Below are 72,089 nucleotides of genomic sequence, written 5' to 3'. Positions count from 1 at the left end.
AAAATGGCTTGAAGAAAAACATCTTGAAGAAAAAGAAAAAACGTCTTGAGTGGGTACTAAGATCAATTTTGTTTTAAATCCGTGGGTTTCCCGCTTCACTAGCGGCTTGGAAAATGCCTTGAGGGTTTTTCCGATCGGAGCCCGTAGGTTTTTAAATATACAATTTCCATTTGTAAACAATTACATCTTCTAAATTATTACGTAACAACCATGTATGTGTAAACAATAGTTCAAGTACAAGTTCTTTTATTCAATAAATATAAAAAACACTACAATCCAAAAAAAAATCCCAAGAGCCCAGAGGCCTGTTAACTGGGGGAAAAAAAAATTAAAACTACATATCAATCATTTTCAGGTTACTGAGTTAGGTCTAGACAAAAATGATTAAGAATTACTGCTGACATGAATGGCAACACGAAGACAACCGATCTCCAAATCACCTAACACCAACAACAAATCATACTTTATCATCGGTATAAAGAACCAACGTTATAAAAAAAAAAAAAAAAAAATATAATTTACAACTACAATATTTAGAAAATAATTCAATGATCTATTCTTCTCGAACAGAAATTTTTTAGGTATATTTTTAAAAGAACCATGAGTATGGGAATTCCAAACCCCAACAGGAGTAGAGTTCCAGGCATGCCCCACAGCAACGGCAAGACCAAAGTCTGAACGCACCGAGGGGGTGGAAGGAACCAGTATATCCTCCCAATTTCGAACCGAGTACAGGTTGACTTCAGTAACTCGTTAGAACATGCCAGAAAAAAATTCTTGGAGATCTCCGTGGAAATAAGTAAATGCCATTGAACATAGCGAAAGCGTATAGATATCCTTCTGCTTTAAGAGCTGGACATGAGTAGAAGTGGTGGACTAGAGGACTTTCGTTGCTTTTAGATGGAGATTACGGATGGGGGAAAGTAGAGATGGAAAAGTAGACATCCAAGCAGATGAGCAATAATATAGATAAGGAATAAATAAGAGAGAAGTGTAAAAGACAGAGAACAGAAAAAGTAAAAAATTATTTGAGTTTTCTTATGATCCCCACTCCTATTGAAACTTTGACTTTTACCACCTGAATATGCTGCTTGAATGTTAGATTTTCGTTCAGAAGAAATCCAAGGAATCGCATATATTGGTCAGGTGGACGGCATATAAGACCTCTTGAAGTAAAAAGCTCCATTACTGTTGAACAGCTCTTACCTATATGAGAAAATATAAGTGGGTGGGACTTTTTTATATTCATAGCTAAACGATAACTATCAAACCAATGATAAAATTTTTCAGCCATCGTTTGTAACTTTAATATAAGGGATTCTTCATTTGTAGCCGATGCACCTAATGTACTGTCGTCAGCGAATGCGATTAATTCTTCATGCTTATTGGATGCAGCTATTGGTGTGGTTCGGGAATCATATTTATGACATAATCCACAGCAGAGATTTGGTGTCGTGATAGTAAAAAGCCGATAGATGTCACTGATGTAAATGAGGAATAGTGAAGGTCGAAGAATTAAGCCTTGGGGCACTCCATAAGTAGCTGGTCATCTGAAGCTTCAGCAGCGATAGTACGGCTAGTGAGGTATGAAGAAAACCATAACAGTTGCTCCCACGAATTCTGTGATGAGAAAGCTTATCGATAAGGATCTCGTGGGCCACCCTATCAAAAGCTTTCCTCATATCAAGGAAAATGGCTGCTGGTATGAGACCAGAATCTGGTATGATTACGGCTGGTATGACTGCCGCTAAGCCTTGGGGCACTCCATAAGTAGCTGGTCATCTGAAGCTTCAGCAGCGATAGTACGGCTAGTGAGGTATGAAGAAAACCATAACAGTTGCTCCCACGAATTCTGTGATGAGAAAGCTTATCGATAAGGATCTCGTGGGCCACCCTATCAAAAGCTTCACTCATATCAAGGAAAATGGCTGCTGGTATGAGACCAGAATCTGGTATGTTTACGGCTGGTATGACTGCCGTATGAACTGATGAAACCTATTGCACGCCTGTTTCGTTAAATGTTTTGCACGAAAACCAAATTCTTGCTTATGGAAAAACTGTTTGGCATCCAGTTAACTCATTAGTCGCTTCAGCATTGGTTTTTCAAATATTTTAGAAAAGATGGATAGGAGTGAGATTGGCCTGTAATTTCCTGGATTTTCACGGTCACCTCCTTTAATAAGAAATATCATTTGTGCCACCTTGAGTCGCTGAGGGAAAAAATTCTAATTAGAGTGACTTATTAACCAAATGACGCAGTGGCTTTATAATTGATGGAAGAATGTACTTAATGACTTTAGCAGGAAACTTGGTCGAAACCGGCTGAAGAATTTTTTAAGAATAAAATTATTTTTGCTAATTCCTGCTCTGTGATTGGCTCAAGAACCCTTGAATTAGAGCACGGAGGACCAAGAAACTGTTTCCAAGACTGAGCTTTAGAAGAAGGAGGTACACCTTCCGTTGTTTTTTTTTTTCACACCTCAGCAAAAAATTTCATCAGCTGATGTCGAACGGGATCTTCTTCTGTAATCAACTTGTCATCTATTTTCAGAGATTCGGGGCAACCTGGTGGTTTTTTTTATTTTTGTTTTAACTCTTTTATCACATCCCATATTCATCACAACCCAAATCCCATATTATTTTTAGAATCTACAAATCTCCTAGTAAAATATGCCACTTTAGCTTTGCGTGTCAGTGATTTTCACATATTTTGTTATAATTTAAACGTCTCTAGCTCTTTGTTGCTGGGTCGACTAGTCGGAGGTTTTCAACAATGTTCCAAAAAACTTACTATTGACATTATAATGGAACTGATCAAATATGCAATCATAATTTCCTAAATTAACTGCTTCAGATAGTACAAAATCTCATGAAGTAGTATTCAGAGTTTCCTTGAGTGGGTCAAGCTCTGCTGGTGTACATCAAAATACCGGTTAATCTAAATTTATTTGTCGTTTAGAAATCCGAGGAAGTGGAATCAGGACTCAATTGGAAAGTGATCCGATAAGTCGTAGATCAGCACTTTATTTTGTACAGATTGTATTATTGAAAAACGTTATCTATTAAAGTTGCTGATTGACTTGAAATCTGTGTCGGTAAATTTATGCAAGGAACTAGCCCGAATGAAATTACCAGTGACAAAAGATCGGAAATTTGACCAAATGACATATCTTTTAAGTCAATGTTGAAGTCACCCATAAGGATTATTTCTGATTTTTCACATGAAATTTTCAAAAGAACTTCTTCCAAAGTTTGAAAAAATCCTTCGTAGATCCACTTGGAGATCTATTATTTTACCGAGTATTACCTTTTCGCCAGTATTAATTTTAATTTCTAAAAATAATGATTCAAAAACCTGTTCGATGTTTGTACATAAATCATCTCTTCGGATAGTAGACTATTCAAAATATAAATCCAAGTCCCCCCTTTTTTGCCGTCTTTCGGTTCAAAAACATAGACCTATATCCAGGAATATCCATAAGCAGTTGATTCTCATTACTCAAAAATGTTTCACACATGCCATTTGCTGCAGGACGTGAATTCCTACATAGCAACTCAATATCATTAAACGAAAAAGTCATTCCCTTTACGTTAAGATGTACAATCGGAAGGACCTCCCCTCACCGGGCTCTGGAACCTATAAATCCCAGCTCCTCCACAAACACACTATCAATTGTTTTTTTTTAATTTTCTCCGTAATTTTTATTAGGATCTTGTCCTACCGGGTTATTCATAATTTTATTAAAATCAACTCTTCTAATTTTATACGTATCTAAATTTTCAATTTTAATATTAGCGTTGGCTCTCGATGGACAATCAAAATCAAACATAATCACTTACTTATACAGTGATTCAGAGATCAGGCGGTAGGTCGAGTGAACAATCGTAACGTAGATAAGCTCATCAAAGCGCAATAAATAGACAATGGCGCGAACTTGATTTTTTTAATCTGAAAAATAAAAATAAATGCAAGTAAAATTGTAAAGAAAAGGGTACGTAACACGGGATAGAGATGAAAGGAAGGAAAGAAAAACACGAGGTAAAAAATAAAGGCCTAGAAATAGACATAACAGACAAAACAACACAATTTTTGACAATTCATTTCACTAATCAGAAGCAAGAACAAATTAAACATAAATTCTACCACGCGTCGGAATCATAGCCACCATTGTCTTTTAAGAAAACCAGGGCCAGGGAATCGTAACAACCATCTTTGAACTTGACCCAGTTAGAACTTGGTCTTTTTCGTTTCTAACCAAAATTTAGTGCCTTGCTGCATCACTTTGGTTTGTGATACTCTCTCAGCGGCTACTTTAGAATTCCGTAGCTTATTAGCCAAACCCATAAGTTCCTTCCGACGTTTGGCTAGCTCCAAAGGAAGGTCAGTACTGATACTTTTTCCAGAGCTTCGTAGGTTACTAGCATATTGTGGGATACTTTCCTTGTGTTTTAGGTTAAAGACAGAAACAATAATAGGGTCAGCAGGTGGGCGCAAGTTCTAGGATGCGGGGCGCTTGGTCTTATTTCTAATATGATAAATAGATGTAAACTGGACATCTTTGTAATTCGGCCCTCCCATTCCTGAGAGAAAATCTTTAACTGACTCTTCGATATTTTCATTATCCTTGTTAGGAATTCCGTATATCAACAGATTTTTTCGTTTACTATATTCGTTTACTATATTCAAGCATTGATTTTTAACAAGCCTAAGGGTGGTTTTCAAAACAGCATTTTCTACCTTTAAAGTTGAATTCTCCTTTCGAAAATATTCTATTAACTGTTTTAAAATCATCCATTCGCTCGTTAAAATGTTTCTTGGTGATAGACATATCTAAGTATAAAATATTCTCGCTTCTTCATTAACCAATCAAAATGCCATTTCAAAGAGACTTACGGGCATGGACCCGTTTCTTCATTAATCCAAATAAGAGGGGCCCCAGAACAAACAGCACAACAACTAGCTAAACAATCGAAATACGTTCACTAAACTCTCATAAAGTTTGGCTGCGTAATAGGTTATGCTTACAGTATAAATTGCAAAAATAATCCGATTATAGTAGTTCGTGTTCACGCTTTAACAGTTAGTTCAATACTGAGCTAACTGTGCAAAATAGCATCTGTGTCTTGGAAAATACCCTTAGAATAGGCTGTCACAGGTTGGTTGCAGGTACCCAAAAGGCCCGGCGGCCGGACGTAGAAAGGCCCCACTGCTTAAAACCAGAAGCGACAAATTACAATGAATGAAAAATACAAATTTAGAACGAACTGAAATTACAACAAAGAGAAAAGTCAAACTTAAACCAATCAGAAATAATCACGAGTGACAGTGTACCTGTCATCCTTCCCATAGCTTTTTTTGCTCATTAAATGATTAATTATTCTACGACTTTCCACAAAATGTTCGTAGCTCAAAGGACGTGTAACATCAAGGCCATATCCAGGAAATTATCTTTTTTTTTGGGGGGGGGGGAATTCTCCTCCGGTCGGACCTAATCCATGTCTAACAGTACAAAAAAACAATAGATAGGAACATAAAATACTGTATATTGAAGTTAAGAAATGTAATAGTTACAAAATGAATTCACAGAACAAAATTAATTTGACGTGTTTTTGAGTTGCGAACATGTCAATAACTGTATCAGGGTCAATAGCAACATCCCTGTGCACTGACAGTAACGCTAGACCTGTCAAACGTTCTTCACCAGTTGCATTTCGTAACAATGTCTTAAGCCGTCGGGTAGAGCCAAGGTAGAGAAAGTCCTTTCGGGTGTAGCAATTGAAACAGGCCAAGTAACTACAATTGTAAGAAGGCGGCTGATGTTTGGAAAGAAATCAGCATTGCACATATCAAGTGCAGCCAAAGCCGAGACTGGTCTTTCTTGTTGTTAACGTTCTGCCACTTCGTTTCCCACAATTTCAGTTCATGGCTTAAGGCATATGGTAAAAGGTCAGAATAAATATCAGTATTCTCACTGATTTCTGCATCAGACAAGTTTCTTTTGTCTAAGTTCGGTGGTATAAAGCCGCTTAAAGTTGTCAAAATCGTACAGTGCACCGTAAATCTCTCCTTGAGTTCTGACATGAAGTAGTCCATGAATTAAATGCATATGGAAGCTCTGTACGCTTCTTTTGGCGAACCGATGTCATAGTGGTCGTTTCAACGACGACCAATTCTTGGAAACGTCAATTCTATCTTCAGAGCTCTGGCAAAATCTTCAATTTTTGAATACAACGAGTCGAACGAAGAATCTGCGTCTTCGCGTAGGCCCACAACTGTCTGCACCACAGTTTCAACGTGGTCGCATGCAAGTGCCAATTCACATTCAACAGCTTGAAGAACTTTACACAGCGGCAATGAAAAACCGAAGAGTTCTTTTGCTACGGATAAACTGGTCAGAAACTGTCCTCGCTCCATTGAGCTTGCTAACTGATGGGCCTTTGCTGAAGTCTCAGCATTCGCGCTTCCTTCTTGAAGCTCTTCCAGTGCCTCTAAAATTGGCTTATGGAGCTCCACAAGGCGGTTAACGGCATCATGCTTCTCCACCCACCGTGTTTCACAAAGGGTAATGAGAGTAGTTTTTTCTAGATTCTGGCATGCATTGTCGAAATTTGTCTTTGAGTACCTGGGTACGGGAGGGGGATGAGCCAAAAAAGTCTCAGATCAGAGATATTGTCCCAAAACCCGTTTTCATGACTGGAATGGAACAAGCTGAAGAGATCACCAGGTTGAGTGTATGTGCTCCACAGTGGGCATAAATTGCTCGTGGATACTGCAGTCTAATCCAAGCTTGAGTGCCTCACGGGAGCCCACTCGTAGCAGCTGCTACGTCAGATCCCTGAGTACTTTCCCATTATCCGGTCTCTCGGGTTAATCACTGTAGAGAAGGCAATGATAAAAACCCGTTTTTCACATGTTAACCACTGTAGACTAGGCAATGATAGCGTGGTTTGCATTGCGCATACGATATTAAACTGTGTTTTTTTGGGCTTTAGGGAGAGGGAAAGGTACCTAGGTTACGTTGCATATTTAATATATGCAATGCTTTACCCCCCCCCCCTAACGTGAAAATATATAGCCCAAATTTATTTCTAAACTATTATATATTCATCCTATTTTATTTTATTTCATTAGCATTAATCAAACTTGACTTTTTAGAGAGGCCCGGATAATAGGAGAGTACCTATCTCTGTCCTACAAGCTTGCTCAAATCCAAACCATAGTTTTTCAAGGTTTCTAATATTGTGGTTGCCAGACCTTGTCAAGTTAAATCTGATACGAGAACAAACCCAAGAAAATCTATTTGAAACATACCGAACACAAATGGACAGCTGCTCTGTGTTTCTTATGTCAGATGTTTCATCCGCTAAAACTGAATAGCATACAATTTCGTTTGCCCCTTTAACAATATTAACTTGAATCATCTTTCCGCAGACACAAATGAGATCATTTTGCACATTTGGGGACAGATACATCCCATTTCCCACACTTTTTTCAATATGCTTTTTCAGCTTGTCATCACCACATCGCGTTCTCATTCTCAAAAGAGCACGGACATTTCCATCGTTTAAAGCTGGTTCTTTTTCTTCAGGATGCAGAGGACCGTGATCATTCGTGCCACGAAGGGCTAGCTACTGTCGACCACAAAAAACAATAGTTTCTACAACCGTTTTGAGTCTCATGCGATTTTCTTATGCTTGAGCTTTTCGAGCATCATCTAACTTGAAGAGAATATTGTCTGGCTTGCCTTTCTGTACGGCTACAAAGCCTTCCGCAAGTACAGCACTTCCTATATGGAAATTCAATTTACTGTGTCAAGCGAAAACTTCAATTGCGTCTTTCCACGCTGTAAATGGTTTTGGGACCAGTGCTCCAAGCCTTTGATGATTTCCTTTGCTGGAGCATTCAGCTGCAAAAATTACAAAGTATTTGCAGAAGGCACCCTTAAATTTATCCGAGTACACAAGCCACGGAAAACGAGCCATCCAGCTTCGCTGAAACCTTAAATTACGTTTGCCTGATGCTGGAAATGAGTAGCTCTCGTCTGGCAGCCACGGAGATTCAAGTAGCTGCAACTTCGCAGTAAAGTCTAAATCACAGGCCCTGTTGACGGTTTGTCCAATGTTGTTTTGTGGGATATGAAGATGGTTGCTGCCTTGGGAAGTATCATGCGTTGACGAGTCGTCATCTCTGGAGAAAAACTTGCGAGGTTAGAACTGGTATAAGGCGTTTCCGAAGCTACACCTAATAGTCCTAAGACAACAATCCCCGGTTCACTAACAGTTTTTCGCTTGTTGCTTCCTCATTGTTTCAGTGTTAGATACAAACTGACCTGGAATTGGATTGCACCAGCTAAGAGAAGGATGAGCTGAAGAAGAAGATGTGCTGCCTAATCCAAATAATTGATTCTATTGTTCACTCAACAGCAACTAGTTGAAGCTAAGCCAGTAATTATAGTGACTTTGGGGTTTGGTAAGCTTAAAATATGCGAGTTTCATAAAGAGGTCAATGTGTTGAAAAAAACAATTTTCTCGGACATTTCGGGGAGGGGGGTTCAAATTCCCTAACCCCCTCAGGATATGGCCTTGTGTAACATGAATGTATGAAGAGGTTGGGCGACGTGGGAACCATTTGTAGTCCACGATTATTCAACCTATCAATCTTGGTGCGATTTTTATTTCAACGAGATGTAGTAGCATGAAGCCAGAGCAAACAATGATTTAAAAATTAGTTAAATTAAACCAATTGAATAAGCCACTAATTACACTACAATGTGTTAAAATTCAAAATTATTAGCATTAATCTCTTTGTTGAAACTAACATTCCCTGGATGACTCTAAAGAGTCAGAAAACGTTTATAATATACACATTATTTATACGAGTAAAATTTATACGAATAAATCATAATAACGTATTCTACAATGAGGTCGAAACATTTTTCAAATCCTTGGTAATTAAAACTGAAATCATCCCCCCACAGACAATTACATCCTACAAAATTATCCCCACGCGTAAAATTGATCATCCGAAGGTTAAGTAAGGCGAATCAAAAGAATGAAGAAAAGAAGAGATTCTGGAGCATTCTACCTATGCTTTAAAATTGAGGTAGAATATGTGGCGCAGAGTATCTTAAAGGATTTAGTTTTATTTCTCTTAATTTTTTTTTCGTGTTTTTTGTTGTTGAGTTATCATAACAGGGTAGGGATAAAGGTTAAAAAAAATAATTTGCTTGCTTATTTGAAAAAAAGAGTTCTAAGTTTTCTTAGCTCTGACATAGAGTTTGATTCCATGTTATTTAAACTAAACAAAAAAAAAAGACTTCAGACACGAAAACCTTTTGATATATGCCTAGCGGACCTGTCCAAAGTCGCAAAGGGTGAACATATATCATAGATGTCAGCACCTGAAAAAGTTTGCACTTTACTGAAAAAATATAAATGTTTTTACTTCTAAAACGATAATAAATCAAATAATATTAACACTTTGATTACTAAATATCAGTATATGCATATTAAACTGACAATGCATATTCATTTGTATTTTTTCAGTAAAGTGCAAATTATGTTCTGGCCTTGGAAGAGCATAGGGATTTTGAGCCCTACTCATGTTAATTTCTGCTCATTTTGAGTTTGACTCGGTTATTTACTGTAATTTCTGTTTGTTTTGGGTTTCACTGATTTATCGATGCTAATTTGTGGTATTTCCGGGCTTGTTCGATTATTTGATTTCCTTTTTGCTCATTTTTTGTTTAATGGAGTTCTTTACTTCTCTTTGAAAAACTTATTTTGTGGAAAAAGTTTTTTAATTAACTTCTGTTCGTTTTATATTGACATAGTCTTTTCAGGGAAAAAGAAAATAATTGTTCAAATCGTTTCGTTTTTTTAATACTTTATAGTTTAGCCTGCTATTTGTATGCTGGAGAAAAATTCTAAGCAATTTTTAACAGCATACACCCTTTTAAAAATCTTGACACGATTAGTAGTGTCTAATTTAGATCAATACATCCTCTAGTTGACCTGAAATAAAAAACTTGATACCATTCGCAAAAAAATCTGTTTACTTTCTTTGATAGCTTGGATACACTTACGCTATTTTGATTTGGTTCAATTTTAAGAGCAGAAGTAGCCCCGAAAGTTTGAACATAATTACCCTCAGTCGTTCTTGGGATGCTGCTGAGATGCCTTATTGGGAATTAACATTAACACAGTGCATTTTGATTTAATCTTAGACAACATTTAGTTTTTAAACATAATGGGCAAATGGTAGGGTGGGCATAAGAGGGGGACTAGTTGCCCTCCAATCACTTTCGACTATCAAAAAGGGCATTAGCACTTTCTATTTTCAATCGAATGAGCCTTCTTCGAAGTTCCTATGACAACTCGTTCGATACGAAGTGGTCTAAACAAAAAAAATAATAATACATTGTACCCCTATCGATCTTTACTATAAAAATGACAAGCCTTCCAATCACTTTCAACTATTAAAAGGGCACTAGCCCTTTCAATTTCCAATCGAATGAGCCCTTTTTGAGTTTCTACGACAGCGCTTTCTATAAACACCTTATATGCCCAAAGAACATAAATTACAACTCTTGCCCTGAGAGCTGTGAGGGGTTAGTCATCCTCAAAGACCTAATTTCTAGAACTTTCAACTACGTTAAATGAAATGGCTATTTCAAAATTTTGATTGGATGTGTTTGGGGAAATGGTTGGAAAGAGAGGGGCGTTAGTTGCTCTCCAATCACTTTCAACTACTAAAAAAGGCACTAGCCCTTTCAATTTCCAATCGAATGAGCCCTTTTGAAGTTTCTACGACAACATTTTCAATAAAAACCTTATATGCCCCCAGGGCATAACTTACAACCCTTGCCATGAGGGCTGGAGGGGGGGGGGATTTTCATCCTTAAAAACCTAACTTCCGGAACTTTCAACTACATTGAAGAAAATTACCATCTAAAAATTTTGATTGGATGTGTTTGGGGAAATGGTGGGCGTGAGAGGGGAGTTAGTTGCCCTCCTATCACTTCTGAATATTTAAAAGGGCACTAGCCCTTTAATTTTAAATCGAATGAGCCCTTTTTGAAGTTTCTACGACAACGCTTTCTATAAATAACCTTATATGCCTTAGGGCATAACTTGCAACCCTTGACCTGAGGGCTGTGAGGGGGTTGTCATCTTCAAAGACATAAATTATGGACCTTTCAACTACGTTGAACAAAATATCTATGTCAAAATTTTGATTGGAATATGTTTGGGGAAATGGTGAGCGTGAGAGGGGTGTTAGTTATTCTCCAATCACTTTCGACTATTAAAAAGGACACAAGCCCTTCTAATTTCCAATCGATCGACCCCTTTTTGAAGTTTCTACAACATAAATATCTATTAAAGCTTTCTATGCCCCCAGAGCGTAGTTTACAACCCGTGCCCTGGGCGTTCTGAGGGGGCTCTTATACCTAAAAACCTATTTTATACATAGTTATATTACTTTGATAAAAATGGCTATCTAAAACATTCGAGTTGGTGGGTATGGAAAAATGGTGGGCGAGAGAGCGGGGCTAGGTATCCATCAATCACTTTCGACTATTAAAAAGGGCATTAGCCCTTTGAATTTCCAATCGAATGAGCCCTTTTTCAAGTTTTTACGACAGAGCGTTTAATAAAAACATTACATGCCCCCAGGGAATAACTTACAACCCTTACCCTGAGGGCTGTGGGAGGAGTGTCATTCTCAAAGACATAACTTCTGGACCTTTCAACTGCGTTGAAAAAAATGGATATCTCACAATTTTTATTGGATATGTTTCAATGAATGGTGGGCGTGGAAGGGGTGTTAGTTGCCTTCCAATCACTTTCGACTATTAAAAAGGGCACTAGCCATTTCAATTTCAAATAAAATGAGCCCTTTTCGAAGTTTCTACAACAACTCTTTCTATAAAAACCTTATATGCCCCCAGGGCATAACTTACAACCCTTGCCCTGAGGGCTGTGGGAGGGGGGGAGTTGTCACCCTTTAAAACCTAGTATCCAAGACGTTCAATTACGGTGAAAAAAAGGGCCATATCACTATTTACAGTGTACGTGTTTTGGCGAATGATAGGTGTGAGAGGATCGTCCGGTACTTTCCGATCACTTCCGACAAATTAAAAGGGCAATAGTCCTTTGAATTTCAGATCGAATGGGTCTTTTTTGAAGCTTCTACGACACCACTTTCTATAAAAACTTTATATGCCCCAGGGCATAACTTACAACCCTTGACCTGAGGGCTGCGGGGGAGTGTACTCCTCAAAAGTATAATTTCTATCTGGAAATTAACTATGCTGAACAGAATGGCTATCTCAAAATTTTGATGGGATGTGTTTGGGGAAATGGTGGGCGTGGAAGGGGTGTTAGTTGCCTTCCAATCACTTTCGACTATTACAAAGGGCACAAGCCACTCCAATTTCCAATCGAATGAGGCCTTTTTGAAGTGTTTACGACAACTCCTTCGATATCAAGTGCCCTGGTCTAAGACCAAGAAAAACACAAAAAATAAATAAATGATACATTGTGCCAACATCCTTTACTAAGGCAGCGCTATTGCGCTGCCTGTGATACTTTCCCTTTGGATATTCAATTTTCCATGTGTGGAATTTTCCAGAGTGCAAGTGTCCGCAGGGGGGGGGGAGGATCGGCCCAAAACCAGTCAAACTATACCTATTTGGGGTTGCTTGCTTGCAACAGGACCAGATGTTTTCCACCTCACCTGGAATCTGAAATTCAGAAAACTTGTAGCTTCCCAGACTCACAACACACCTTATATGACATAGACTACATATGTGGTTAGGGAAAGCAGAAGGATTGGGCATTATAACCACCAGTTACACAAATTATCAGTCATCAAAAGATTCTGATTTCAACGAGGCCGTAATATGATAAATTTTTAAAATAGGCATCTGATTAAGTAATTGTAAGTTATGTGTCTGTCGCCTGGTGATGCACATTATTTGGTTTGGGACACAAATCAGTGGGATGACTGTATATTCAACCAGAGTCTACCCAAATCTAAATGGGTACCTGGAGAAATCAGGGGAAGGCAAGCAGGAAGGGTGTTCAAAAGCACAGAATGGCTGTAGTGGCGCCAATTCACGAAAATCTTGGGGAGGAGATACAAAATGTGTTTTTCAAAATATGTGAAGGAGAGGAGGCAATTTTTTTTTAATCTTCTGCAATGAAATAACAGAAAGGGTATTTTTCAATGAAAATGCCAGAAAACATTATTTTTCAAAATCTGAGGAGCGCCCCACTCCCAATTGGCACCACCGGATGGCTGCCACCCCCATAGCACTTCCTGGCTGAAGGGTCATGACGGAGATCAGCACTGCCACTTTGTACTGTGCATACAAGTATCATGTACTTTACCTCATCCATTATTAAATCAGCAGTTATCACTAAAATTAAGCGAATCATTGATGATTCATGTTGATACAGTCTCATCATTTAACAAATATTAAATAGATAAAAATTAGCATTTCCTAAAGTATCCTGACTCGACAGAGATGTAACCAAGATCGTGTTAAGGGGGAGGTACGAGATTTGAACATCTCCTCCCTCCCCCCAAAAAAAGTCTGATTCATAAAAAACTTAACAAAATGTATATAAACAAATTCGTGATACGTTATTCTAAAATTTTTGTACCCACCCCGAACAAAAATCACGGATACGGCCTTGGATGTAGCGTCAAGACTGGGTCAAGACTGGGGCAAAGGGATGGCTTGGGCTACAAGACCACGTCTGAGGACATACTAGTATTACGACTATCAATTCTTGCACGATTGTCATTTCAATAAGGCTTCAAATGTCTACCTTTTATTGGAAATACCAGGGGACCGTGCTTTGCTCGGTTAAGTGAATTTTAGACATAAAATCGATGTCCGCCGCATTTTCCCTCGCGAATCATCCCCCTCCCCCCAAAAAAAGAAATGCACCCCCCCCCCTACACTGATTCACGCAAGAAAAATCTTTCTGTAATTATTCAAGATTTAGTTTTTTAAACACAGATACAAAGGGGAAGGTATTTTTCAAGCATCCAAGCATCCTTGGCAAATGCTGGAAGATCTTATTCTAATTCTGGGGCACTTATAATAAATGCCATGGGGTTTTGCAAACGAAAAAAATGAAACTAAACCTAAAATAAGATTTCTACGTCTGTAGAAAGACCTCTATAAAAAAAGATATAATATGAAATACCTTAATAACACAAAATTTTCATACGCAATAATAATAATAATGTTGTTATTATATGATATATTACAACACTAAAGCCTCAATAGGCCATGGTTAACAAAAATAATATAAATAAGTGAAACAACTCACGAAAAGTACACTCCGCCATCATTATGCATATACTTATACTTTTCAAAACCCTCTTTTTTTGTCCTGCCTATCTTCCTCCCTCCAAAAATCTCTCTCTCTGCTGCATGGCTACACGGAAGTTCCCCCCCCGCCCCACCTCCTTAACCTCCACTTTAAAACTACTTTTTAAAATTCCCAACACCCAATCCCTCCCCTTTCCCCCATTCCCAAAAATGTCTACCCTCAAATCCTTAAACTCCTTGCAGTAGCACATAAAGTGCTCTAAATATTCATTTTCTCCACACATCGGGCAAAAATACGGACACTTCCGCGATCTAAACCTCCCCACATACTCCCTTCTTTCACCAAAAGGCATGAAATTACCTCTTATTGAAATAACGAACCTTATACCCTTCCCCTGAAACCCCACTTTAAAGTATTCCCCGCCCCTGAAGCCTAGTTTAAAACAGTATAACTCTCCCCATATTCATATTTTTTTAAACATGTCTATTGGGGACGTTATATGGATGATGTAATATCGCTCTGGAATTATGGGGAAAATGAACTTAGGGGCTTTCTAGATCACCTTAATACATATGACCGAAATTTACAATTTACTTTAAAAATTGAAAATACAATTAAATTACCGTTTCTGGATGTTTTAATTATTCGTAACATTGATAAACTGGATTTTACAATTTACAGAAAACCCACAAAAAATAACAGATATCTACATTTTAAATCCAATCACCCCCCACAATTTAAAAGAGGCGTTGTTACATCTCTTGTTGACCGTGCTTTAAACATTTGCTCTGAATCTTACATCACAGATGAACTAAATTTTATTAGAGACATACTTTTTGGAAACGGTTATCCTATTGTCTTTATTAACAATACAATTAGCCGAAGATTGGCAAGACACTCCCGTAAAATTAAGGATCTTTTGCAATGTGAAGTTCCCGTCAAGCCCTCAAATATAATTTACCTTCCATATATTCCAAAAGTCACTACAAGTTTTAAAAAAATTTGCGCACAAAATAATTTTTATGTCGTATTTACAAATAATTTTAAAATCATGAATTTCTCAAATTCTGGTAAAGATATAACCCCAGTTACTCGCCAAAGAGGGGTTTATCAAATATCATGTGACTGTGGCCATTTTTATGTTGGTAGAACCCATCAAAATTTAGAAAAACGCCTACAACAACACAAAGATGACATAACTAAAGCTTTAAATTCTAATAGAACAAATATTTCCTTTGATTCTGCTTTAAGCAGTCACATATATGATAATCCTAGTCATAAAATGCTTTTTGAAGAAACTTGCCTTATTAGCAATTATTTAGGCATAAAACAGGTTGTTCGAGAGGCAATTGAAAGTAAAATCAAAATAAATAGTAATACTTCTTTAAATAGAGATTTGGGGGAATATTCGCTTTATACCCTATACAAAAATTTAATTAAAAATGATTTAACTAATTATATTAAAAAACCAGTAAATAACTCCACTCAACCTGTTACGAATAGACCCTCTAGGCTGGCTGCCAAGAAGGCGAGATTAGCTATAAAAGCTTGTCTGTAAGTATTTTAATTCCATCTGAATGAATTGTTCTCTGTCCACTTCGTTTGGAGTACCAGTCCTGGTTGAACTTCTTCGAAGTAATGATATTAGGGCTGTTTTAAAACATTTTTTAAAAAACATTTCAGTTTTAATGATTAAATTTTAATGTAACTTTCTTTCATATTGTTTTTTATTCTCTTCGTTTGTTTTGCTGAGGACGGCCCTTGGATTTAGGGTCGAAATATTCATTTAAAGTTGCGTTCCATTGTCTTGTATAAAAAATTTCCCTGTTGTTCTACTTATTGTTTATTGTATAATTTTATTTACGAACGTTTTTATTAGTAATAAATATACATAACTTACGAATTAACTTACGTAACGAACTTCTATATTCATATTTTTTTAATACGTATATTAGGGGGTTCGCCCCCTAGTCAATACCTCGCTCTTCAAGCTAAAGTTCAAATTTTGTTCCAATTCTTTAAAAATGACCCCTTAATCACAAAGGCCGTTATTTAGAATAAATAGCTCTTATGAAAGTAGTAAAAAATCTTTGGCGTAAAGAGCGAGGTAATGACTAGGGGGCGAACACAATCATATACGTAATATTTTCTGTTCGTTTTAATTTTTGATGTTGCTCCTTACTTTCAGTTGAAAAACTTGTTTTTTATATTTAATTTCTGATCTTTTTTTAAATAATGCTGGGAAATCCGGTGCCACTTCATAGCAGTGTCCCTTCAATCATCAAAAATTCCTCCGTGGAAAGATCCTCCCACATAACCCCCGACTCCCCCCCCCCCACTACCAGAAAAAAATCCCCCCTGAAAACGTCTGTATACTTCCCAATAACCAATACTATATGTAAACATTGGGTAAAGTTCATAACTTTCAGCCCTTCCCCCAGAGACTTCGGGGGATTAAGTCATCCTAAAGGACATAGTTATCATATTTTCTACCATGCTGAACAAAATGGCTATCTCAAAATTTTGATCGGGTGACTTTGGGAAAAACACGAGCGTGGGAGGGGACCTAGTTGCCCTCCCTTTTTTGGTCACTTAAAAGCACACTAGAACTTTTAATTTACGTTCCAATGAGTCCCTTCCCGATATTATAGGACCACTGGGTCGATACCATCACCCATGGGAAAAAAAAATAACAAACAAACAAATAAACACGCATCCGTGATCTTTCTTCTGGAAAAAAATGCAAAATTCCACATTTTTGTAGATAGGAGCTTGAAACCTCTACAGTCGAGTTCTTTGATACGCTGAATATGATGGTGTGATTTTCATTAAGTTTCAATTGTTTTTAGAGGGTCTTTCCCCCTTTTTTCGAAAATCAGTCAAATTTTCTCAGGCGCGTAACTTTTGATGGGTAGGACTAAAGTTGATGAAATTTATATATTTGAAATCAGCATTAATATTTGATTCTTTTGATGTATCAATTGGTATCCAAAACCCGTTTTCTAGAGTTTCGGTTACCATTGAGCCGGGTCGCTCCTTACTTACAGTTCGTTACCACGAACTGTTTGAAAGTTTCTTCTGCAGCTTAATATCTTTTAGGCCTAACTCTTTAATACTACTTTCAAGGGACATTCTCATTAGCGTATTCCTTTTAATGCCACTTCCTCTATATACCTCTTCCATTAGCCATGAACTTAATTCCTAAATAATTAAATTCTTCAACTACTCGTATTTTTATTTCTTCCCTCTATAGCTAAATCTTAGCCCCCCCCCCATATTCCCGTTAGTCCTAAATACCATAGCTACTGACATATCTGTATTCAAAGCTAACCGCTATTTCTTAAAATACTCTGAAGCTAGTCTAGAAGTTTTTGAAGATTTTCCTTACTATACGCCAGTACCGCTGTGTTATCTGTAAACAGTAACAAAATCATACTAGCTGTAAACAACTTGACACTTCGTGCCTTTTCTTGCTTTAGATATTCCTATATATCGTTAACATACAGAGAGAATAGCCTAGGAGACAAAGTGCATTTTTTTTTCACTCCTATCCTCCTTTGTACTACCCTCGATATACGTCTACCAACCCTCGCAACTACCCTCACTACCAAATACATCTTAACTGCCTGGTCTATTGCATTATAATTTTTTTTTAATCCTGCCTGAGATTCCACCAGCCTTTTCCCTCTTTCCAGCCGCTTATCTAGCCTACTAGACAAAATCTTAGACAATAGCTTACTTAATGCGCTCCCTAACACTAAAAACCTATAATTCTCATGTTCTTCTCGGTTTCCTTTTTTAAAAAGGGGTGGCACATTTGTCGTAGCCCATTGTTCTGGCCATTAGGAAACCTATATCAACTTTGGAAAAATAATCGTTATCATTGTTATTGCCGAAACTCGTGCCCACTTCCAAATTATTGCAGGTATTTCATCTGTTCCAGGTAATGATCGACCTCTCATCATTTTTAGAGATTTCCATACCTCATCTTGGGTTACAGGCTGAAATAGCTCTTGATCTTCTTCTGTTAAAGGTCGATCTGACCACTGGCTGTCTAATCCTACTATATTTCTAAGATCTATATTTTCTTCTAATCCACCATTCCCTTGCCTCTAAATAATCTGGCAAGGTTTCAGCTGGTGGAATCCTCCTTCCTTTATTCCCATTCCCTAACGAACTTTTCACTAACTTCTAAAATGATCTAATGTCATTACCTCTAAATACCTCTCTAATTTTTTTTTACTCCTCTCATATTCAAATGAACTCTTTATAAACACTTTATACTTTCTCCGCTCAATCTTATATTCCTCATAATACTTACCAAACTCTCCCTTCTCTCTGTACTCTTTTACTAATATAATTAATCTATTCATTATATTTCATTATATTTCTCCAAGCTCGACACTCGCTATAAAAAAAAAACTCTCCTCAGAGCTCTGTCACTCCGTTGCAACCCTCTCCTCAACACAATATACTACTTGACTCAATAGGCCTATAGAACCTTCTGCTTCAATTATCCATAATATAGATTTATGGCTTATGGGTATATTTTTTCTCAAAAACAACTCATAAATTTTTCAAGAACATTAAGACACTGACATTTTTTGGCCTAGATAAAACATATAGATAGGTCACGACTTTGGGAAAATTCGTTGCCCTTAATTTGGAAAAATATTTTTTCGTTTGACTGATGTCGTAACTAAGTGTATTTAAAGAGCAGCTTAGATCATTTTTTCCCAGGAGTGATCTTATCGTTTTTGGTATCTATTAACGCATGTGAAATTATACAAGATGACGAATGAACCCGAACAGCTAGATCAAAAGCCATGTAAAAGATGTCTGAGGTAATTGTGAACGAAAATGAACCACAACGAACTCTGTGGTTAGAAGATATGCGACGAGCATCACAAATGAAGTCACAAACGAAAATTATGCACAGTGCAAACTGCGGTTAGAAGGCAAACGACAGGGAGAATCACAAAGAATCGCAATCGAAAGTTATACACAGCAAAACTTGTAGTTAGAAGACAAATTGAAATTAAAATGGAATGAAGGAATCCGTTATTTTAGCGACGCTAAAAAAAAAGAAGTAAGGAAATTTAATGCTGAGATTGTCGATCACCTTCCAGGAGAATACAAATCCTATAAGAGTTACGATTCTGTGAAGGATAAATAGGAAGGAGGAATTGAATTCACGCCAGAATTTCTTAATTCAAAGAAAATTGCTGATTTGTCACATTCTTAAGACCAAAGAATAACAAAATAATTATTTCAATGCGTATTTAGATATTTCAGAGGGTATGTGCAGCAGGACATGTCTGGTTGTTACGGAAATATATAAAAACATATTAAAGCAAAAATGACTACCGGCAAAAAGCTAGAAAGTAAGTTTTTGGTATCTGTGACATCATGCAAACTTGTACAAGACGATGAATAAATCCGAAGAGTTAAAGTAAAAGGCCTGGGAAAAATGTATGAGATAATGATGAACGAGAAAGAAGCAAAACAAAACCTGCGTTAAAAACAACAGCGAGAGTCGCTACGAAACGCAAACGAAAATAATACACATCCAAATTTGCGCTTAGAACACTTGCAACAGCGAGCATCACAACGAATCCCAAATAAAAATGATGCAAGACAAAATCTTCGGTTAGAAGACAGCGATAGCGAGAACCACAACGAATTGTAGACGAAAACGAAATCTACGGCTAGAGGACATGTGACAACGAGCATGATCAAATGAATAGGAAGAGTTCCCAAAGTAATCAAAATTACAATGTGATGAAGGAACGTATTATTTTAGCCCCTCTAAAAAAGAAGAAAGCAATATTAATTCTGATTATTGATCAACATTCAGCAGAAGATAAATCTTATAGAAGTTATAATTATGTGAAGAATATGCACAAAGAAAGAATTAAATTCACACCAGAATTACTCAATTCAATTGAAATTGCTGATTCGCCACCCCATGATTTAAAAAAGAATTACATGATAATTATGATAACGCGTAATTTGATTATCACATATATACAAGCCTGCCGCGTCCCAGGGACCGGGTGAAGCTCGGTCTCCCGGTACTAAATATATAAGTAAACAATTAGTGTTTATTTAAAGATATAGGATTAATACATTAATTTTGTTGAGACTATTAACATTTTTTGATCTCCTTTCTCCTGGGGTGCCACGCATCATCCAAACCCTGAAGGCACATTCAGACGTTTTTCAAACATTCTGCTTAAATAGCCTATCCTGAAAATCGGTTCAATACCGAGTTAGACGCCATAGACACGAACAATAGTGCATGAGTTAAACTTCCACCTAATGTTAATTGATACCTAAATAATCCTGAGTTGCAAACGATGCGACACTTTTGTGTATATGAGGTAAGTGGGAGGAGACGGTCGGTATCTCTCGTTATGAAGATTCGAAGGTATTGCACGATGCTGATTTGAAAAAATATTAGTAACTTCAATTTTCTTCCAAGGGCGTCTTTTAAGCCTCTTTTTGAATGAGCTATTTACATGATCTGATCCCCTAGCACCACATTATGGTTTCCCTGGTAGTATAGTTTTTAGTTTTCAGACCACCCTTTTTCAAATGGTAATCTTATATTTTGGTCCTTAGTTGGTTAGATTGAAATATCCAAAAAACGCTTCTATGAAGACCAGGCAAGTGAGAGAGGGGGGGGGGGTGGCAGTTGCTAGATTTTGGAAAACACCTTTTTTTGGAAAACACCGTTAAAAAAAATGAAAAGAAAGGCTCCACCCCCAGATTATAAGATTAAAAAGATTGAGATTAGCTTCATCTATTTTATGAACTGCACTTCCTGAAGATTTCAACTATGAGCAGACCAAATCTAAAGGACTACCAGACATTTATTACTTCCATATAGGTATACAACACTGGAAAAAGTTGAAATTCGAAACATACAAATATCCAACGGATTTTTTTCAATAAATGAACATGGCATTTTTTCAAAAGCCAACCTTCGTGAACCATAGAAACTTGTCCACCTATACCTGACAAGTTTTCAGGCATGATAATCCGCAAATATCACAAGAATGTTTAAAACCATGGTCTAATTTGCGGCTTTGACGGATGTATCATCGCTCTGGGCGTCTTCCTTTCTGCCCAAAACTGAGTGGAAACTAGAAAAAAAAATCCAATCTTAGGTCAGATGGAAGAAGCAATAACGCAGAAAGCTGGTAATAACAGTAAAGCTTACCCAACATTTTTTTTCTTTTTTTTGGAATGCATCAAAATATTCATTTCCGTAAAATTTTACAATACCTCACTCCAAGTCCGTATCCAGGAGGGGCGGGGGGGTTAGGTAGTTTGAACCCCCCCCCCCTCTAAAACAAAATTTGTGTCTGACTCGTAAAAACATAACAAAAATAAACATAAAAAAACTTATGCGTTTTTTGTGTAACATGCCCCCCCCCCTCGAAAAATATCCTTCTGATAAACATCCCCCGAAAAAAATAATCCTGGATACGGTCCTGCCTCACCCCACAAATCATAAGAGCTTCGGAAAAGCTTCTTTATATCTGTCATCTCGCAAAATTTTGCCTAGCTCATTGATATTTAGGGTGGTTTCCGTAATATGGAATGTATTCCATTACAATATAAGCAGCACTTATTGAACTTGTATTCTATTAGAATAGACAGGAGAATAATTATTGCCCTGTACGAGACACACACATTCGTTTTTGCTGCTACCACTCGAAGCTGAAATATAGCTTCACATAGCCTTATTTCAACTTAAAAAAAAACTACAGCAAATCTCCTGCATGTATACAAAAAGCAATTAGGGCTCATTACTACTTCAAGAATAAGTGCAGTTAGAACTTTGAGAAAGCAAAGTTGGAGTAAAACAATAAGGTATAAAGTACTTAAAAACATTTCATTGCATTGAGCTTACAGGACAATTGTTTATTTTTTATTTCACCAGTCATTTCTATAATGAATGAGTCAAAAAGGTAGGATTAATTTAAGAGACAGTAAGCAAAAAAAAAAAAATCGGTTAGAAAAAACCTACAACCTTGACTTTGAAGCAGTAAATAGAACACTTACAATTCAACCTCATTCAATACAAGAATTATTATCCCAGCTTTCACTTTTACCCAGGATCCAACTTCTCAAATGCCAAATGTCAACCATTAAACAGTTTTTTTTTTTTTTTTTTTTTTTTTTTTTTTTTTTTTTTTTTTATCGGGCAAATGTCGCAAAGATTGAAATAACGAACTACACATAATTCCTGGTTCTCATCAGAATCAAATTTGTAATCGCAATGCAATTTTTGCATTCATAAATAAATATTAACATTTTTGCGGAACTTTATTGCACACATTGCGAATTTTCACACGTGATCAAAATTATTTTTTTCAACTTTAATCAAAGTCGGTTCAAAATGGCAAATTCCTGTTTCTCTTAGAAGTATCTCACTCTGAAAACGAAAATCAAAACAAAAATCTAACCTTATCTGGAGGTTAATTTATCTTAAATTTGAAGGGAACTTGAAAATTGAGCAGGAGCACCACAGACGAAGACATAGACCACATAGGGCTTAAATTCTCCCCCCCCCCCATAAAACACAGATGTGATTGGATGGGTCAGTAGTACAAATTTCCCTCAGTCGTCCTGAATTACCTATCCAAGAAAATTTCTTCTTCGCCTACCCTTCTAACAAAACAGAATTTTCACATGCACACACACACACACAAATTTCACATGAAGTCAGGTTCTACCCTGTAGTTTCCATTATTTTCATACAACAGGCTTTTTTGCTATTTTGATGAATATGCCCACCTCCTTCTATAACTGACTACACTTTGTTTAATATTTCATCAAATTCATGTAGCAAACCAAGGAAAACGAATGGGAAAGATTTTGACATACCAATCAGTACTTTTGCCTTTGATATTCTCTATAATAACAAAATGGTCAACTCCAAGACTTTGCTCCAAGTCCAAGTATTTGCTTATCACTAAATTTATTTAACCCATAGACAAGACATAATATACTAAGTACTATACCTTTGCTTTTCTGTTGTCTCAGATAAAGTATCATATAGACCTTTGTTACCACAGCTTTCTTGAGCAGACTCCACACATGATTTTTCAGAAGCAGAATCATTCTTTATCACTGATATTTCACTTGGTTCTTGGCCAGGAAAATTTTTCAGACTGGACATATTTTTAAGAGGTATGTTTTCATCAATTATCTCGATATCGTGCAGAACTTTGTCACCACAGCTTTCTTGTGCAGACTCCACAAGTGATTTTTGGGAAGCAAAATCATTCTGTATAATGGATATTTTACTTGGTTCTTGGTCAAGAAGATTTTTAAGAGGTATATTTTCATCAGTTATGTCGATATCGAGCAGAACTTTGTCACCACAGCTTTCTTGTGCAAACTCCACAAGTGATTTTTCAGAAGCAGAATCATTCTGTATAAGTGATATGTCACTTGGTTCTTGGTCAGGAAGATGTTTCAGACTAGAGAGATTTTTAAGAGATATATTTTCATCAATTATCTCGATATAGTGAAGAACTTTGTCACCGCAGCTACCTTGTGCAGACTCCACACATGATTTTTCAGAAGCAGAATCATTCTGTATATCTGATATTTCACTTGGTTCTTGGTCAGGAAGATTTTTCAGACTGGAGAAATTTTTAAGAGGTATATTTTCTTCAATTATCTCGATATCGTGTAGAACTTTGTCACCAGAGCTTTCTTGTGCAGACTCCCCAAGTGATTTTTCGGAAGCAAGATCATTCTTTATAATTGATATTTTACTTGATTCTTGGTCAGGAAAATTTTTAAGCGGTATATTTCCATCAATTATCTCGATATCGTCGCTTGTAATTGCGGATTGGCTCATCGATTTCAGACTGACTTCATCCATTAAAGGCGCTGGTAGATGTGACTCAACTGCAACATTTTCATGAGGTACAAATTCCATGTCAGCAGGATCTTCGTAATTTTGAGGGGCACTTGGGCCGGTGTTCCAAACGGAACGGGATGAGCTAGGGCATATAGAACTCCCTTGATTCAAGCGTACATGATAAAAGAGGTCCATAAAGGAACTGCCTACGCAGGAATTGAATACATCTCCAGAAATGTATCTCTGGAACATATCTCCAGAATTGTCCAGACTCTTTGGGCGCCATTTCATTGAACTTTTCAAATCACCAGCTTTAAAAGTTTCTTGTTCTCTGACTTCAGTCTGTTTTGGATTGTTCCAAACAGAATCTTTTATTGGCGAAACACTTTTGGGAGCTATGGATAGATTATCTTTCAAATTCACTTCGTCATCAAATGAAGTTCCAATTGAACTATGGTCATCTTTCTGACTGATCTCACTTTCATAAATTGCATCCGATTTTAGACTCACTTCATCCACTGAAGGTGCTGGTAGATGTGACTCAACTGCAACTTTTTCATGAGGTACGGATTCCATGTCGGCAGGATCTTCGTACTTTTGAGGGGCACCTACGTAGGAATGAAATATATCTCCAGACTTGCCCAGATTCTTTGGGCACCACTTCATTGAGCTTTTTAAATGACCAGCTTTAAAAGTTTCTTGTTCTCTGACTTCAGCCTCTTTTGGATTGTTCGAGACAGAATCTTTCATCGGAGAAACACTTTTGGGAGCTAAGGGTAGATTAGCTTTCAAATTCACTTCGTCTTCCATTGAAGTATGATTCTCTTTATGACTGATCTTACTTTCATAAATTGCATCCGAAACTATCATTTCATTCGGATTCAAATTGTCAGTTACTTCAGCAGCCAAACTATTCGATGTCATTTCTAATTCCAAGACCGACAGAGAATTTTCCATTTCCAACACCGCCGGACGCAGACTTTGTTCCTTGAATTCTTGTTCGCCTAAAGCTGCAAAAGTTACTTGGTCATATAAATTTGCTTTTATAATATAGGGCTTATAGCTTTCATCAAGACCAAGAACATATTTTATTCGTTTCCAGGCCAACTTTGGAATAACACTCAGATTAGAACATGTTTTCTTTGAATTACTCGTTCTTGATTGGAAAATTGTAATAGTCAGCATTTCAACTTTCAGGTCAAGCCAAACAAGTTGATTGTCAATAATAAAATTAACTTTTGCGATTTTGTCATTCACAAGCTCAAAACCAAGTGAATAAAAGGGAGCTTTTGCATAAGCAATACAGTTAGATGACATCACCTGGGGTTTTTTACCAATCCAACCAAACAGAACGGTTTCTATGACTTTGTTTCCTTTTTTACATGATTGCAACATGCACTCAATCTGTCCAACCTTTCGCACTGGGAACGACAACCATTGCATCCAATAGACTTTTCCAAATGGTAGTATCTCCGTTTTTCTGAATTGGCCAATCTTTCTGGCTGAACTCTCTATTTGAATTCTCTTTTCTGATAGGAGGCGGTATTTATATCCTCTTGTCAAGTAATATGGCTTGTTCAATTTAGTACTTGCTGCTACATTTTTTTCTTCCTGGATTTGACACTGGACTTGATTCTTCAGCCTCTTCTTACCCGCTACTTCAATGGCAAGTTCATTTGCTTTTCTTTTCCCTATTTTGATGATATTTTCCGTATCTTCAACAGAAGGCGGATTTCCATTGTTTTTTACCCTTTCAACAACATTTTCTGTTTCCTTAGCAGTAGGCTCATTTGCTTTGTTTTTTACAATTTTGAGGGTGCCCTCCGGTTTCGCACCTGCAGGTTCATTGGCTTTTCTATCAAGCTGTTTTACAATCCTTTCGGTTGAAGCGTCTGTAGTCCTCTCACGCAGCTCCTCTTGAGCTCCTATGCTTTCTTTAGCAGAGTTAGCAGCCATGGTAAACTGGTTACTCTTTACTCTGCCCCGGTTACTCTCATCAAGGTAGCTTTCAATACGTGCGATTTTTTTAGAAAATACTTCCTCCACTTTCTTCAAGTAAATTGAAAACGTTTCAGGAGAAGTTGATCTTTTAGTACGGTGGTCAACTGCAGAGAGCTTAGCCATTCTTTTCTCCAATTCATAAAATGCTTCAAGCTTTTTATCGAGAGATCCCCGTAACGATTGGATGTCACGTGAAGCATGAACCACGTCCGCCTTAAGCTTTGACATTGTTTCAAATTTCGATAGCATTCTAGCTTCCATAGCCTTGTGCGCTTCAAACTTTGTCTCAAGTCCAATAAAGTCCCCATGTATAGCACTCATAGATTTTGTATCCACCCACAAAGCTTTGAAATCTTTACCAAGGCCTTTCAGGCTTTCTTTAATACTTTTGAATTCCTTATCTAGATGTCTGATTTCGTTTTTTAGCTGATCATGTTTTCCAGAATATTTTTCAAGTATTTTTTCAAAACGATCTTCTTTCCCCGATATTTCACTCATCCCAGCAATGAGCATCTGCATTTCACCTTGCAAGCTTGAAACATCTTTTCTCAAACTATTCACTGCCTCTTGACTTTCATTTTGTTGCTTTAAAGCCTAAAAATACAAAAAAAGTATGTCTGTAAACAGTTCAAAATATTCACACAAAATACACGAACAAGAATTAAAGCAAATAATTAATGCTGCAGTTGTAAGCCAGTTTTCTAGATTTTTTTTTTATTTGAGCATATTGTACAAAACACATCATCAATAAGACAATTGTCATCCATAAGAAACAGGAACAACTTTTACGCAGGGTTTTTGCGACATTTTTAACCTTTATGAAGCAAACTAAAAGAAGAAAAATAAAACAAACAATATATCCTTAAATATTGCATAAGGTCTTAATCAATTCACAAAGAAAAAGGTTTGTGACAATTACTTGTCTTTTCTCTCAATTTTATTAGCCTATTTTGTATCAATATAAAAATATCACATCACTTATAAGGAATCACTTCCTTTCACGAGGAAATATAAACTATAAAGACATGCAACATTTTAAGTTGATCGGAATTGTGTTTTGTCAAGAAGAGGTAAAAACCCAGTAGGATATTAAGTAATAGAAATTGAGCAATAAGAGTCACACTAAGGAACTACCGGAAGTAAATTCTAGTATTGGTATTTCCGACCATACAGTTCCAAAATAAAAATTTTAAAGGAAAACAAACATAAAAAAAACAAGCTCACCAGCAGTTCAACAGAAACTCGACTCATTTCCTTTTTGAGCAGAAAAATTTCTTGCATTATTCGGTTTTCATTTATTCTTTCTTCTTTCTGAACTATACTTATTCTTTCTTGTTTTTGATACAGTCTTTCTTCTCGTTGATATGAATTTCTTTGGACAGGAGCCACCATTTCCTTACTTCTATTCCTACAGAAGTCATCCGTGTCTGCTCTGTAAGGTGCTTTTTGCCTTCCGGTTGCACTTAGAGAAGGCGGAGGTGGTAGTACAAGGTCTTCAGGATTTATGTAAAATTCTCTATGAGAAGCAGCAGTTTTTTGTTGAGAACTTCCAGGTCCTAAATGAGAAATTTTTTTAGGAGCACCAAAATTAGGATATATTTCAAAACAATATATCAAGAAGGTTTGAGGTAAAGATTTATTGTATAATGTGGTGGATCACAGCTTACAATCTCATTTCCAATTCCAAGACAGATTGAGCAGTCATTGCAAAAAAAAAAAAAAAAAAAAAAAAAAAAAAAAAAAAAAAATATATATAGAGGCAAAGCAAGATTAGAAAATCTTGGTCTATCATATTCAAGGTTATCCAAGACACGAGGGGACTGTCATTCCACTCATCCCCTCACTCTTCAAGCCAAAGTTTTATTTTTGAACAACAACGCTCAGAGTATGATAATTTGCCTGAAAACAGTAAAACCTCAAAAAGTTTCATGGGACAAAAACAAATAGTTTCTATAAAAAATAGAGGTCTGTTTTTTGTTTTCTGAATTTATCCCCTCATCCCCCTTAACACCAAAAAATAAAGAAAATAATTCCATCATAAATGGTTATACTTACTCAAAACTTATGGGCAACCCACTTAAGCTTCTTTCGAACTGTAAAGGAGTGATTGTTGCTGGACACTTGTCTGGTCTTTTTTTATATCGATAAGGGAAAGTTTCAAGGAAAAGCTGGATGTATGTCTATATGCAAACAAGCAATCTTTCGAACTCAAATATTCCAAATTTCCTTGGAATTTGTTTTTCTTCTATTGGTGGTAGCGCAGTGGGTTTGATCTTAGCCTTGATAATACAGGACGAAGAGATCAAACAGCTGTAGCAACAAACTGCAGGACTAACGCAAGGACCTTGGTATTCTAGAAGCGTCGTTAATCGGATGCAGTGCAATACTACAATGTTTTCCTTTAAAAATAACTATAAGATATTTTGCGTCAATTCCAGAAAATCAAGTACAGCTTTAATTGCATATGGAAATTTAAATGCATATGGAAATTTTACACTATGAGTCAGCCTTGAAATTAGTTATATTTGATTTTATATATATTCGATTGTGGGATTGATTCTAAGTAGGCCTACAGTAGATATAGTGAAAATCGTCACAGTAACACTCACTAGCGCTGTCTTAAGTCTGGTTTCGTTTTTTCCGCTATAACCCTCACAATTTCGTTTACATGAGGTGACGTATTCCCATGGAAAAAAACTAGATCAACCTTCCGATTCTCTTGGTATTATAGCAATCAGAAGACCATCCTGCAATTGTTAAGTCAATCTATAAGGACTATTGAGGCAGACGATGTCCCTTACAATGATTATAGAGAGGATAAATTTAAAAGAGGTCTTTAAAGGGGTTGAGCAATATCAATTGGAAATTTTCCGAGGATTCGTATACTTACTACTTACAGAAAGTTAGGAGGTAAAGGCAATTATTCTTACTCGCCAGAAGCTTTTCCCAGATCTATATACTCAACTCTAATCCACTGCCAAGACAGAAGATAAACCTAAAGGGCTTGTATACAGATTGTCAAAAAGAGTAACAATATTATCAGGAATCAGTTAACAGGGTCTGCGAAATTCAGAGGGGAATTACTCATGAGCTTTTTTCACTAACATAAAAATCTCTAAACCAAGAAAAGTATGCACCTCTTCCGTACAAACAATATTTCTAGAGGGTCAGAGAATCAGGAGCCCTCAGATTTTAAAAATGTATCACTTAGCGTGTCATTTCCTTTTGAAAAGCATATAATGCTTCGTCCTTTTCCTCAACAAATTCAGAGGTCGAGAGGCACAAACCCTCAAGTTCTTAAATGAAACAAATTCCGTGACAGCGGGGTAGGCGTTACAACCCCTAAGTAAGATGGGGAGACAGAAGAGGCCATGCCCCCTCCTGTATGGGAAATCAAATATTTAGCTTGCCAGTTGGGGACAAAAATCTTTCTGTAATTCTTTTTTTTCCTTCTCATCTTATATCCGAAAGTGATAGGGTTCAAATAGTATGTTTCCTAGATGAAGCAAAAACAATGAGGCACCGAGATGTGGGATCAAGTGTCCCAGATCCAATTAAAAATCCGTTAATGTTCGAAAGATCAGAATGAGAAACGTAATGTGGGAATTCAGTTCCCATGTAATGACGATTTATTTATTTCTACGGCGAAAGTAAAGAAGTCTAAAAGAGAGAAAACAGTCTCAAAAAGAGAGGACACTGAAAAGACAAATGCAAGGGGCAAAAGAGGGGGTTAAATTAAAACTGAGGTTATACGATTATATCCTTATGACCCAGAGAAAAACCGTCCCGGAGAAGAAGAAAACCTTTCGTTTGGAATTTCCGATTGACACTTCTACTCAATTGCCACTTCGGGCCACCATGCTCAACACTAGGCTACGGGGGGAGGGGGAGGGGGTACCTTAGAGATAAAACCAAGCGGGTAACTTTTACCTATGCTCCAAAAACCAGCCTAGCCGTTAACCAGTATCCTAAATATCTTGAGATATTTTCTTAATTTCAATTCAGAAGAAATAAATCTCCTAAAACAAAAATCATGTCAAAACCTTCCAAAACCTGAAACCTATATGAAAAACATATAGGCGCAGTAAAATGAAAGAAACTTATTATGAAAGAAACTCAGTGTACAAAAATGAACAGAATTTACAAACTCACTCTAAAAATAAAGAAAGAAAACAACGATGTGACCCTCAGCGGGGGTATAGCCCTCTGGGATTCTGACCAATATCATAACTGCAGTTATGAAAATCAATGAATCATTAAACAAAAGAAAAAAAGACTAGTCAATCCTGGCTATCTGTGTGTCTGGGCTTATTGGTGAGTTAATGTCAAGCCGACTTTTTCTTGCCTGTCCTAATTAGTTGGTTTAGTCATTCAACCCGTAAAAGATTACCTAAAAAAAGGCAAAAGAAGAAACAAGCTTAGAGAGACTTATCTCAAAGAGTAATCAAACAGCAACAAAAACATATACCCAAATAACAAACCACCAACTCCAACATCTCAAACAGACCTTCCAATCGTTCATCTCTGGCCTAAGTCTGACTGTGGCTACAAAACGGATTGATTACAGGGTCCACAGCCATCCAACGTGTCTCCAATGTAAAATAATTGGAGTAATGAGCAGTAAAGCCATTATAACCAGGTTTGGGATTTTAAAGAGGGAAAACTTGAAGATTAGCAGAAAATAATCGTGCTAATTTAGTGGTGAAATCGTCAGCCTTGGTCTGAGGGGGAATTCATATAACCAACAACCCACCAGCCAAATGTAAAAACCAAAAAGGAAAAAAATAATTTTCAGCTAGCAAACGCCATTCGTCGGAGCTTTTGCTGTCTGTTAACGCAGAATGAATTTCCAAGTTATACCTCCTTTTGCCATTTCTCTTCTGCCCGCTACCTCTTCTTAATTCCTCAGTAAAAGCAAATAAATTATTTTCAAATCAGAATTAAATTGTAATGTCTGCAATCCCAGACTGAGTTTTTAAACTGTAGTTTTGTTTTGGAGCTCATTTCTCTCCTTTAGTTTTCTTTACTTTTGCCGAAGAAATAAATTAATTGTCCCTGAATAGGAATTAAAATCCTTTTTTCATGTTCGAAGTTTTCTAGGAAAAGCACACACTCTAAACTTATTTTCAACCTTGTCAAGCACACAAAGTGCCTCATTTTGGTGCCTACTTATCAGTGCCTCATCTTGGCGATACAAGGTTCGAAGTTTATCATTCGCTGGGAGGTGACATGTGATATTACGAAACTCAGAAGCATTTTCATTCGATGCCAGAATTTTTCGTTTCTCTTTTCTAGATAGGACAGCCTCGTCACTTTTGTCTCGCCAGCTATCCTACGGAATGTCACGCACACGCCCATTGGGTCAGTCCGAGGTTTCGTCTGTGGGTCTAACAAACACCCTGACATTTTGTTGGGCGTTATACTTGTCACTACTGGTACTAGAGGTGCTCGAGATAAGGAAAAGCTGCAGGTTTCATGATGTGACTTTTCCGAAATCACTTTTAATGTTCCAGTGAGCCTTTTTGAAGATTTGTTGCGTGATGAAGCTTACCTGGTTGTTCGTTGCTAATCATTGGGGCTGTATTCTGAACAACCTGAAATGTGTTTTCTGTTCCTTCTAATCACCAATCTTCATCTTTATCCGCCATATATGATCTCAGCTGCACTGAACAAGCAACAACTGTTGCTGAATTCCAAGCACCTTGTGGAGGAGTGTAAACGCATTGGCTGATTTATTATAGTGATGTTTCTGTTGGTGTTACATTCTCCTGCAACTTCTAAGAAACGCCTCAAAAGGTACTGCTTTCTTTTGTAGATGATTGGCCGTAGACAGTATTGTTGATTGTAACTAGTGAATCCTAAGTTGTGCTGGGTAACCAAGACTGTCTACAGATGTATCCCTGCACTGCAGTGATCCCATGTAGGAATCATCACCATTTTTGATGCCTTTATCATTAGGTTCAGAGCAGTCTGCATTGATTTCTGAAAGTTTCTTCAACTATGGGTAGACTGAGCTGGATGTAATATGCGTAAATCCCCAGGTTTCCACATGTCTTTGAAATTCTGGTAAGGACTGTTGCAGGCCATTATCTGATATAAATGCCGATGGTATTAAATCAAACAAAATAAATTTCCGGTTTATTAATTGCTGCATTTGAAGTTAAGCTACTAACTTTGGACTTATCATTAGAGCAGAAGACGTAAACCACATTCAAAAGAAAACTAACGCTATCAGTCAGATACCTGTCTTTATATCCTTGAAAGGCTTCTCACATCCTTAAGAAGTCTAAATTACCAGGTGAAATATATACCTAGCTTGTCCACTCGAAACAAGACCTTCTGTGACATTACGAAACAAGACAGATTCAGTTGGGGCCCAGAGGATGACAAAGTTCGGTCTGAACTTAAATCTTACATTGTCTTAAATATGTCATTCTTTGACGATACTAATAAAAATAAAGAATCGAAAGTTGATGCCTCAGGACATAGATTGAGAGCTTATGTTTAATCCAGTGGAGAAGTTCTTGTCTATGCATTATCAGAACTGAGTAAGTCTGAAAAAAAACATTCACAACTTGAATAGGAGCTATATGCAATTGTTGATGAATGCCAACATTTTCACCATTACCATTTTCACCGCCCCACTTCGGGTCATGTATTTAATATTAAAAGAAAAACTAAGTCTGAATTCAAATCTTACTTGCGAAGCGTCCGATATAAGGGTAAGGAATTTTCTGAAAAGTCCTCGGCATTGAAGGGGTCAACTTTAGTAAGCTAAACCCAACTGCTTCGTCCAGTTTGATTCCTGTGAGATTCATCGGTTGGTATCTACTCGACAATTTTTAGTAAAGTTAATTATGCAGTCCATTCCGAGTTTTGTAGATTGCTTTACCCAGATATTCTGCGTAGACTACACCAGAAAGATATTATCCCTATTAGTGCTGAGTCTGTTGTGAAAAGCATTAAAAGACTAAAATCAAAGTCGGTTGATTTAGATGGAACTTGTGATGAACATTTAAGAGTTGATTAGCCATATGCAATTACTTTTTCAGATGTGTTTTTGTAGCTCACTAGTGCCTGATTCTTTCCTGTGTGGTACTTTTAACTCTGTTCCGATGTGAGGGATGGATCCAATTAATTGTGGACCCTACCGACCAGTCACTGTAGCATGTAATTTAAGTAAACTATTTGAATATGTATTACTCCCATTTATTCATGATAAGGTGGATTATGATGCAAATCAGTTCGGTTTTAAGTCGCGTATAGGATGCCAGCATGCCCATCGCATACTTGCAACAGTGTTACAAGAAGCACATCGTTTAAAAAACGGAAGTTCATTTTTGCGCGTTAGAACTATTTAAAGCTTTCGATACTGTTTGTCACTCTCAGGCATGATTTCTGGCACGTTTGGGTGGGAATAGTTCAGTTATTTTTGTACTTTGATTTTTGCACCAGAATTCATATGTTCAGTTGAGGCAGGGTTCCCGGGCCTTTGGCAAAATCCCGGTTAGATCTGGAGTCCGTCACGGTGGTGTGCTTTCACCTCATATTTTTAAAGCCTGTTTATTGAATGTTCTTAATATGATACCGCTTTCTTACTCTTCAAGTTGTCAAACGTCTCCTATATTGCATATGCGGATGATCTTCTGCTTGTTAGCAGGTCAAAGTAAGTCTGTGCTATTAGTATCGCGGCTGTATGGGGAAATCGGATTAAGCCTCAACACTGATAAATGCGAATATTTAGTGTTTAATTCAAAATCTTCAGCAACGCCGCTTGATTACGGCTTATTTTCTGTAAAAAGTGTTGAATCTTTTCGATGGCTTGGGATCAATATTTACAAATCCCTTACGTTATTTCGTTTCCGGGCATTGAGTGATATTAAAGAGAAGCTGAAACTGGGGTACGCGAAAATTGTCCCCAAAAGGGGAAAATATAACAGAAAGGCATTGGCTAAATTGTACGCGAGCTTTTGTGACCATGCAGTTTTGTTCCCAGCTGGCCTTCATATCCTGTTTCGACCAGGGGATATTAGCGATATTAGAATTATGTATTTCAGATATTGCAAGTTTTTATTTACAGTAATAGAAAGTTCTATTACAGTAATAGAAAGATGATGCAGATTTTTGGCGGTCCGGATATTGTAAATTGGTTAGTCAGACAAAGTAACTGTCTTTAAGAGAGCGTTTATGCTCATTTAGGTGTTAACCACCTACTTATCCAGGTAGCCCCAGCGCAGTGATTATAATAGTTATTTATTGTACTGTTGTTAAATGTATTTTTGTGTTTTTTTTTTCTTTTCGTTTATTACTCCACATCATTGTCTTTATATCGGGTCAAAAATAAATTATTATTATTAATTATTACAACACATCATCAAACACTATCTGTGAGTGATAATAAATTGGCAGCTATCAAGGTTTGAAACCAATAAAGAATCTCAGCTGAATGCTCTCACGGCTACAAAGTCTAAATGACCAAGCTGCAGGGTAATCTGGCAGTCAAGCATAGTCAAGTGTTGGATCATTCACCATGGACTTTCTGCGGAAAATGGTTTCATCTTTATATGGCATTGTTTTTACCTTGGGTCACTGGAGTGCAGGTTTACATCTGTAGACATTTTGCTTCCCTAGCACAATTTCTTATGAGTCACCAGTTGCAATAAACACTACTGTACATGGCCAATCATCTACAAAAGAAAACAGTACCTGTTGAGGTATTTCTTGGAAGGCACAGGAGAATGCAACAACAGCAGAAACATCGTTACAATAAATCAACGAAAACCCTAGTCCGTCTCAAAGTAGGGAATTACATATGCGTTTGTACTTCTCCACGAGGTACTTGAAATTCAAGAACAGTTTTACTTCTTCAGGGCAGCTGAGATCCTATATAATTGAAACAGAAGAAGACTGATGATTAGAAAGAACAGAAAACACATTTCACGCTGTTCATAATAGAGCACCAATTATTGACAATACACAGCTACGTAAGCTTCAGCGCCCAGCAAATCAAATAGTTCGTGGTAACAAACTGTAAGTAAGGAACAATGCAGCTCAATAGTAACCAAAACTCGAAGAAACAGAGTCTTGATAACAATGGATACGTCAATAGAATAGAATTTTGATGCTTATTCAAAATATATTGAATTCATTAAGTTTAATGTTACCCATCAAAAGTTAAAAACCTGAGGAAATTTGCTTAATTTTTGGAAAAGGGGGAGAAACCCCCAAAACATCAAGTGATTTTAATGAAAATCACACCATCAGATTCAGCATACCAAAGAACTCTACTGTAGAAATTTAGAGCTCTATATATATAAAATGAAGAATTTTGCATTTTTTTTGCTAGAAGCAAGATCACAGATGCGTGTTTATTTGTTGTTGTTTTTTTCTTCCCAGGGGTGATCGTATCGAATCAGTGATCCTAGATGATCGGGAGAGGGCTCATTTGAACGGAAATCAAAAGTTCAAGGGCCCGTTTAAAGTAACAAAAAATATTGGAGGGCAGCTAGCCCCTCTCCCATGCCCTTTTTCCCAAAGTCGTCCAATCAAAATTTTGAGATAGCCATTTTTTTCAGCATTGTTGATAGATCTTATAACTATGTATTTGAGGATGACTTGACCACTCACGGCCCCTGGGGGAAGGGCTACAAGCTATGGGCTTTGCCCATTGTTTACATGTAATATTGGCTATTGGGACGTACATGGATATTTTTCGGGGGAGGATATTTCCATGGAAGAATTTATCGGGAGGAACTCATCATCTCTTGATGAGAAGAGGAACTTCTCATCATCTTAAATTCTGTCTATGCAGGCATAATGCTTTTGTCTCTATGCACTTAATAGAGCACAATTGTCTTTCCACTTGCAATATACTGACTAGACGAAACCCCTTTTTCCAGCCCTTAGAGCCAGCTACTAGAAAATCAGCAGCAAGGAAAAAACATAGAATCCAATTTATTTTTTAGTATTCAATCCATCCAAAGTCTTAAAGGACTTCACTTTCAGTAAGCAACTCTAGAAAAAGTGAAGGCCAGAAAGAGTATTGGATGGTATATTTATATATGAGTAATGAAAAAAACCTTCATATTTACCCCTTATTCTAAGTTGGTTGCCTGACATCAACATAGCTATCTAATCAGGATATATCCAGCAAGGGTGGTGGTGGTCTCACCTATCAAGATGTGCATTCGTTTGGATTTTACCTGAACAATCCTATCTGAAGAGCTAAATGAAGACAGATTAAGTATTAAATATTTTTACCATTCCTGTTGTTTGGCTTGCTCAATAAGCTGAATTGAATATAAAGCAAGTATAGTTTGAAAAGAAACAACCAGCCCAGCCCAAAATTTTAAAGCAAAAGAACATGACTTTACTGAAACTTTCACTCGACTTTACTGATAAAAATACAAATGAATGTGCATTGTCAGTTTAATGTACATATACTGATATTTTTTCCTTCAAATGTTAATAATATTTGATTTATTAAACTTATAAAAGTGAAAACATTGAAATTTTTTCAGTAAAGTGCAAATTATGTTCTGGCCTTGGGAAGGCATTGGGGTTTTGAGCCCTACTCATATTAATTTCTGCTCGTTTTGAGGTTGATTCGGTTATTTATTGTACTTTCTGTTCATTTCTACTAGTACTACTACTAACAACTCGCCGCACCACCAAGCAGTCTGAGGCCAACACAGCTACGCACGCTCCTCCTCCACCCCAATCTATTCAAAACCTCCCTTTTTACAGCCACCCAAGAAGTTCCCATTTCTTTTAAATCTTTCTTTATGACGTCCTCCCACCCCAGACAGGGACGACCTGCTTTCCGTTTAGCCCTAGATGGTTGGCCGTAAAGAACAATCTTCGGCAATCTGTCATCCTTCATCGACACAACGTGCCCTAGCCACCTCAACCTTTCTTTCATTATAGCCCTAGAGAGCGGTATTGAACCACATTTTTTGTACAGCCTTTTGTTTGAAATACGGTCAGTCAGCCGGGTACCCAGAACAATCCGTAAGCAATTTCTGTGGAAAACATCTAGCAAATCTTCATCCGCTTTTCGGAGCGTCCATGCTTCAGAGCCATATTTGACCACTGTCATCATTGTAGATTCTAATATTCTGATCTTGGTTTGTAGACTTATCTTCCTATTCTTCCAGACTTTTTTTTAACTGTGAAAAAGCACCCTGAGCCTTGGCTATTCTACTTTTAACATCTTCGCTACTCCCACCATCTTTACTAATAATACTACCAAGGTAAGTGACGCTGCCCACCTGAGCAATCTTTTCATTACCCAACATTACCTCTTTATCTTCACTTATTCCTAGCCTTAGTGACTTAGTCTTCCTAACATTAATTTTCAAACCAATTCTAGCACCCTGAACTCGCAAAACCTCTAAAACTTCATTCATTTTGCTCAAACTTTCATCTAGGATGCTTAAATCATAAGCATGATCCCAGTCCAGGAGACTTTTTCCTCCCCATTTGATTCCGTGGTCTCCCATTGCCTTTCCTGTGCTCCTTAAAACAAACTCCATCAAAATAATCCATATAAAGGGGGATAGAATACAACCCTGCTTAACTCCTACTTTAATACAAAACCAGCTGCTAACCTCATTTCCCACCTTAACCGCAGCAACGTTATTCTTGAACATGGCATTAATAACTTTAATGTATTTATCTGGTATACCATACAAGGATAAAACCTTTACTAAAGCTCTTCTATCAACAGAATCGAACGCTTGCTCATAATCTATAAAACTGAGGACCAAAGGTGTTTGAAAACTCAGGCACTTCTCAATCATTAGCCTAAGAGTGAAAATTTGGTCGACACATCCTCTACCTTTTCTAAAACCGCACTGCTCTTCTCTTAAAACTTTGTCTACGGCATCTCTCAGTCTAAAAAGTTTCATATTACTAAGTAATTTGCTACTTTCAGAGACAAGACTAATGCCTCGATAATTACTACACTCATTTTCATCACCTTTCTTATAGAGTGGCTTAATTAAGGTTATCCTAAAATCGTTAGGTACTTCCCCTTTTTCAAAAATCATATTCATAATCTACAGTAACTTATTTCTAACCTCAGAGCCACCATAATTAAGAAACTCATTTACCACCCTATCAGTGCCTGGAGCCTTATTATTCTTTAATCCTTTTAGTACTGTTGCTAATTTCTCCTCACAAAACAAATCTTTCTTCACATCCAAGGTATTACAAACTTTTTCATTTTCCTCTATATTTGTTCCTGCAACTCTATCTCGGTTAAGCAGATTCTCAAAATGTTCGGCCCATCTCTCTTTAGTTTTTTCCTTATCGCTAGTTGCGGCCCCAATCCTATATTTAGCTGGGCCAGGTCCGGAATAACTACTCCCACTCAATTTGATAATATGCCAGTAAAGTATTTTACTATTACGTCATCTAGCTGCATCTTCCAGATCATCGGCAATTTTGTCCATGGCATCCACTTCATACCTCCTTAGTTCATATTTTAATGCTTTCTCCAATTTCTTTACATTTCTTTTGTTTTCATATGATCTATGACTCAGATAGTACTTGTACAAGTCCCTTCTCCTCTCTATTAAACATAGATCTTTTTAACTAATATTGTTAGCTGCAGTTCTAGCTTTCTTCCCTAGTAGACCATCAGCAACTTCACAAATTATTTTTCTAAAATTATTCCAACCATCTTCCACATTGTCAAATTTTAAACTCTCTAGTTTAGTGTTCAACTGTTCTTGAAAAGTTTTTCTCAAATTCTCATCCTGGGGTGTACCAACGTCATAACTTCCAGGGAGGTAGCTACCCTCCTGAAATTTTAGCTTTAAATTAACCCTAGACACTACTAGATGGTGGTCTTTACTTTCAACATCAATGACAGCACTCCTACATACCCTAGTATCTTGTATTGATCCTGCCAGTCTTCGGTTTACTATAACTTAATCAATGAGGTTTGCTGTCTTACCGTCATGTGAATACCATGTTAACTTATGAGCCATTTTATGGCCAAACACCGTATTGGTTATAACTAGATTGTTATACCTACAAAATTGCAAAAGTCTGTATCCATTATTGTTTTCTTTTCCTACACAAAATTTACCTAGGCTGGGATACCATCTATCTCTATTTCTACTAACCTGAGCGTTAAAATCTCCCAGTAATAACATCATATTTCTACCTGGGACCCTGTCTATTTGGTCCTGTAACTTTAAGTAAAATTCATCTGAGTCACTAGTATCTCCGTCAGTTGGTTCTACAGGGGCGTATACTACTATAACTGATACCCTGAACTTTCTAGTCATAAAATTAGCAATTAGTCTTATATTATTAATACCTTCCCAGCCTAAACAAGACTTAGCAGCTTCCTTATTCATCATGAGCCCTACTCCCTGTCTATGTACCACATCCTTCCTGCCTGAGTAAATAAATTCTATACCACCTAATTTCATGCCTCCTACCCTGGGATATGAGTTTCTGAAATTCCTAATAAATCCAGTTCGAATCGTCTGAATTCGTCAGTTAAAATGTCGATACGATAGTAATTTTTTAATGTCGTAACATTCCAAGCTCCAATTTTCATGTTCTTTAAATCATTGAAATTATTTTCGCCTAGGAGCAATGATCCCGGATACCAGTGCAGGACGGGGATCACATATCTTCTCAAGTCTACACCGAAGTGCTTAAGTCGGCTTAGAACCGGACAGCAAGAAGTCCCTGGGACCTCCATGAATGGAGGCTTTGTGCAATCCTGGGCCCACCTTGGTCAGAACATGGTTTTCAGCACTTGGCGATGCTCTTCTATCAACAAGAGTCGAAATCCTGCACAGACAGTCTCAAGCCTATTACCTCCGACTCATTATATATTCATGCCTACAAATATTATGCTACTATGGCTCGTTTCGGGTTTCATTTATTTATTGATGCTGATTTGTGGTAGTTTTACGCTTGGTAGATTATTTGATTTTATCTTTACTTTTCTTTGAAAAAACTTAATTTGAGGAAAAAGTTTTTTTTTAAATTAACTTCTGTTCGTTTTATCTTGACATAGTTTTTCAGGGAAAAGAAATAATAGTTTAAATGTTTTCGGTTTTTCTTTAAGAATTTATAGTTTGGCCTGCTATTTGTATGCTGAAGAAAATTTTTCAACAATTTTAAACAACATATATCCTTTTAAAAATCTGGACACAAATAGTAGTGTTTAATTTAATTATATACCTCCTCTAGTTGACCTGAAAAATCAAACTTGTTACCATTCTCAAAAAAAATCTACCTATGCTCTTTGACAGCTTGGATACACTCACACTATTTTGATTTAGTTAAATTTTAAGAGCAGAAGTATTAATAGAAATAGTCCCGTTATTAGGTCCCGTTGTGAGGGTATTATTGCACATAATACCCCCAGTCGTTCTTGGGATACTGCTGAGATGTCTTATTGGCAATCAGTATACACACAGTGCTTTTAGATTTAATCTTCAGGCACCATTTTGTTTTTAAACATAATGCGCAAATTGCATAACTGTGGAAGGTTGAACTACGCAATAGCCCTAGAGATACAGTTACAAGACCGCTCAGCTATGCTGAACAAAATGGCTATCTTAAATTTTGATGAGAAGTTTTGGGAAAATTATGAGCTAAAGAAGAGGGCTGATTGCCCTCCCATCACTTTTGACTCTTAAAAAGGGTACTAGGACCTTGAATTTTCAATCAAATTAGCTCCTTCAAAATATCAATGATATTACTAGCCATAATAGAGTAGCGCTACCTATGATATTGAGCATATGTTCTTTTAATACTTGCATGCGTACAGTTTTTCGTTTAATTGAAACTCCCCCTAAATGTTTCAACTTTATGCCCTTAGTGTCATTAATTACAGTAACCGTAGAAGTAGTATCAAAAGTATACACATAGTGTCTTCTGGCTAGTTCAAAATCTGTCACAAATTACCCTGAAAGGTCTAACTTAATAATGTAAACCCTTATTGTGATATTGCTTTGTCATGCTATTGACAATCTAAATGATAATAGTTCGTTTTGATTTAGTTCATCATCCGCCTAAATATTCCATGAAAACTTCACCTTAATACCCTTAGCTTGTGTAGTAGCAATAGTTGTAGTAGCACTCGTAGCATTAGTAGTAGTATGCACATAGCACCTATTTTTCAACGTCCCCTAACACAGGATGAGATTTATAACTTAATACCATCAACCGGTCCTGAAGCATTGCTGATACGTCCTCTAAACAGCCAATAAGGACATAGTTTGTTTTGAACGATTTCAGTACCGCTTCAATATTTCCTAAAAATTCTCACTTAGTGGGCTTATGTTTATTAGTAGTAGTAGTAGTAGCACCAGTAGTTATAATAATAGTAGTCATGGGCGCACGTAGCTTCTTGTCTGGGGGGGGGGAGCAGCCGATTATGTGATGAAGGGCAGGGGTCTGAAGTTATATTGGCAGTTCACAAAACCACTGGCAGTTCAAAACTTGCTGGCTGTCCATTGCCAGCAAGTTGTATCATATATATAATAATAAGTAATCACCAAAAATCATAAATAATCCTCAGCATTAATCTTCTTGGATTCGAGCTAAAAATTTCAAAGACGTTATGGATAATTTCTTCTTATTTGACTTTTATTCTGTCATTCCAGCTGTTTATTTCCAGCTTTTTCAATCATCTGCTTTTTCAGGCATATCTTGTGTAAATTTGAATTTATAGGGGGGCAGCTGCCCCCCCCCCACCGTACTCCCATGGTAGCAGTAGGAGTAGAGTTAATAGTAGTAGTCTTAGGTTTAGTAGCAATAGTAGTAGTAGCAGTAATATTAATATAGCAGTTGGAGTAGAAGCGGTAGTATTATGATGCAAATATTATTTTTTTTTTGTCAGTTCAACATCCCCCACAACAAGCGTTTTAAGTTTTAACTTCACACACAAAATTGTTCCTTAGATATTGCTGTTGCTGATATGCCCTTTTAACAACCTGCATAGGGATGGCAGGTTGTCATCCGTACAATAGACATTTCCAGAAACATTCTCTGAAAATTTCCCTTTCATACCCTTAGCTTATAGTTGTAATAGAAGTCACAGCAGTAGTATTAGTAATCAACTTAATACAATTAGCCATTGCTATGATATTGTCGATTCGCTCTTTCGACAACCTGTATATTCATATACATCTTGAAATTTTCGTCTTAATGCTCTTAACCTTACAAGTAGTTGCGAAAGAAGTAGTAGTTGGAGCAATAGTGATAGTAGGAGTAGAACTGGTAAATTTTGCAGTAGCAGTAGCATTAGTAGTAGTGTGCACATATTGCCTTTTGATCAATTGATCTTCTTTTTTAAGTATTCCCTGAGAGTTTCAACTTAATACACAAATCAATTCTAAAACTATGCTATTTTGACAATCTAAATGCACATGGTGTCTTTTGTTAGTTCGAATTTGCCATCAATACGCTCTCAAATTTTATCTTCATAGACTTAGCCTTAATAGTACCATTATCACAGGAGTTTCGGTGGTAGTAGAAGTAGTTGCGGTGTTAGTGTTGTATTAGTAGTAGTAGAAGGAGCAGTTTTAATAGCGGTAGTAGCATGTGCATATTGCCTGTTGGTCAGTTCAATATCGCTTTCATGATGTCCTGGAAGTTTCATCTTGACACGTTAAGCCGTTCCAAAAATATTACTGATGTGCGCTTTTGACACGCTTCTGACGCCCTTTTCACCTTAATACTCTAAGCCTTACAAGTTGATGCAATTGCAGTATTAGTTAGAGTAGTTTAGTGGCAGTAGTAACATAAGTAAAAGTAGCAATGGTATTAGTGTTAGTAGTGATATACATGTGTTACCTTTTTGTCGATTGATCTTCCCCTTTGAGTATTCTCCAAAAGTTTCAACTTAATACCCAAATCAATTCTTGAGATACGCCTTTTTGACAATCTGCATGCACATAGTGCGTTTTGATTTAGTTCAAATTCCCCCTCAATATTCTGTCAACTTTTCACCTTCATACGTGTAGCCTTAATTCAGCTAGTATCATAATAGTAGTGGTAGTAGCAGGAACAGTACTAGCAGTAATAGTGTATATAATTATTGGTAGTAACAGTAGTAGCAGCAGCACTAATAGCAGTAGCAGGAGGTACATTTTGCCTTTTGGTCAACTGAACATTCGACTCACGATACCCCTGAAGTTTCCTCTTGATATGATAAGCTGTTATAAAAATATTGCTGATACGTCTGTATCGGAAATCTGTATGCACATAGTATATATTGACTTAGTTCAACTTTCCCTAAACATTTCCTCAGATATTTTTGTCAATATCCTCAGCATTATTAGTTCTCGCTACAGAAGTTGTAGTTGTAATGATAGTCGTGGTAGTAGTAATAGTACTTGTAGTAGCAGTAGAAGCAGAAGCAGTTGTAGCCTTTTTGGTCAATTGATCATATCCCTTATCATTTCCTGAAAATTCCAAATTAATACGCTCAGTCATTCCTGAGTTAAACCCTTTTGACAACCCATAGGCACATAACTTGTTATGAATTAGTTCAACACTCTCCTCAACATTCCTGGAAAGACTCATCTTAATGCCTTTCGTATTTTGGGAAAGTTGAAGTCAAACATGCATACCTTTACATGCATTCTATAAAAACCTTATATGCCCCCAGGGGATAACTTAAAAGCTCTTGCCCCAGGGCTCTGGGGGGTTGTGCCAGCCCTGGAGGCATTGTTACATGCTTTTTGGACTATTTTAAACAAAATTGCCATCGCATAATTTTAATCAGATACGTTTGGTGAAAAGAGGGGTAGTTGGGGAGGGGGAGGGCTAGTTGACCTTCATAACTTTTGACTCTTAAAAGGGAACTAGAACTTCCAATTTCAACCGAATATGCCAGCCGCCTCTAAAGTTTATACAACCATCCCTTCCATAAGAACCTTCAATTCTCCAGGGGTATAACTTACAACCCTCGCCCTCAGGCTCAGCTGGTTTGTATCAACCCCAAAAGTCTTAGGGACTATTTTAAATAAAAGGGCTGTCTCAAAATTTCTATTGGATGCATCTCAGGAAAACACGATGTGTTTGTGTTTTGGAAAGAGGTGTGCTCTGATCACTTTGACTTTTAAAAAGGGCACTAGAACTTCTTATTACCAATCCAATGAGTTCTCTTCAAAGAATATACGACTACCCTTTCTATAAGAGCCTTATGCCCCAAGGGCATAACTTACAACCCTTGCCCTGAGAGTTGTAGGGGGTTTGTCTTCCTCACAGACATAACTACCAGACCCTTCAACTATGATGAAAAAAACTGTTATCTCCAAATTTTGATAGGAGGTGCTAAGGGAAATGATGAGCGTGGAGGGGGGGGGGGGGCTTGTTGCTCTCAAATCACTTTGACTCTTAAAAAAGGCACTATAATTTCCAACTTAAAATCAAATGAGCCTCATCTGCAGTTTGTACGACCACCCCTTCCATAAAAACCGTATATGCCCCCAGGGCATGACTTAAAACCATATCCCCAGGGCACTGGGGGTTGTGTCAACCCAAGAGGTATTGTTATATGTTCTTTACACTATTTTGAGCAAAATCCCTAACCCACAATTTTGACCAGATTCGTTTGGTGAAGAGGGGTAGTCGGGGGAGGGGGAGCTAGCTGCCCTCAATCACTTTTGACTCTTAAAAGGAACTAGAACTTCCAACTTTCAACCAAATGAGCCTCCTCTAAAGTTTATAGAACTACCCCTTAACAAAAACCTTAAATACCCCGGGACATAATTTACAACCCTTGCCCCCAGGCTCTGGGTGTTTGTTTCAACCCCAAAAGCCTTGTTATATGATATTTGGGCTATTATAAATAAAACGAATATCTCAAAATTTCTATTAGATACATTTCAGGACAATACGACATGCGTGTGTGGGAAGGGGGGGGGGGAGCTGTCCTCCGATTAGTTTGACTCATAGAAAGGGCAATAGAACTTCTGCTTACCAATCCAATGAACCCTGTCCAAAGTTTATACAACCACGCTCTCTATAAAAACCTTATATGCCCCCAGGGCATAACTTAAAATCCTTGCCCTGAGGGCTGGGGGGGGGGTTGTCATCCTCAAAGACATAATTTCTGGACCTTTCGACAACGTTGAACCAAATGGATATCTAAAAGCTTTGTTTGGAAGTGTTTGGGGAAATGATGGGCGTAGAGGGGGGGGGGCATTTGTCCTCTGATAAATTTCTATTATTAAAAAGGGCACTAGTTCTCTCAATTTCCAATCGAATGGGCCCTTTTTGAAGTTTCTAAGACAACGCTTTCTATCAAACCTTATACGATCCAAAAGTATAACTCACAACCCTTGCCCTGAGTGCTGTGGGGGGGGGGGAGTTGTCATCCTCAAAGATATAATTTCTAGACCTTTCAAATACGTTGAACAAAAAGCCTATATCGAAATTTTGATCGCAGGTGCTTGGGGAAATGATGGCAGGGGGGGGGGCATTTGTCCTCCGACCACTTTCGACTATTAAAAAGGGCACTGGCATTCTCAATTTCCAATCGAATGCGCCCTTTTTGAAGTTTTTACAACAACACTTTCTATAAAAACCTTAAATGCCCCTAGGGAATAACTGACAACCCTTAACCTGAGGGCTGTGGGGGGTTGTCATCCTCAAAGAAATAATTTTCGGACCTTTCAACTACGCTGAACAAAATGGCTATCTCAAAATTTTAATTGTATGTGTTTGGGGAAATGGTGGGCGTGGGAGGAGGGTTAGTGGTACCCTCCAATCGCTTTCGACTATTAAAAATGGCACTAGCCCTTTCAATTTCCAGGGATTTCAAGGATTGAGCTTTTTTCGAAGTTTCTGCGACAAGTCCTTCAATACGAAGTGCCCTGGTTTAAATCAAACCAAAAAACAATAAAAAAAATATAAAACATTGTGCCAGCCAACATCGTTCTTTACTTAGGCAGCGCTATTGTGTTGCCTTTGAAACACTATAAAGATTGACAATTGGTGTCAAATAGATTTGACAGCTGCTTCCTAGCTTCTCCCTAATGGGGCCAGATATAGTCCTAGGCTATAACCAAAACTTAACTGATTTTGTTGCTTTTTTAAATTGTATTATTTTGAACTAGGAACCAACTATTGATACGAAATGACGGCAACTTTAATCAATATTTTGACTACTTTGTATACTAACCGATGAACATAACATCTTGAGTACTTTTTTATGCTCTTTCTCAGTATACTACTTGCTACCATTCCAAATTCCATATTGAGCCCTAAAATAGGATCTTAAATTGAAAGGTGACTTTTTTTTGGCAGAAATTAGACAAAGAAGAAAAAAGTATATCCGCCATTTAATCCTAAACCAAGAAAATAAAATTCCCAATTCAATACTTATTGAAAATACGATACTGCTATTGCAATTGTATCCTATCCCCCTCTCCTTAATTTGGCAAATATTTTTCCCTAGGATATACAGAAGTTTCATTATTTAGTTGATTTGTATTATTTTGAGTGCCCGTTTTACGCAAGTAGTTGATGCATAATCAAACAGTTCGTGGTAATGAACGGTAAGTAAGGAGTGACATGGCTCAATAGTAACCGAAACTCTATAAAACGGAATTTTGATACCAATAGATATATCGAAAGAATTGGATTTTTATGCTGATTTCAAATATTTAGGTTTCATCAAGTTTAGTCTTACTCATAAAAATTTACGAGCCTGAAAAAATTTGCCTTACTTTCGAAAAAAGGGGGAAACACCCCCTAAAAGCGATAGAATCTTAATGAAAATCACACCATCAGATTCAGCGTAACAGAAACTCCTACTGTAGATGTTTCAAGCTCCTATTTGCAGAAATCTGAAATCTTGTATTTTTTGCCAGAAGAAAGATCACGGATGCGTTTTTTTTTTTTTTTTAGGGATGATCGTATCAATACAGTAGTCCTAGAATATCGTGAGAGGGCTCATTCGAATGGAAATTGAAAGCTCTAGTTCCCTTTTTAAGTGACCAAAAAATTAGAGGGCAACTTGGCCCCCTCTTACGCTCATTTTTTCCCGAAGTCACCCAATCAAAATTTTGAGATAACTATGTTGTTAAGCATAGTCAAAAATCTAATAAATATGTCTTCGAGGATGACTTTATCCCCCACAGTTCCCAAGGGAACGGCTGCAAGTTATGAACTTTGCCCATTGTTTACATATAGTATTAGTAATTGGGAAATATACAGATGTTTTCAGGAGGAATTTTTTCTGGTGGGGGAGGGGATTGGAGGAGGGAGTTACGTGGGAGGATCTTTAAATGGAGGAAGTTTTCCTGGGGGAAGGGACATTTCAAATGAAAGTAAGGAGCAACAATAAAACTTAAAACGAACAGAAATTATTACGTATATGAGGGGGTTTGCCCCATAGTCAATACCTCGCTCTTTACGCTAAAGTTTTTTTTTGTACATTCAAAAGAGTTATCTATTCTAATTAAATGGCCTTTGTGATTCAGGGGTTTGTGATTTGAACAAAATTCGAACTTTAGTGTAAAGAGCGAGGCATTGACTAGGAGGCGAACCCCCTCATACACGTAATAAAAAAAACAATAAAAAACAAGCGATAAGGCTCAATAGTAATCGAAGCTTTAAAAAAATGGAATTTTGATGTCAATAAATATATCCAAAGAATGGGCTTATAATGCTGATTCAGCATTATAGCGAAAAAAGCTTCTCATTGTTCAAATTAAACGAACATAGTGTTTCAGAAGTTGTTCTTAAAGAACTGGGAGAAAATTCGTAAGTTACGTATATTTATTACTCATAAAAAACGTTCGTAAATAAAATCAAAAGTTCTAGTGCCCCTTTTAAGGAACCAAAAAAATTCAAGGCAACCAGGCACCCTCCCCTGTCCTTTTTTCTCAAATTCGTACGATCAAAATTTTGAGAAAGCCATTTATCCAAAAAGAAGTAAAATTAATATGCAAATTTCGTTTTAATTATTCATATGCGGTTAGATAATTTCAAAACTTGCATTAATTCAGAAACATTCAGAAATTAAATAAAGAAACAATTTTTTTGATTAGAAAGTAAGGTGCAACATTAAAACTTAAAACGAACAGAAATTATTCCATATATGAAGGGCGTTGCCTCCTCCTCAACACCTCGCTCTTTATGCAAGATTAAATTTTCTCCCAATTCTTTAAGAACGACTTCTGAAATATTATGTTCGTTTAATTGAAACAATTAGTACTTTTTTCAAAAGTACCAAAAAACTTTAGCGCAAAGAGCGAGGTGTTGAGGAGGGGGCAACCCCCTTCATATACGGAATAACTTCTGCTCATTTTAAGTTTTAATGTTGCTCCTTACTTTCTGTAAAAAAAACTTTTTTTTATTTAATGTCAAATAAAGCCAAATTGAAAAAGAACAAAATCAGCAAACGTTTGCATGCAGCATAAAGGAATATTACCTTCTACCTAGCCAAATAAGTAAAGAAACTATAAATTAATTTATCTAATATCTGAGGCTGGTTCTACTAGCAAAAAGGGTACATATTAGAGGTTGGCCATTTCTGAAGGAAACATGCTAAACAAATGAATGTAGTACTATTAGATTCCTCATTTTATGCCATTTCAAAATATTCTGGTCACTTTTATGACAATGAGCCCCTTAGCCCTCCCCCCCTCCCCCCAATTGTCCCAGATATAGCCCTAGGACTACAAAAAAAGGACTAAAATAATAAAATTCTTGCTTTATAATATCCAGCATGTTTCTATTAATCAGACATTCATGTTTCATTCCATTACTATTCACATTCTAAAATCATTTCAAATGATATTTCTATCAAATACTACAATCAATCACAGGTCAAACTAGATTGCAATGAATTGAGACTACATAAGGTTGTTTTATCAATACTAGATTGAAAAGTGGTATCTGAGAGATTATTCCAGAGTGGCATCAGAGAGACTATTCCAAACAGCATATATGGTGTGATGCACACATTGTTTGTTGACTTCTGGGGACCTACAGTTTCTGGCTGTGCCCTATGGTGGAACTGAAGAGGAGTGAAGAGAAAACTGAACTAATACTTCTATGTTCAAGCAACCTGCAAGTCAGGATGACATCTCCCCTTTTTCTTCTGTATACCAGCATTTTGAGTTTTAAGAATTAAGACACTCTTCATAAGGTTTTTCTTGTAGGTATGTTGCCAGCTAGGTAGCTAGGCATTGAACATCCTCAACTGCCTTAGCATCCATTTTATACTGAGGACACGCCAAAATCATACCAAACTCTAAATGAGGGCAGACTAATGCCATATGGAGTTTCCTTACTACACATGGTTTCCTGGTTGTAAAAAGTTCTCTTTGTGAACCCAACGGCCCATTTTGCTTTTGCATTTTCAGCTGGTGCATGACTATGGCACTTAAGGTCCCTGTCAATAATAATGCCTAAGTCTTTTCTTCAGTTAAAGCCTCAAATTGGTCATTCTCTTTACATTTGGATGCATTGAACTGCAAGCTCCACAAAAATGAAAGGGAAAAAATGCCAGTTTTTTTCCCTTTCATTTAATAATCCTAATTCACTCAATGCTGTATCATTAACTTTCATTGCATAATTAAGGAAAGGTTGCTAGGTCAGAAAGGTAGTGTTGTCTAGCAAAGAATTTGATTTACATAGCAATCTGCACAAATCAGCAAATGCCAATTAAAGAAACAGTGGGGGACTGCATTAGGAAAGGTGGAGTCATGGGACTACACTAGTATGGCTGCATAAGAATGTGACGTAAAACTGCAGGCGACTGCAGTAAAGTAAGTTTGCCTTGCCACTAAATAAAGAATGTCTCGCTTATACAGATACAAAATGACTTTTCTAAGCATGGGGATTTCTTAGGTAATTATAAGCAAAATATTTAGTGCCCTTTTGATGAAAATAAATTTCTTGAAATGGAATTTTAATATATAGCCTATGTGATATCAGGTGCGTAATCAAAAGTAATTGAATTCTTAAACTCCCACAAAGAAAATCTTAGGCATGTAAATAGGTGCAAAGGCCCAAGTAGATTAGGTCAAGGAGAGGACAGAATTCTATCAACTATTATATCAAGAAAAAAAGCAAGGAGTCTAGTATCAGTAACGACTTGAGGAAGTCCTGATTTGACTCAAATTGATCTTGGTGACTTGAATTATATGTGTAGAGTCCCAAATTGGTCATACTCTTTTATTGGTTAGACCCGATTTATGTGAGACTTTGAGTAAGTGCTTAATTATTCTGGAGTCAAACAAAGCTCAACTCTTGTGATTATGTCAATTTTGTAAACCTACCTATCAGAGCTGTAAGTGTAATTTCAATCAGTGTGATCCATGGACCTATATATACTTTGATGTTGCGTCTGAATTAGATATTAAAGTGAGCACCTTTCTGTTCTGAGTAAGTACCTTCATAAAACCATTGTATTTTTATTTGTCTTTTTCCATATTATTAAGTCTCAGATTTAGCCTTTGTGACTGTAATCGGTCCCCAGGGAATCATTAGACCCAGTATAAAATTCCTAGAGATGGCCTTATAATTGCCTTAACTGGTCTCATGGCTATGACATGTCAAGCGTGTTTTTTTAACATTGAGGTCCACTAGGGTTGTCAGGAAGATATGGCCAATTTTGGATTAAAAAACCCACTGATCATATCTTGACACTACCCTGTTGGTATCATTGGGTGCTGATAACAAATAGTAATGTGTTATATAATAACGGTGCAGTCTCGTCAGTAAAGATAATTGGTCCCATTTAATTATAGATAGATAGATAGATAGATCGTGTATTTCAAAAAGCCCAAGAGCCATATACACACATTTAATTATATGCAACATGGCGTGGTCAACTTAAGAATAAGAAGATTTAATTTTATTAAATTAACTGCGGCCCCCAGTAATAAAAGCTTACTGAGGTCTTCCTGAACAGTTGAGAGTTCCTTATTACATAAAGCCTGCCATAGTAGCTTACAGTTGTTTGCATATAATGTCAGTGAATTCTTCAGATTTGTTGAGCAGTTATTACACAAACGGTAATGTGTTATATAATAACGGTGTAGTCTCATCAGTAAAGATAATTGGTCCCATTTATTTATATGCAACATGACGTGGTCAACTTAAGAATAAGAAAATTTAATTTTATTGAATTAACCACACCTCCCCAGTAATAAAAGCTTACTGAGGTCTTCCTGAACAGTTGAGAGTTCCTTATTACATACAGCCTGCCATAGTAGCTTACAGTTGTTTGCATATAATGTAAGTAGATTCTTCGGATTTGTTGAGCAGTCATTGACATATATACTAAACAGTACAGGCCCTAAGATGGTTCCCTGTGGGATACAGCTTAGAACTATAGTTAGCTCATGAGAAGATGGCATTCTCAATATTTATTACCTTAAATTGCAATGGCCACCAAGATAAAGTGGTGTTGAACGTCTTGTAGAAAATCTTCGGGGGGTGTGAACTTCCTCAAGATTAGGCACCATCCCAAGTTAGCTTCCATTCCACATTTGTCCAGTCCCAATCAACATTCTCTTCTTGAATTATTCAGCAGTCTTGGATTGAACAGTGGCATTTGAGAGATCATTCCATAGTGGCATGGTGCAAGCAGTGATAAAGTTCTGATGTACACGTTGTTGGTTTCTCGGGACCCATAGTTACTGGCTGTGTCCCCTGGTGATACTGCAGTGGGGTGAAGAGGAAACTGAACTCAGATTTGAGTGTTCAAGCAACTTATAAGTCATACTGACATCTCTCTATTTTCTCCTGTAAACCAGTGTAGCGAATTTTAGGGATCTAAGACAATCTTCATAAGTTTTTTCTTGGAGGTGTGGTTTAAGCTTAGTGGCTTGGCGCTAAACATTCTCAAGCACTTTAGCTTTTCATTTCATACTGAATATATGCCAAAATCCTACCAAACTCCAAATGAGAGTGTATTAATGCCTTATAGCCTAGAGTTTCCTTACCACACACAGTTTCCTAGTAGTCAAAATTCTCTTGATGAGTCCAAGGGCCCAGTTATCTTTTGCAGCTTGTGTATGGGTGTAAGACTTAAGCTCCTTGTCAATAATTAATTTAAAAAACTTTTTCCACAAAATAAGCTTTTCAAAAAAAGTAAAGAACTCCATTAAACAAAAAATGAGCAAAAATAAAATCAAATAATCTACCATGCTCGAAACTACCACAAATCAGCATCGATAAATAAATGAAACCCAAAAAGAACAGAAATAACAATAAATAACCGAGTCAAACTCAAAATGAGCAGAATTAACATAAGTTGGGCGCAAAACCCCTATGCCTTCCCAAGGCCAGAACAAAATTTGCACTTTACTGAAAAAAATATAAATGTTTTTACTTTTATAACTTTAATAAATCAAATAATATTAACATTTTGATTACTAAATATCAGTATATGTATATTAAACTGACAATGCACATTCATTTGTATTTTTTCAGTAAAGTACAAATTTTGTTCTGGCCTTGGGAAGGAATAGGGGTTTTGCACCCAACTTATGTTAATCTCTGCTTGTTTTGAGTTTGACTCGGTTATTTATTGTAATTTCTGTTCGTTTTGGGTTTCATTTATTTATTGATGCTGATTTGTGGTAGTTTCGAGCTTGGTAGATTATTTGATTTTATTTTTGCTCATTTTTTGTTTAATGTAGTTCTTTACTTTTCTTTGAAAAACTTATTTTGTGGAAAAAGTGCTTTTAATTAATTTCTGTTCGTTTTATATTGACACAGTCTTTTCAGGGAAAAAGAAAAGAACACTTTGAATCTTTCGTTTTTTAAGACTTTATAGTTTGGCCTGCTATCTGTATGCCGGAGAAAAATTTTCAGCAATTTTTAACAACATACACCATTTTAAAAATCTGGACACAAATAGTGCTGTTTAACTTAGTTTCATACCTCCTCTAGTTTACCTGAAAGGGAAAGCTTGATACCATTCGCAAAAAAATCTGTTTACTTTCTTTGATAGATTGGATACACTTACACTATTTTGATTTGGTTAAATTGTAAGAGCAGATGTAGCCTTGAAAGTTTGAACATAATACCCCCAGTTGTTCTTGGGATACTGCTGAGATGCCTTATTGGGAATTAGCATTATCAGGGTACATTTTGATTAAATCTTAAGGCAACATTTAGTTTTTAAACATAATGGGCCAATGGGAGGGTGGGATTAGAAGGGGGATTAGTTGCCCTCCAATCACTTTCGACTATTAAAAAGGGCATTAGCCATTTCTATTTTCAATGGAATGAGCCCCTATCGAAGCTCCCACGACAACTCCTTCGATACGAAGTGCCCTGGTCTAAACAACAACAAGAACAAAAAATAATACTTATCACTTTCGACTGTTAAAAAAGGCACTAGCCTTAGAATTTCCAATCGAGTGAGCCTTTTTTGAAGTTTCTACGACAACGCCTTCTATACAAACCTTATATGCCTAGGGCATAACTTAAAACCATTGCCCTGAGAGTTGATGGGGAGTGTCCTTCTCAAAAACAAGTTCTCTATCTGGAAATCAAGTAGCCTACGCTAAACAAAATGGCTATCTCAAAATTTTGATTGGATGTGTTTGGGTGAATGATGGACGCGGGGGGGGGGGCTAGTTACCCTCCAATCAGTTTCAACTATCAAAAAGGCACTAGCCCTTTGAATTTCCAATCAAATGAGCCCCTTTTTAAGTTTCTATGACAACGCCTTCTATAACAACCTTATATACCCCAAAACATAACTTAAAACCCTTGCCCTGACGGTTGTTGGGGAGTATCCTCCTCAAAAACATATTTTCTATCTGGAAATCAACCACGCTGAACAAAATGACAATATCAAAATTTTGATTGGATGTGTTTAGGGGAGTGATGGGCGTGGGGGAGGGGCTAGTTCCTCTCCAATCACTTTCGACTTTTAAAAAGGGAACAAACCCTTTGAATTTCCAATCGAATGAGTCTGTTTTGAAGTTTTTACGACAACGCCTTCTTATAAATCCTTATATGCCCCCAGGGCATAACTTAAAACCCTTGCCCTGGGGGTTGTGGGGGAGTGTCCTCCTAAAAAACATATTTCTATCTGAAAATCAACTAACCTACGCTGAACAAAATGGTTATCTCAAAATTCTGATTGGATGTGTTTGGGGGAATGATGGGCGTGGGGGGCTATCACTGATCACTTTCAACTATTAAAAAGGGCACTAGATCTTTGAATTCCCAATCGAATGAGCCTGTTTTGAAATTTCTTCGACAGGACCTTCAATAAAAACCTTATATGCCCCAGGGCATAACTTATAACCTTTGCCCTGAGGGTTGTGGGGGAGTGTCCTCCTCAAAAACATATTTTCTATCTTCTATCTATATTTTCTATCTGGAAATCAACTACGCTGAACAAAATAACTATCTCACAATTTTGATTGGATGTGTTTGGGGGAATAATTAGTTGCCTTCCAATTACTTTCGACCATTAAAAAGGAATCAAATGATCCCTTTTTAAAGTTTCTATGACAACACATTCTATAAAAACTTTATATGCCCCCAGGACATAACTTACAACCCTTGTCCTGAGGGCTGTGAGGGGGTTGTCATACTCAAAGACCTAATTTACAGAACTTTAAACTACGTAGCTATCTCAAAATTTTGATTGGATGTGTTTGGGGAAAAGGTGGGCTTGAGAGGGGGGCTAGTTGCCTCCAGTCACTTTCGACTATTTAAAAGGGCACTAGCCCTTTGAATTTCCAATCGTATGAGCGTTTTTTGAAGTTTTTACAACAAAGTCTTCTATAAAAACCCTATTTGCCCCCAGGGCATAACTTAAAACCCATGCCCCGAGGGTTGTGGGGGAGTGTCCTCCTCAAAAACATAATTTCTATCTGGAAATCAACTATGCTGAACAAAATGGCTATCTCAAAATTTTGACCGGATGTCTTTCAGGAAATTGCGGGCATAGAAGAGGTGTTAGTTGCCTTCCAATCACTTCCGACTATTAAAAAGGGCACAAGCCACTTAAATTTCCAATCGAATGGGCCCTTTTCGAAGTTTCTACGGCAACTCCTTTGATAGGAAGTGCCCGGGTATGGAGAAGAAAAAAAAATAATACATTGTGCCCATATCGTTCTTTATACTGAACAAAATGGCTATATAAAAATTTTGATTGGATGTATTTGGGGAAAAGGTGAGCGAGAGAGGGGGGCTAGTTGCCCTCAAATCACTTTCGACTAATAAAAAGGGCACTAGACCTTTGAATTTCAAATCAAATGATCCCTTTTTCAAGTTTCTATGGCAAAGATTTCAATAGAAACTTATATGCCCCCAGGGCATAACTTATAACCCTTGCCCTGAAGACTGTGGGGGGAGTGTCTGGCAAGTGGAGCGTGGAACAAAATAGTTTACTCAAAACTTTGATTGGATGTGTTTGGGGAAATAATGGGCGTGGAAGGGGTGTTAGTTGCCTTCCAATTACTTTCGACTATTAAAAAAGGGCACTAGCCCTTTGAATTTCCAATCGAATGAGCCTTTTTGAAGTTTCTACGACAACGCCTTCTATAAAAACCTTATATGCTCCCAGGGCATAACTTAAAACCCGAAGTTTCTACGACAACTCCTTCGATATGAAGTGCCCGGGTATGGAGAAGAAAAGAGAAAAAAAATAATACATTGTGCCCACATCGTTCTTTACTTAGGCAGCGCTATTGCGCTGCCTATGATAACCACTGAAAATGTTCTCAAAAGGATCAAGAAGCTTGATGAGAATAAAGCTTCTGGGCCAGATAATATTTGGCCACAATTACTCAAACAAACTGCCTAATATTTTTAGAACTTATAGTCAAGACATTCCAGGTAACCCTGACATCAGAAGTCCTCCCTAGTGACTGGAACTTGCCCATATCAAATCCATTTCTAAGAAGAGGGAAAAGGACTTAGCTACCAATTTTACTTTACAAGGTTCTGAAAAGTATATAAACTGATAAGTTGGACATCTCTGATGACCTGTTACTCAGCAAAAGTGAGCATGGTTTTTACAAAGGTTGCTTTTGAATCTAAACTCATATGATATTGTCACTAAACTCCACAATAGGGACCTTACTGTTGATGTCACTCTGGAAGATCAAGCAAAAGCTTTTGATAAGGTACAACATTGCTTCCTGTCACTGAAGCTAAATGCTTATGGAGTCCATGTTGAGCTTATAGGCTGGGTTAAGCCTTTCTTAGCATATAGAACATAGAAGGTTTTCATAAATACAAAAATGGTGATATTTTCTTGAAGTCAGGTGCCGTTTTCAACAAACATGAGGGGGTAACTGAAGAAAAAACTTTCAGCATTATCATAGGCAGCACGCTAGCGCTGCCTAAGTAAAGAATGATGTGTGAACAGTGTGTTTTATTTTGTTTTTTTTCTCTCCATACCCTGGCACTTTGTATTGAAGAAGTTGTTGTAGAAACATCGAAAAGGACTCATTTGATTGGAAATTGGAGTGGCTACTGCCCTTTTTAATAACCGAAAGGGATTGGAGCCCAACTAGCCCCCCCCCCCCCCCGCCCCCACGCCCGTCATTCCCCCAAACACATCCAATCAAAATTTTGGGATAGCCATTTTGTTCAGCGTAGTTGATTTCCACATAGAAAATATCTTTTTGAGGAGGACGCTCCCCTGCAACCCTCAGGACAAGTGTTTTAAGTTATGCCCTGAGGGCATACAAGATCAATGTTGACAATGTACAGTTTTTTTCTTGAGAGCTGGCCCCTTTATATGGAAAAAATTGTTACATAGAATTTAAAGGGAGTTTATTTGGTTGTAACGCGAGAGGTTTAGTGCCCCTTTTAGTTATTGACAATAGTTTAGCGGCACGTAGCCCCCCCCCTCCCGCCCACCATTACCCTCAACACATCTCCTTAAAATTTTGAGATAGGCATTTTATTCTGCATAGTTGATTTCCAGATAGAAAATGTGTTTTTGAGGAGAACACTCCCCCACAACCCTCATGGCAAGGGTTTTAAGTTATGCCCTGGGGACATATAAGGTTTTTTTAGAAGGTGTTGTCGTTGAAACTTCAAAAATGGCTCATTCGATTGGAATTCAAATGGCTAGTACCTTTTTTAATAGTCAAAAGTGATTGGAGGGAAAATAGCCCCCTCCCCACACCCATCATTTCCCCCCACCACCTCACCTCCAAAGTTTGTGAAATCCCGGGTGGTGAGCGTTGTTTATTTCCAGATATAAAATTTATTTTTGAGGTTTTTATTGAAGCCGTTGTCGTAGAAACTTCAAAAAAGGATCATTTGATTGAAAATTCAAAGGGCTAGTGCCCTTTTTAATAGTCCAAAGTGGTTGGAGGGCAACTACCCCCCCCCCCCCCACGCCCATCATTCCCCCAAACACATCCAATCAAAATTTTGTTCAGCATAGTTTTAAGTTCTGTAAATTAGGTCTTTGAGGATGACAACCCCCTAAAAGCCCTCAGGACAAGGGTTGTAAGTTATGCCCTGGGGGCATATATAGTATTTATAGAACACGTCGTAGAAACTTCAAAAAGGGCTCATTCGATTAGAAACTCAAAAAGGCCTCATTCGATTAGAAATTGAAATGGCTAGTGCCCTTTTTAATAGTCGAAAGTAATTGGAAGGCAGCTAACACCCCTTCCAAGCCCACTATTTTCCCAAACACGTTCAATCAAAATTTTGAGATAGCCATTTTGTTCCACGCACTAAAGTTCAGGAAATTATACCTTTGAGCAGGACACTGCCCCCCCCCCACAGTCTTCAGGGCAAGGTTTATAAGTTATACCATGGGGGCATATAAGTTTTTATTGCAATCTTTGTCGTAGAAACTTGAAAAGGGGCTCATTCGATTGGAATTTCAAAGGTATAGTGCCCTTTTTAATAGTCGAAAGTGATTTGAGGGCAAATAGCCCCCCTCTCTCACTCACCTTTTCCCCAAACACATCCAATCAAAATTTTTAGATAGCCATTTTGTTCAGTGTTATGAATTTCCAGATCGTAATTATATTTTTGAGGAGGATACTCCCCCACAGCCCTCACGGATAGGGTTATAAGTTATGCCCTGGGGGCATATAAGGTTTTATAGGACGCGTTGTCTTAGAAACTTCAAAAAGCGCTCATTCAATTGGAAATTGAAATGGCTAGTGCCCTTTTTAATAGTCGAAAGTGATTAGAAGGCAACTAACACCCCTTCCACACCCACCATTTCCCTAAACATATCTAATCAAAATATTTAGACAGCCATTTTGTTCCACGCTGTTTGAAGTTCAGGAAATTATACCTTTGAGCAGGACACTTCTTCCACAGTCTTCAAGGCAAGGGTTATAAGTTATGCCCTGGGGGCATATAAGTTTTTATTGAAATCTTACAAAATAGACTATTGAAAAGAATAGTCTTCATTCTTTGGGCTGACTAAATGTATCTGGAGAGGAACCCTTGAAGAATACAAGATGCAAAACCCTGCCGAAAATTCAGTCCAAAATGAGTTGTTTCCGAAGCTATTGAAGCTCCTCTGGGATGAGCTGGCAAAGGATGACAATGTCAACCTTCAAAATGGGTTCACGGCAAGCTTTGACAGAAAGCGTTGCACCGAAAAGATTCCCAATAGGTGATCAAATGAAGAAATCGGTGAGGCAGTTGGTGATTCTGTCATAACTCCCTTTGAAAAAAGGCGGTTTGCCACTGTTGGTACTGTGTTGCTTAAGCAAACAAAGCTTAACAAGGCTCCCGGAAAATCACTAGCTGAATTGAGCCACAGAGAAGATGAAGATCTTGAGGATTCAAGGACGAGTGAAGTGAAATCCAGCAAAGCTAAAATGAAGCTGAATAAAGAAAGGGAGCTGGAAAAAAGTTATGAGAAGTCCTGAATCTAGACTGCTCATCTGACGATGCATCAGACAACTTGCCGGAAAAACTGTTTGACAATTCCAGTGCACTTAGTTGGGATGAAGACCAGACCAATGAACATGAGTGAGGGTGGTGACAATTCTACTTGTAAGAAGGATTCAGGTCTCCCAATTAAACTGTCTGACTTTTATACTGTGTTCTATGAGAAAGATTTCTACATTGGCCAAAAAGAAGACTTTCCAGATGAGGGGATGGTGAAGTTCAAATTTAGGGAAAGTGTGAGCAATGCTTGACTTCAGTTACAACTGGCCCAAGAAAGGTGATGTCAGTTTTGTTGAAGAAAGATATATTTTTGCTGGACCACTTGTTTGAAAAGGACATGGCCTCTTCCAAATTGCAGGGCACCGTGAAGTTACTAAGTCATACAAAAAAATTTGCAAAGAACACAAATTCTAGCCTCCTGTTTTCCAGGATTTTTCTGCAAGTTCTGTTTTTTGACATGATCTTAGTCTAATTTTCTGTATTTTTCTTAATTTTGTTCAATATAAGCGACCTTTTGTTTACATTGAATCTTAGAGGAAAAACTCTGTAAAGAAGTGGTTGTTCAAATTTACCGAAAAGATGGCCAACTTTGAACAAATTAGGAAACTACATGAACAGTATATAAAATAAAATAACGTCGTTCAAAGTTGAACGAAGTATGGGTAACTTTGAAAAACCATTTTCAAAAAAAAAATATGGCCATGAGGGAAGGGATAGAAAAAATCCGTAGCGTCCACCCTCTTCAGCGGTCAGAAATACATATGGAAATGTGTTTCTAGGTTGTTATGTTACCATTTACAAAATTAATTGCGAAATAAAGGAGAAAAAAAGGGTACTTTTAGTTCAAAGTAACCCTGTTTAATGCCCTTTTCAATAGTTGAAAGTGATTGAAGGGCAACTAGTCCCCCTCCCACCCTTCCATTTGCCCATTATGTTTAAAAACTAAATGTTGCCTTAAGATTAAATCAAAATGCACTGTGTTAATGCTAATTACCAATAAGGCATATCAGCCATCCCAAGAACGACTGAGGGTATTATGTTCAAACTTTCGGGGCTACTTCTGCTCTTAAAATTTAACTAATTCAAAACAGCATAAGTGTATCCAAGCTATCAAATAAAGTAAACAGATTTTTTCTGCAAATGGTATCAAGTTTTCTATTTCAGGTCAACTAGAAAAGGTTTGAAACTAAATTAAACACTTCTATTTGTGTCTAAATTTTTAAAAGGGTGCAAGTTGTTAAAAATTGCTGAAAATTTTTCTCCAGTATACAAATAGCAGGTCAAACTTTAAAATCTTAAAAAAAGAAAAGATTTAAAAAATTAGTTTGTTTTTCCCTGAAAAGACTATGCCAATATAAAACAAACAGAAATTAATTAAAAAAACTTTTTCCACAAAATAAATTGTTCAAAGAAAAGTAAAGAACTCCATTAAACCAAAAATGAGCAAAAATAAAACCAAACAATCTACCAAGCGTGAAACTACCACAAATCAGCATCAATAAATAAATGAAACCCAAAACGAACAGAAATTACAATGAACAACCAAGTCACACTCAAAACAAGCAGAAATTAGCATGAGTAGAACTTAAAACCCCTATGCCTTCCCAATGCCAGAACATAATTTGGCCTTGTCAGTTTAACATTTAACATAGTTTAACATAATTGTCAGTTTAATATTTATATACTGATATTTAGTAATCAAAATGTTAATATTATTTGATTTATTAAAGTTATGAAAGTAAAAACATTTATATTTTTTCAGTAAAGTGCAAATTATGTTCTGGCCTTGGGAAGGCATAGGAGTTTTAAGCCCTACTCATGTTAACTTTTGCTCGTTTTGAGTTTGACTCAGTTATTTATTGTAACTTCTGTTTGTTTTAGTATTCATTTATTTACTGATGCTGATTTGTGGTAGTTTCACACTTGGTAGATTATTTGATTTTATTTCTGCTCATTTTTGGTTTAATGGAGTTCTTTACTTTTCTTTGAAAAACTTATTTTATGGAAAAAGTTTTTTTAATTAATAACAGCAAGAGGCAAAGATATAAGAATCAAGCAGTGATGACATTGCAGGTGGTGGATTGGGCAATGACTTGGTGGAGAAATTTGTGGCTAAGCTATCATTAAGCATATCAGGAATGTCTATAGGATTAGTAACCTTAGAGATGTACCACCTTGAAGAGTTTGCAGAGAAGACTTTTTGGATTTTTGGAAAACTTTTTTTGATTTGTTTTTGATTCAGCTGCAATCATCTCTATGTTCTTTTACAATGTTTCTGGTAAGGGTTCTCAACTTATTTTGGCACTTTTTGTAATTTCCAAAATGACTGTTACACTCAGAATTAGTATACTTTCTCCAAGCTTTCTTTTTTTCTTATATATATTTTTATTACATTGTGTTGCAAGTAGGGGAGGGTCTTAAAGACAACTGACCAATATTCTTTTTTGTGCCTCTTTTCTGCATCAATCAGGATGCTTTTAAAATTGTTCCAGCTTGTTTCAATTTTGTTAATACTGGTGAGCCCTCCCAATCTACCTTTGCAAGAAATTGGCAATCAGTTGATAATTTTTAAGTCTTTTTGACCTACTTTCAGGTTGACTTGTATTTCAGTTAAGATACATATGTTGTCACTACTACAAACTGCCAGGTGGCAAGATGTCAAGAGGATTTGGTCAGGGTTACTGGTAACAACAAGGTCTAGTAGTGGGGTGCTCTTGTAATTGTCTAAAACGAGTTGGCTGGTTTACAATTCTGGGTTTAAAAAAGGTCAGCAAGGGTATTTGTTGTAATAGAGGAGGACTATTCTGTGGGGAAAATTTTAAGCAATCCATCCAACTAACCTTGGGCACATTAAAATCTACAAAAAGGAACTTGGCAGAGCCCTTCTTACTATTTGCTTTAGAAATGATGTCAGATACTGCAAGGTGTGAAACAAATTGATCAGGGGGCAAAGGGTTACAATACAAATAAATTTCAAAGAAACATAAGAATATAAATTTGGTCATGGTCAGAGGAAAAGGCATTTGAACTCCTGCAGTAAAAAAAAACCAGTGAAATTAGCAGAAAGGGAAGAGGACTTAGGAAGAAGGGATGTGGCTCTTTTAAAAAATCGTTTGCAACTAAGGTTGATAAACAGATCCACACAAAACATTTACTGGTCATTGGATTGAAAAATCTTCTGTTTTGTGTTTCAATCTCTAAAAATATATTTAAATGCTATAGTTAAAAAGTTTTTGGACTAAAGAAACTTTTCAAGCTAATTTGCCTATACAAAAAACTCTACTTCCTCCACTTCTTCTCTCTCTAGAGGGTCCTGCCCTTTGATGACCTTTAAAAATCTGTGTGTTATAAAAGTGAAACTTTGCAAAATGGATTGTCTGCTTAAATGAAGTACAACAAAACTGTTTGCAGCTTCAAAACTTTGCTCAATCCTAATTTATAGGGTTTTAAAGATATGCAAATACATTTCCTCAATAAAAAAAAACAGCATTGATATGGCTTAAAATTCTACTCAAATAATAGGAATTGCATTTTCAGAACCAAAGCCAGAGAAAAAGAAAATGATAACCAAAAACTAAGGTAAAATGTTGTTTTGTCAAAATTTCAATGGGTTCTAAAACCTATCATGTAGGCAAATTTCAGGACCATCTAGAGGGAGAAGGAGTGGAACTAGATACTTCCTGTAGACCCATCCACAAAACTTTTATTTTCCTAACCTAACCTTTTTCCAAGATAGCCAAAAGTAGCTAAAGTATAATTCTACTAAATGAAACTTTCAGGGTGGGTCTACAGGGTAAAGTATGTCCTGGGAAGGTGTTTTGAAGTACTTACCTCTACGCCTTCTCCCTTCTAGAGGGTCCTGACCTTTGATGACCTTTAAAATTGGTGTCTTATAAAAATGGAACCTCGCAAAATAAATCTTCTGCTTAAATGAAGTACAAATTTTTTTTTCAGCTTCAAAACTTTGCTCAATCCCAGTTTATAAAGTTTTAAAGGTGTGCAAATACATTTTCTAGATTTTGAAAAAAAAACATTGATATGGCTTGAAATTCTACTCAAACAACAGGAACTCCATTTTCAGAACTAAAGCCAGAGAAAAAGAAACTGGTATCTGAAAATTAAGTTAAAATATTGTTTTGTCAAAATTTCAATAGGTATAGACTGTTCATGTAGGAAATTTCAGGACCCTCTAGAGGGGGAAGAATTAGAGGTAGGTACTTCAAAAGGTAAAGTTCTGCGAAATCATATTTTTGAGTTAGGACAAAAGTGAATACACTATTCAATGCCTTTTTTTATGCTGATTACGAATATAATAATCATTTCTATTGGAAATGAATTTCAGCCCCCCTCCTATGTATGCCAATTCAGGGTTAGGTTAGGTATAGCCTATATAGGCGGGGGGGGGCTGAAATTCATTTACAATAGAAATGCTTAGGCCTATTATATTTGTAATCAGCATAAAAAAGGCATTAAATGGTGTATTCACTTTATTCCTAACTCAATAATATGATTTTGTAGAACTTTACCCTTCAAAATACCTTCCCAGGGTATACTTTAGCCTAGCCTGTAGACACATCCCTGAAAGTTTCATTTTCCTAACCTAACCCCTTTCCAAGATGGCCAAAAAAAAGCTAAAGGAGAATTTTAGATTTCATTTTCCTAACCTAACCCCTTTCCAAGATAGCCAAAAGTAGCTAAAGTAGAATTTTACTGAGGCAATTACCATAGCAGCAACCATTATATTTGGAACCAGTGTTTACAGGAATCATACCACATGGTAACCTACAAGAAATCTTTGGATATTATAGTTTAGTTCAGAAGAGACCTTACACAAATACATCACCATATTTATAACATTACATACCGGATTGCATAAATTTGAACCCTTGTAAAGGTGGATTCATTTCCCTTTCAGTTTTGTTCAGGCCTATATTGTCTTCTATATTCTTATTTCTTCTTCACTTCCAGTTTCAGTTCCAAAATTTTGTATAATATGTATAATAATTTAACAAAATTTTGTAACTAGGCTATCAAGTAGCAAGTAACCAAAAACCAATTTGTCCTTATTTGCAGGGTTGCCACCAAACCAAAAACATTTGTAACGACAAAGCTCTTAAAAACATAACTTTTGATAGGAAAGTCTCTTTTCAAGGCAGGGGGCCTTTATTTCACTACCAAGAGTGGCACTTTTGGGGGGAAGGGGTGTTGCCTGTATAATTTGAAAAATATATTTTTGTGTAATCTCATTAAAATGCCTCCCCCCCCCCCCCAATTATAAAAATACCTTTTTTGTATCTTAATTAAAAAATTTAAAATCCATCGGCCTCCACCTTTGAATTGGAACTGTTTATGATTTTGCAGCATAAAATACTATGGAATAGAAAAAAATCGAGTTGATTCCGGTGCAGTTTTGCCTCTTTTTTTTTCTCAAGCAATTTTGAATGATACTTTGTTTTTACGCAAGAAAAATGAAAATAAACCATTAAATTGATCTTCTTGCACCTTAAAAAAACATAAATCCTCGAGACAGTGGAGGAATAAAACAAATCACGCGTAGATTATGCATAGTGTGCATTTACTTAAGTTCTGATAAAGTTTGCCTTAGCTTGTTTTCAATTTGCCGTTGATTTGGATGTAATTTACGATACTTAAAAGAAAAAGACAAGCAAAGATTATATTTTTATTTAGAAAAATATAGCTAAACAAAGCATAAAATTAGGAAAAATTGTAATGAAAGATTGCCAACTAATTTTTTAAGTTGGCAACACACTTCGAAAATTTTACTATAAATAAATTATCATCTAAATCTGCCTCACTTGTTATAAAAGTAAGACTTAACCGTAGTTTTCAACGTCTCAAGATCGATATGAGGGACCTCAGAGAGGGAGTAGGGTTCAAATGTCAAAAAAGTGATCGTGATACTTGGAAAAAGCCTAGCATAGAATCAAAAATTTCGGCTCCACTAACCCACCCCCTCCTCAATGCTTGGGTATAGTCTTGATTATAACCGATAATTAGCTCATTTTAACAGTTTCAAATATTTTGTCAATATCAGCTGTTCATAATCCCATATAAAACGAACACGTTTTATTTATAACCTGATACCATGTCCATCCAATCGGAAGGGGAGTGGGTTTGGATTAATATATCATCTTATAATCACATAAATAAATTATAAAGAATATAGCTTCTATTATTATTTACCTATTTTTTATTATAAATTGTTCTTCCTGACTTCAGCTTGCTTCTTCTCCATATAGTTTCAGTATGACTGTTGACCACAGTGTAAATATATACGAGTATTCGTGTATATATTTATACTGTGTTATAGTCCTTGTATATATATATATATATATATATATATATATATATATATATATATATATATATATATATATATATATAGTGTAAAGTCTGTTTCCTTTTTTAGTATTCTCACATCATTGCAAATGATAATCTCATGAAAGAGAATGTTATCCTAACCTACTATGCGAGTAAGCAAAATGGGTATATTCTCATACTAATAACTGAGTGATTTTGTAATAAAATGTTCGTGATGCGAAAGAATGTCGATACCCACGTCACTGTAATTAAACTGAAACAGCAGAACTTTTTCACTGGAAAAAAAAGATTACTCAGAGAATGTACGTTTTATCCATTATTCAAAAGCGTAACATTGCCGTACCATTAATTCAAAATCGTATCAAAATGGTACGAACATAACCTCAGTGGCAACACTGCTTTTTTGTGGAAACACGTCCAATGTTTCCATTTTTTTCGAACTATCTTTAAAATCTTAGTGATTTTCGGTAGAAAATCGTTAGATGTTTCTTAGATTTCGGTAGAATTCTCAGTAAGAATGTTTTTGGAGGTAGTTGAGCGATTTGCAAGTAATATAGCTCATAAAAATAATGAAATGTACTTGATTTTGACAGAAAATCCGGGCAAATTCCGGACACCAGGCCTTTAACCATTGAGTCTGAATTAAGTTCGTATTTTTTTTATCACCGTCCCCAAACAGTTATTCAAGAATGATAAAGGGAAAACACAAAGTCTCAGCTCATTAATACTCATATAACTGCAAAAAAAATAATTAAAAAGTTAGCACAACTTTCAAAAATATATACTGCATTAGATTAATTTAAACAAAGGAATATCTGTACTTGTTTTGGCCATCCTTCTCCCACCGCTGTTGAAAACGGTTTAAGACCAATCAATGAAACGCAGTAAGCTCCAAAAGACTGACGGACGTGCTCGTAACTGAACTACCAACTAATTGAACCACAAAAAAACTGAACCTCCGTGCAACTGAACCCCTTTATAACCGAACCCCGTGCAACTGAACCCTCGTGTATCTGAACCGCCGGACACCTGAGTCCCATTAAACTCAACCTAAGTGCAACTAAACCCCCGTTCAACACAACCCCCCGCACAACTTTTCAGAGAGTGGCTGTTGTTGGTAAAATTATTCATATTCGCCATATTTCACACTGACACCCACACTTTCTGCATTGAAAAGATTTAAAGGTGCGATGACTGTGGTATGGGATTCCTTGTAGCGTAGATGCGTCATTTCTATCTAGGAGAAGAAATCCTTTTTCAATCTAAGAATTTTGTTGTCTTTGTTTATTTTGTTTTTTCTTCCTTGGCAAGAGTGATGTCCTAAGTAGACCTAAGTAGGAAGTGATGAGTAATTTTCAAAACTGTTTCCTCTTTGTCGTGATTTTTATTGCTCACCAAGGGACCGTCCGCTAGACCTAAGATTTTGTGAAACATGATCTTTATAATTTTTGTCAGTCCCCCCCCCCAATTGTTTAGTGAAGAGGACGCAAAACCTGCGGCAACCGGAGCAATAAATTTTTTAGCCAGGGGTAGTGCAAAGCAAAACAACTTAGTAAACCAATTGCCAAGACCATAGCATGATATTGACAAACGACCTTTGTAGTAGTCCGATCCATGACTCAATTGTTGTAGTCTAAGAGTAGTAATATAGCAATCAATATAAGGACAAACAAATGTATATTTTTGTCAGCCATCTCGTTGTTGGTGAATGGGTCGAAAATTACATGTAATCACTGCCAAAACTTTTGTTATAGATAAAGGATCACCTAATCCACTTCTTAAAATTAACTGGCAGAGTTCCACGTACGAAATGTTTATTGGAACATACTGAAGATGCCTTATATTGTAGTCATGAATGTGATAGTGGGTGGTTTTTCATTCAAAAAAATGTACGAAGGGGAAATTGCTATAGCCAACTCTCAATGTTTCAAAGAAAGATGCATAAATTAAGTTTACAACTCTCCGAGGAGAAACTGGGTCGATACTCTGCAAAAATAACACGAACCATCCCACTGACAATTCAAGCACTTTTACCATTGAATATATTCTGTTTAAATGTGTTGGCCTCAGGCGGCTTGGTGCTTCGGTGAGTTGTTTGTAGTAGTAGTAGTAGTAATATAACCAAAACGGTGTTTTGCCATAAAATGGCTCATAAGTTAACATGGTATTCACGTAAGGGTAAGACGGCAAACCTTATTGATTATGTTATAGTAAACCGAAGTCTGGCAGGATCAATGCAGGATACTAGGATATATTGGAGTACTTTTATTAATGTTAAAAGTAAAGATCACCACTAGGAATGGGCACTGTTCTGTTTTTCTGAGGAAACAGAAAAAAATAAACAGGGTTTGAATAAAACAGAACAGAAACAGAACAGGTCAACAAAAAAAAGAAAATACCTGTTTCTGTTTCTGATCTGTTTTTTGGTAAAAACAGAAAACAGCTGTTTTTGGTCAAAAAACAGCTGTTTAAACAGCTGTTTTTGATTAAAAACTACACTTGCCATGGGTAGTGCTTTTCTGTGGCGGTAACACTTTTGAGAAAACCTAGTACTCTTAGAGCATTTTTCCATAAAAAAGAGCAGTTTTTCTAATATAGGGGCGAAAAAATGTCTGCGCACATAAATATCGCTATCATTTTTTTCTTTATGGTTATTTTTCTTCCATTTTCCCATTCCAAAAATAGACTTTTATGTTTATAATACATACTAGTTATTCGAGACATTTGAAAAAAAAAAATCAGCATGGAATTACGCAGTCAGCTCAAAGTCATTAGTATTTAAGTAGAGCATATAGTTGATTTGGGAGGGGAAATTTTGCCCCTCCAGACCATGCTTCCCCCCTCCACTCTATCCTGATGTGTGGAAGTCATCTTAAACAAAAGTAAGAAAGAAGAAAAATATACGGGAAAATGACACTCCTTACTGTCAATTAAAAAATTGTTTGTTACCTTGCAGTTTAAAGCACCCTTTTAAGATTAATTATTTCCAAGCCAATTTGTGTGAAAATTTTTCAAATAATACCCCTCAAATAATTCCCTATGCCTTCCCAAGGCCAGAACAAAATTTGCACTTTACTGAAAAAATATAAATGTTTTTACTTTTATAACTTTAATAAATCAAATAATATTAACATTTTGATTACTAAATATGAGTATACGTATATTAAACTGACAATGCACATTCATTTGTATTTTTCAGCAAAATGCAAATTTTTTTCTAGCCTTGGGAAGGCTTAGGGGTTTTGCGCCCAACTTATGTTAATTTCTGCTCGTTTTGAGTTTGTCTCCGTTATTTATTTTAATTTCTGTTCGTTTTGTGTTTAATTTATTTATCGATACTGATTTGTGGTAGTTTCACGCTTGGTAGATTATTTGATTTTATTTTTGCTCATTTTTGGTTTAATGAAGTTCTTTACTTTTCTTTTAGAAACTTATTTCGTGGAAAAAGTTTTTTATTTAATTTCGGTTCGTTTTATATTGACATAGTCTATTCAAAATAATACTTTAAATCTTTTCGTTTTTATAAGACTTTATAGTTTGGCCTGCTATTTGTATGCTGAAGAAAATTTTTTAACAACCTACACTCTTTTAAAAATCTGGACACAAATAATACTATTTGATTTAGTTTCACACCTCCTTAAGATGACCTGAAATAGAAAACTTGATACCATTCGCAAAAAAATCTGTTTACTTTCTTTGATAGCTTGGATATAAGTAGAGATCTAAGTACCATTTTGCTTGCGCCCCTAGGAATTCCCATGTTATTTGCCCACTTCACGTTCCATGGCACCTTTCTAAGGTAGATTACCAGATCGGTTATTGCTATTGATATCAATTGCACATGGAAACAGTTTGACGTGTTTGGGGAGATTACGTTCCTTGGCGTTTGATTGAAATTTGCAAAAAAGGGTTTAGCATTTGCTAATTTGATCCTATTAAGGTGGAAAAAAAGAGTTTAGGATTTGCGAATACTTCAGAGCCGACTTGCTAGCAAAAAACCCGTGTGATTGACTTGAAATAAACATTTTAACAAGAAATGGCTGAAAAGTGTTTTGGGGCAGATGCGATGATTGTGTACTGTATAATACACAAGTGATGTTTTGGACAGTGTTGTCAATTTAAAATAATTCCCACTGGTTCCTGGCACTAGGCTACGCATATCACGTTGAAAATTTTACAGAATGAGGTATTTGAGGTGGAACTTGAACTAAATCAAAATACACTATGTGCACGCAGATTTTCAAAATGGCATATCTCAAAAAGGGATTTGTGTATTAAGTTGGAACTTTCAGAGAGTGCTTAAAGGGAAAGTCAATTCACCAGAAGGAAATATGTGCACGCTCAGGCTGGGGTTGAGTTGCACGGGAGTTGAGTTGCACGGAGGGTTGTGTTGCACGAGGGTTCAGTTAAAGGGGGTACAGTTAAACGGGGGTTTAGTTAAATGGGGTCGAGTTGACCGAGGGTTCAGTAGCACGGGGGTTCAGTTGTACGGGGTTTCCGTTATACAGGGGTTCAGTTACATAGGGGATTCAGTTGCACGGGGGGTTTAGTTAAATGGGATTGAGTTGCACGGGAGTTGAATTGCACGAGGGTTCAGTTGCACTGGGGTTCAGTTGCACGTGGGTTTAGTTACACAGGGGTTCAAGTTAAATGTGGTTGAGTTGCACGGGGGGTTGAGTTGCACGAGGGTTCAGTTAAAGGGGGTTCAGTTGCACGGGGGTTCGAGTAATTTTTACTGGGTTTGAGAGACTCTGTTGCCTGATTCCGTGTGGTTTTTCTTTACTTGGTGCCAATTAAAAAAACGATAGAAATAGTTATTTCTTTCAAAAATCTTTTCCGATGTAACTAAAAGGCATCTCTCGTTATAATTAGAGAAATGCTCCGTTTTGGAAAAACGGGCATCGCAAGCTTGTGTTATCTTAGAGATTAATGCGTAACTCGAGACATCTTGGCAAAGTTTTTAATAGAGGCTGTTTCCAAAAAGATTTAGGATTCATTAACTTTAGTGTTGTCAGTCAAAAGCTATGAGTTTTGAGAAAATTGCCTGATTATCGAAAAAAATGGAGAAACACCCTCCAAAAGTCGACAGGAATGGGATTGTCTTGAGGGGGGAATTTTCCATGGAAGAGGTGGAGGGTATTTTTACTTGAAAACACCTTCAACCGTGCCCAGCCCCCTGCGATCAGAAATTAAATTATAAAAAAAAGTTTTTTCAACTGAAAGTAAGGAGCAACATCAAAACTTAAAAACGGACAGGAAATAGAAACTGTTTCCAAAAGATTTAGGATTCATTAACTTTAGTGTTGCCAGTCAAAAGCTATGGATTTGAGAAAATTGTCTGATTATCGAAAAATGATGAAACACCTTCCAAAAGTCGACAAGAATGGGATTGTCTTGAGGGGGGGGGGAATTTTACATGGAAGAGGTGGAGGGTCTTTTCACGTGAAAACAACTTCAACCGCGCCCAGCCCCCCGCGATCAGAAATTAAATTATAAAAAAAGTTTCTTCAACTCAAAGTAAGGAGCAACGTCAAAACTTAAAAAACGGACAGAAAATAGAGGCGGTTTCCAAAAGATTTAGGATTCCTTAACTTTAGTGTTACCAGTCAAAAGCTATGAGTTTGAGAAAATTGCCTGATTATCGAAAAATGAAGAAACACCTTCCAAAAGTCGACAGGAATGGGATTGTCTTGAGGGGGGGGATTTTCCATAGAAGAGGTGAAGGGTATTTTTACATGAAAACAACTTTAACCGTGCCCAGCCCCCCGCGATCAGAAATTAAATTATAAAAAAAAGTTTCTTCAACTGAAAGTAAGAAGCCACATCAAAACTTAAAAACGGACAGAAAATAGAGGCTGTTTCCAAAAGATTTAGGATTCATTAACTTTAGTGTTGCCCGTCAAAAGCTATGAGCTTGAGAAAATTGCCTGATTATCGAAAAATGAAGAAACACCTTCCAAAAGTCGACAGGAATGGGATTGTCTTGAGGGGGGAATTTTCCATGGAAGAGGTGGAGGGTATTTTTATGTGAAAACAACTTCAACCGTGCCCAGCCCCCCGTAATCAGAAATTAAATTAAAAAAAAAGTTTTCTTCAACTGAAAGCATAGAACAACGTCAAATCTTAAAAATGGACAAAACATAGAGGCTTTTTCCACAAGATTTTAGGATTCATTGACTTTAGTGTTTGCCAGTCAAAATCTCTGAGCTTTGAGAAAATTGTCTGATTATTGAATAAATGAATAAACACCGTCCATAAGTCGACAGGAATGGGATTTTCTTGAGGGGGGGGGGGGGAATTTTCCATAGAAGAGGTGGAGGGTATTCATACGTGAAAACAACTTCAATCATGCCCAGCCCCCCGAAAATATAGTTTAAAATCTACCAAAAGTTTCTTCTACTGAAAGGTATAAGCAACGTCAACACTTTAACAGGGACAGTAACGATAGGTTGTTTCCAAAAGTGTATGGACTCATGAACTGTAGTGTTGCCATTTCACTGAAATGGGTTTTGGAATTGCGCTTGATTATCGAAACAAGAAGAAATTCATTCCACCCGTATAAAGATCTGAGATGCTCTTGAGGGGGGACTTTAACATAGTATGAGTGGACATTATTATAACTTTAAAAAACCTTCAACCAAGA

At 36.8% G+C, this 72,089-nt stretch overlaps 1 protein-coding gene across 1 annotated transcript; it reads right to left on the bottom strand.

Moving 5' to 3' along the window:
* Positions 1–21,209: 21,209 nt before the first annotated feature.
* On the bottom strand, positions 21,210–64,153 carry LOC148953180 (uncharacterized). The gene is made up of 4 exons (XM_089088347.1): positions 63,969–64,153; positions 27,464–27,795; positions 23,388–26,833; positions 21,210–21,500 (listed from the first exon to the last, which is right to left on the bottom strand). Exons 1-4 carry the CDS (start codon positions 64,006–64,008, stop codon positions 21,431–21,433), a joined length of 3,888 nt encoding a protein of 1,295 aa, XP_088944473.1. The 5' UTR covers positions 64,009–64,153; the 3' UTR covers positions 21,210–21,430.
* Positions 64,154–72,089: the final 7,936 nt, after the last annotated feature.

This window comes from Artemia sp. Qi Xiang Cuo, chromosome 4 (assembly GCF_049724085.1).
Source record: "Artemia sp. Qi Xiang Cuo chromosome 4, ASM4972408v1, whole genome shotgun sequence".
NCBI lineage: Eukaryota > Metazoa > Arthropoda > Branchiopoda > Anostraca > Artemiidae > Artemia > Artemia sp. Qi Xiang Cuo.
This window is presented reverse-complemented; position numbering and strand designations above follow the sequence as displayed.

Bases quoted from the DNA above. Each gene is read 5' to 3' on its own strand.
- LOC148953180 (XM_089088347.1), bottom strand. From the start codon at position 64,008: ATGAATCCACCTTTACAAGGGTTCAAATTTATGCAATCCG. The intron at 27,796-63,968 runs GTATGTAATGTT...TTTCTCATTTAG, and splicing joins GTTCAAATTTATGCAATCCG to GACCTGGAAGTTCTCAACAA. The intron at 21,501-23,387 runs GTATAGTACTTA...TTTTTTTTCTAG, and splicing joins GAGACAACAGAAAAGCAAAG to TTTCCACTCAGTTTTGGGCA.